This window comes from Aquarana catesbeiana, linkage group LG11, assembly GCF_042186555.1.
Source record: "Aquarana catesbeiana isolate 2022-GZ linkage group LG11, ASM4218655v1, whole genome shotgun sequence".
NCBI lineage: Eukaryota > Metazoa > Chordata > Amphibia > Anura > Ranidae > Aquarana > Aquarana catesbeiana.
In genome coordinates this window covers 215596655-215668743 of record NC_133334.1, presented here as the reverse complement: position 1 = coordinate 215668743, position 72089 = coordinate 215596655, and the positions used below count along the sequence as shown (strand labels likewise).

Below are 72089 nucleotides of genomic sequence, written 5' to 3'. Positions count from 1 at the left end.
GAGATAGAAAGAAGATGAAAGAGAGGTAGAAAAGAAGAAAAGGGGGTAAGAATGGGAGAGGGGTTGTAGGATGGGATCAATAGGGAGGGGGGAAGGGGGGGGGTTGGCATGCGTGTCGTCATATTTTAAGATATTATTACCATTAGGTATGATATTATGTGGAGGAAGGATAGACCACAGTCAGAAGAAGAGGAATCTCTGAAAATAGGTCAAAAGGGTCCTAAGCAATGGTTAAGGAGGTAAGCTCATACGGGTTGTGTTATAATTTCTTTGTAGTGGGATATGGATGTGAACTCTGTCCAGGGTGTCCATGTGAAAGTGTGTCTCTGGGAAGTACCTCTGATACTGTGAGTTATGTCCTCTAGCTGCTGGACCTCTGAGACCTTATGTAACTAATTTTTTACAGACGGGATTGTGGGTTGACCCCAAAGTGTGGGGATTAGGGCCTTGGCAGTATTCAACAGATGAGGGATGAGTGAACGTTTATATGTACCTATTGATTCTTTAGTAGCATGGAAAAGGACGATCCAGGGATCATGGGGGAGATTGATGTCTGTAATCCGTCTTATAAGATTAAGAACATTGGTCCAGAAGGGACGAATGATCGGGCAGTGCCACCAGATAGTGCGTTTGTAGCTTTGTTCCCACAACTCGTCCAACACAAAGGGGAGCTGTCAGGGAACATTTGATGCATTTTGACTGGGGTATAGTACCATCTGGAAAGAAGTTTGTAGTTGACTTCTGCCATTTTTGTAGCGGGTGAGTAGACATGAGCGAGTTTTAGGATTTTATCTTTCAGAGTGTTTGTTAGGGGGGAGTCTAAATCTAATTTCCATTTAGCCAGGAAGTGTGGGTATGTAGGATTAGGGAGATCGGTAAGATCTTTGTAAAACAGAGAGATTCCATGTAGGGGGGGTCCTTTAGGTGGAATATTTCTTCTATGCTATTTAGATCCTGTAAGCATTGTAGGATGAGGGAAGGAACGTAGAAAGCGTTGCAATTGGTGGTATCTCCACTTATCCAAAAATGTGATATGTTTAGAGCTAAGGATCCCGGAAAGAGGTTTGATTGTGTTGGCATGTATAACGTGATGTAGCAGAAGAGGTTCTCCTGAGGCCCAGGATTTAAATCCTGGGTCCAATAAACCTGATAAGAAATAGTGGTGGTTAAGGAGGGGCATCAAGGGGAAGTCATAATTCCAGGAAAATTTCCTGCATATGGCATCCCATATGTCCAGTGAGGACGTGGTGAGTGCTGAAACAGTGTGCGTGATGTTCCTATGAACTCGGGGTATCCAGGGGACAACAAAGAGATCAGTTCCACTCAGGGAGTATTCTAGTTGTACTTATAGTTTTGAAGTATTTCCAATCCGCCAGTCTAGATAATATGACAGCATGATAATATGTCTTAAAGTTTGGGAGTGCCAGTCCCCCAGAGCATTTGGAGTGAAAAAGAACATCTCTGGATATTCTGGGGTGGCTGTTCCCCCACACAAAGCGGGAGATCAATGCTTGCAGGATAGTAAAGAACCCCACAGGAACACCTAGTGGGATCATTTGAAAAATAAATAATATGCGGGGGAGAATGTTCATTTTAATGATGTTTATTTTCCCCAACCATGAGTGGGATAGACTAGACCATTTTCTTAGGTCCTTTCTGATGCTGTTTAAATGTAGTTATACTTGAAAAGGGAGTGCAGTTTAGGTGTAAGGTATATACCCAAGTATTTCATGTGAGTCTGTTCCCATCTGAACGGAAAGAGGGTTTTCAGATTTGGAGAGGTTTATTTGAAAATTTGATATCGTTTGGAAGGTAGAAGATGCTGACATTAAGTTGGGTAGGGAGATGCGTGGTTGTTGGATAAAGAAGAGTATATCATCGGCGTAGGTGACGTATTTGTGAGTTCTGTCTCCTACTTGGATGCCTCATATATTGGTATTGCGTCTAATTGTGGCTAGGAATGGTTCTAAAGTGATAGCAAAGAGGAGGGGGGAGAGAGGACATCCCTTCCTAGTGCCATTATGTAAGGTGAAGTGATCGCTTAGCGAGCTGTTTATGCGAATTTGCTCAGAGGGGGCAGAATAAAGTGAAGAAATGCAATGATACATCTTCGGGTCTAATCCAAAATGACGTAAGGTCATCTTGAGATAGTCCCAGTCCACCCTATCAAATGCTTTTTCAGCATCAGTAGAAAGGATTAGGGTGGGCTGGGCACATCTTTGAATATACTGGATTAGGGAAATTGTTCGTAAAGAGCTGTCTTTAGCCTCTCTATGTGGTATGAAACCTGTTTGATCTGCCGAGATCCAATTGGGCATTAAGAGGAGTATGCGGTTAGCCATCACCTTGGCAAATAGATTAATGTCAGTGTTTATCAAAGAAATTGGCCTGTAGCTGCTGCATAGGGTGGGATCTTTACCGGGTTTAGGTATAACAGTGATATGTGCTGAAAGGGATTCCGGGCGCAGGCCTGAAGATTGGGAAATTGAATTAGCGTAAGCTGTGAGGCGAGGGAGTAAGATGTCCTGGAATGTCTTGTAATAAAGGATAGTGAACCCGTCAGGGCCGGGAGCTTTGCCTGAAGGGGAGGATTTTAAAGCGGTCTGGAATTCTTCAATTGAAAAATCCGCTTCCATTTCCTTAAGGGCTGACCTAGATAATTTAGGGAGGTTCGCCGCCCTCAGATAAGAGAGGATGCGAGAGCGCCTCTCTAATGGGGGCAAAGGGACTAAACCATTCGTAACATTATAAAGATCTGCATAAAATTCCCTAAAGGCTTTGGCAATGTGTGGGGTTGCATGTATGAGTTCCCCCCTTGGAAGTTTAAGTTTAGGGATAAATGACTTCGTTTGTTTCGCCTTAAGGGATCTAGCAAGTAATTTGCTTGGTCTATTGCCCCACTCGTAGAATTTTTGTGATATGCGGTGAAATTTCTTTTTAGTGTCTAAATCTAGGAGGTTTTTTAGTTCTTCACGTTTAAGCGTGAGGGCTTTGAGGTGCGCACTGTGGAGAGAGAGTTTATGTTGTTTATCAAGATCAGTTATTTGTTGCAGTACCTGTGCAATTTGATGACCATGCTCCCTTTTTTTACTGGCACCAAGCTCGATTAATCGTCCCCGTATAGTGGCCTTATGAGCTTCCCAAACAATAGGTGGGGAGGCCACAGAGGGTATGTTCTCTTTAAAGTAATGCTTCAGGTGAGATGCTAACATGGAGACTTCAGTTTGGTTAGAGAGGAGTGAGTCGTTAAGTTTCCAGTTATTGGTGCTACGAGATAAGGTGGGCATGGTCATACGCATCGTTACAGGTGCATGGTCAGAGAAGGTTGCTGTTCCTATATGGGCAGATTTGAGGAGAGGAAGGTGGAAGTGATCCAGAAATATATTATCTATTCTAGAGTAAGACAGGTGTGTCGCAGAGAAGTGTGAGTAGTCTTTATCTTTAGGATGAAGAAGGCGACAGACATCTATTAGTTGATGATCTAAGAGCCTTTTTTTAACAAAAGCTAATCGTTTAAATGATATGTTAGAGCGGCCCTGGGACGTATCCATTGTAGGATCGAGGGGCATGTTTATGTCCCCTGCGAGGACAATGATACCTTTGGCACATTGTGACAGTTTAGTGAGGGTTTGCGAAAGAAAGGTTGGTTGATTCTGGTTTGGGGAGTAGATATTTGCAAACATGCATTGGGTGTTGCCTATAAAGACCTTAAGGAAGAGAAAATGACCATAGTCATCTGCAAGCATTTCCCTTAGGCGAAAAGTTACCCCACTGCTGAAACCAGTGGCAACACCCTTAGCCTTGTTGGTGTCAGAAAGGCTGTAATACCACTGCGGAAAGTAGGGTGAGGTCAATCTGACTGGTGTGGTGTGGGTTAAATGCATTTCCTGAAGGAAGGCAATAGAGCAAGCATTGTGCCCTAGCTCACGCATTACTTGGTGTCGTTTAGCCGCGACATTAAGACCCCGGACATTATAGGATGTAATTGTCAGAGTTGCCATTGGTACAGCGGAGAGGGATGTCCTAGCCTATACTTCCACGCATGCCAATGTGGAGGGAGGGGGGACGGGGAAAGAAAGTTTGAGGGAGTAGAAGAAAGGAGATGAAACACATAGAGAAAGCATGCATATGCATTAATACAATTATGGGAATTACAAGTAAGACACGCAGAAATCTGCAGTGGTCCCTGAGGGGAGAGAAAGAATGGGTGGCCATCCAGAACTCTGGTGAGAGTCCGGGTGAAAGACCTTATGGGCCGCTCGATCTCACCAACCCCAAAAGAAAGGGGGGCAGGGGATGCACCGAGGTAAAAGAGTGAAGGAGCAATGTGCCCCGCCAGCATTCGGCCTGTTAGGAAAACACATTATAATTACATGGAATGAGCTCCAGCAAAAAATGTAATGAAAATAAAAAAAAATAGAAAATATAAAAAAAAGGGGGAAAAAGGGGGAGAAGTTATAAGAAGGTTATGAAAACCTAGTCAACAATATAATATTAACAATGGGAAATTAAACCTTACGAACCCTGCAACCAAAAAAAGAAAAAGTTTGCAACTGAACCGTTCAGATCCAAAAAAAAAAAGGAAAACTAAAATTGAACCGTGGGATACCCAAAGTAAAAATGAATATCGGGTCTATATCCTCTAAGCCAATGAGGCTAAAAAAAAGTTCAAGGAGTCTGACCAGAGCATATCAAGCATTGAAAAAATGGGGATCGGTATACACAAAAAATAAAAGGAGAAACAGAGATGAGTAGAGAAAGGCATATCTCAGCCATGCTTCTGTGCGGATCCGGGGATTGACGTGCGCCTTTTCTTTGACGGATTATTCCACCATGGAGGGTCCAAGGGGTTTGAGAATTTTGGAATGTGGTCTTGCCAGCCCGAGAGCTCAACAGGTGTAAGATTGAGATCTTGAAGAAAGGGAGAGAGTTCCTCTGGGAAGCGAAGAATGTGAGAACGGCCATTTTTGGTGGCTATCAAGCAAGCTGGAAAACCCCATCTGTATGTAATCCCGTCTGTACGCAGGTGTTCAAGGAGCGGTTTTAGGGCTCTGCGGCGATCAAGGGTTTCCTTGGACAGATCAGGAAAAATATTAATAACTGCTCCGTCAAAGTCAATGTTAGGAGTGTTCCGCTGCTTTGTCAGGATGGCGTTTTTATCCTCAAAATAGTGCAAACGACAAATGACATCTCTGGGTTGGTCTGAATTAGCATTACGAGGTTGCAGTGCATGATGTACGCGATCAAATCGCAGTGGGTCAGTGACAGGATTTCCCAAGATTGTGTTGAGAATTCCACGGATTGATGGCTCTAGGTCATTGTCTCTAGTTGCTTCTGGTAGGCCTCTAATACGTAGGTTATTTCTAAGGTTACGGTTCTCGAGATCTTCGAGTTTGTAGAGAGAGGCACGATGAGCAAAAGCAAGCTGGGTAACAGCCTCCTGTAACTCTTTTATGGCTGTTGCTTGGGAGTCCTGACGCTGTTCCATTTCCTTTACTCTAACTAAGAGGTGGGACATGTCAGTTCTCACAGCGGTAATTTCTTTCTTGATGGATTTCTCCAAACTGTGAAACATTCCAGCAAGTTCTTTTTTAAGGTCACTCATCAACAATGTCATTTCTGAGCCAGCGGGGGATCCGGGATCCTCCAAGAGGTCTGAGCAGTAAGATGAAGCAGGGGAACTTTCCCTCACTGAGGCAGCATGGGAGGAGGGAGAAATACTCGGTCTTGAAGTTCTGGCTTGTCCACTGCGTGCGTCAGCTAATTATTGCTGAATAGGGCCAGAGGCAACTGTATGAGATTTCAAACCCTTTCCGGATCTTTTGCCTAATGTGGAATAGGTTTTAGGTGTCTTGCGGGCATAGCTGGAGCTGTAAGGCCAGTAGCCGGGCAGGGCTCCTCACACTCACATCAATTTACATACACAAAAAGGCCGTAAATCTATTACTGAATATGGTAGGCAGGTACAAATGAGTCCCCTTGAATTACTGTGAGATAAGATTATGAGCCACAAACTGCATGAGTTCTGGAGGGGAGGGAGACGAGCTGCTAATAGAGTAAAGTAAAAAGAAATGGAATCGGGTGTATTGGGAGTAGCAAGATGGCCGCCTACTTCCAGGACTAGGCCAAAGCCACGGACTTGCCTACTAGTGACAGCCAACCGGGTAGACTCCGCTCCCCACAGGATACAGAGTTCCCTCCGCAGGCTCTGGTTTCAGGGCCCCGGTTCTGCAGCAGGTGAGAGTCTCTGTAGTGTGCGGGGATATAGGGGAGAGCTGTTACTCACTGTGTCCCTGGGGCAGGAAAGGTCAGACCGACAGGCCTCAAGATGGCGGCAGGTCGCTGCGTTCTGGAGAAAGGAAACAGGGATCTCAGGCGATTTGCCACCACTGTCTTCCTGATCTGAGGGCTCCAGCAGCACGGCAGTCAGCTAGTCCCGGGAAAAGTCCGTATTCTTCCCGGATCACAGGGACAGTGGGCAGAGGGCTCTGATCGGGTAACAGGCCCCAAGATGGCGGCAGGCACCCGTAATGTGGCTCGGTTTGTAGACCCGGATCAAAATTAAATAGCCAAATCCAGGTAAGACCCCTCCAGGGGTATAGCAGGAGGGTCCAGGAGGCAGAGGGAATGCGATGGGGACTCGCAAAATAATATTAGGGCCGGGATGGCAATGGATTCGTTTTGCCTGTGTGGAGCTCAGCTTCCACACATCCTCCTCAATGCGCTTCCGGACACGCCCTCCCAGCATGTGGTTATTTGTATAAATAGCAGATCCAAGGCGCAGAGCACATTTATTTATATTATTTACTGATTGATAACGATCTGGGAATTTCACTCAGTTATGAGGCGAGTAAGACGTTGATACATTTTTTGGACCTTCAGATTGCAGTAGATAATGGAAGCCTTATTACTAGTACTTTTCTTTTTTAACCTACTAACAGAAATTACTTCACCCCTTTGGGTAGTTGTCATTGTGATTCCTAGCTTAAATTGGTTTCTCGCAGTAAATTTTTTTGACTAAGTCTAAATTGTTCTTGTTTGCAGGATTTTCACACTCAAGGTAGAATTTTGGACAAGGAGCACGATGAGCAAATGTTGAATGCTACTATCCCCCAAGTCCAACAGTGATACCCTGCTGAGGGATAAAGAGAAAAACAAGCCTAGCAACTCTCACAATTTTTCTTTGTCCTTGATCACCACTTTTCTATTCAGCACTATGCCATGAGAAATATTTTTAGAAGACATTGGTCTGTCCCTAAAAATGACAGAATATTGGGTTCCCTCTTACCAGATAGGCTCTGTATTCTGTTTAGAAGAGCACCCTCCCTGAGGGACAAAATTGCTTAGAATGTGGTTGACCCACCGAATAGACCTACTTTCTTTCAAAACCTAAAAGGTTTTTATCCCTGAAAGAAATATATGGTATGCCAGGTTCACCTAATAAAAAATAATAAACTTATCTCTTTTCAATTCACTGATACTACACTACTCACTTTTAGATATTACACTTTTAAACCATTCATCACTTGTGCTACTCCTACTGTATTATATTTATTGATGAACAGCTGTGTGTGTAGCAGCCATTTTGTTCACATCACAAGTCTCCTATGCCATTTTGTCATAAGAGGACATAGCACAGTGACCTTTCTCCCCTCCTTCCTTCAGTTTATACAATGCACAAACTGTTAACTAATGCCAATACCATGTTATTAATCTACTGATCGGACATACAGACCCACCATTACCCAATCCACAGTTTCAGTCTGGAGACCCTAATAAAACATTCACTCTCACAAGCTTGAACAATCCAGAGAACTAAAAGATAACTTGTCGTAAATAGCTCAGCTGAAGGGAATGGCCAATACACATTTCTGCTAGACTGGTTAGCAGCCAAGACTCTAAAACTTCAGCATATTTTTTAATAATGAATTAATGATAGCACAGCCATAATATAGACATATTTAGATTCCTTAGTTAATTTATATTCATTCTGAAGCAAATTCCACGCTGGACAATAATATGCATCTTAGCAGTCTGTAAACAGTAGGTTTTCAGAGATATGAATAATTATGGAAAACTGTATCTGGGACATGGTCATAAACATGATGACACCCCCATGGCCACTCAGCCACCTAATTGTATGGATGGTCTCTGACAACACCCCCATGATATCATATAAAAAGGAGGCTGCTCCTGAAGTTGATAGCTCTCGTTTTACCATCAAATTAAGGAACACCTAAGCGAACTTCAGAAAGAGCCACTGTACTATTTTTGTTTATTGGACTCTGCAAACCAGGACATAGTTGGGTATTCTTCATTTTCAACTCCTTTTTACTTCTCGGTTGCATTATTGTCTCTTTATTTCTTTGTAACACCCTTTTCCTGTAATTTTTATATTTGCACCACTTTGACCTATTCATTATTAAACTTTATTTTGAAAAGTGTTGAAATTGTCTGTAAAGCTTTTAATGCAAACTAAAAGAATCCCGTCCCTTGAAAGAGCGCAACTGTAGTAAAAATCTCTGAACATACCTGTCTGTGGTGACAGTGTGTGCTACAGACCCTTATTCTAAAGTCATAATTATTATTGCTAAGATTGTGAGTTTCTTCCTTCTCAGTAAAAAGGGGGTGGTGACTGTTTAAAGGGTTATTTGCTTAAATTATATAACCCAGTGACAATCGCTCTCAGGCTGCTGGCACCTAGATTGTGGTCCTGCAAGCTGAAAAATCTTTGTACAGGGTGCAGCTGAGAGTGGCGTTGTTACGAAACTGACAGTGCAGTGTGAAATTGGCCAGTGTTTGTCACGAGTTGGTGAGAAGGGCAGGGGTCTTGTGGCATGCAATATGTAGGTAGGACCACCTGAGCTCTGCACGTTCATTTAAACAAGCATGTAGGGAAAATTAGACAGGGTTTCTGAGGACACAGCGTGTCAAAGCATTATGCACTTGTCCACAATAAAGACCCAACTAGGACTCTATTCCTAGGGATTGATAAATTTATCCCACACTGAAAGGGGAAGTTCTAGCAAAAGAATAATATCTAAAATGCAAAGCAGATGGATCTATGGTTTATGTTTTTTTCCCTCATGGATTAAGCATTGAATGGGATGTTAATGCATTTATTAATAACAGTCGATCCAATTTTTTCATATATAATTTATGTCCTTTTTTCATAGATATTAACCACCTTGTCTATCTATTCTTTTATTTAGGTTGTGTAAGAATTTTCTATCATCATTCCTCTATTTTTTAGATGCTTTTATGTGGATAATTATAACAATATTTATTGAGGCATTTTTTATTGTTCATTGTATATAGTGCCAGCCTTTGTAAAGAAGAAACACCAAAACTTTTTGGATTTGTAGTGTATACCTAAATATTGCCACCAGAGGGTGCTTAACTTTCCATCTAGTTGATGGCATTTTCTTTTTATTTCAAATTTTAAACATTTACTTGTTATCCACAACAAGGCATTTGCATCTATAGTCGGTGCTTTCATTGGCCCGTTGTTTTATTTCCAGTTCCGGGGTTCCTCCTTGCCCATATTGTAAAGGTCCTATATAGGACATGTGGGCTTGCTTGGCCTCTGTGTCCCTGATGATGTCAGATTGATGAAATGCGTATAGTGGTGCTGGAGGTCATGCCATCACTGTGCATGCGTGCAATCGATACTCTGGATTCTGGGATATGTAGTCATGTTTCAGAACTGTATACAGCTTTTTTAATGTTTTTTTTTTATCTAATACATTTTTACTGTTGGATTTCACACTATTTGGAGCTTGGGGGCTCTTTCTTTTTTCCCTATGTGTATGTGGTCCATGGCGGAGAATTGGAGAGGAAAGTGGAGGAATCCTGTCCCGCAGTGATTGTAGCTCAATTTAAACCAGGAGCAGTTTGACTTCTCATTCTGAGGGTCACAAACTTTCTGGTAAGCCTTTTATTTATTGCACAGTGGAGTGGACATGAGGTGGAAATATACATGAAGATTTGTTATAAAGTCACAACTGGTTACCATTTTGGATCATATATGCAGTTTTCACTGACTTTTAACTCTAAGCAGCACTTCTATACTGTACTTTGGTTATATTACATTGGTTGTATTTGTGCTATTAATTTAGAATCACAGTTTGTATTTTTTTACCATTTTTATTGCATTTCATTTTTTTTGGGGGGGGGTGTTTATATTGTGATTTCTTTTTCAGCGCATTCATACTTTGGGGTACTTGGGATTGGCGCAGTTCCTTGTGTTTTTTCATTTAGACTTAAGACAGTGTATCCTACATTTGGTGTGAGCAGCTCTTCCCATTTTCACTGTTTACTATTATTGGTTTGACCTAAAGTTTTAATTTTTTTAATGAGGTTTACAATCGCTTTAATGTGGAGCTTGGGGTGTCTTCAGATCACATGCATGTACTGGTTAATAGTATATACATATGCGCATGTATGTGCCCCAGGACAGAATGTCTATTACATTTTTCAATTTTTTTTCTGATTGAATATGTCTTCATTAAAAATGTCATATAGGATAGTCTTTCAGCAGTGTGCATTGTAAATGTCTAACTATCATCTTAAAAGAGAAGTATGGGAATTAAAAAAAATAGACATTTGTACTGCATCTGTCCCCCACTACCTCAATCGGTTCTTGGTCTTCAGTGAGCAGAGAGCTATCTGCTCTGCTCAATGCTCATCCACCACTTACTGAAGCGCTGGGCTGTGGAGAGGGTGGGAATGGCTGGATCAGGCTGAGAGGCTGAGGCAGCTGCCGGGTTCAGGCATCTGGGTGGATCACAACAATAGTCAGGATAGCTCCAGAGCCTGGACTGGCTTAGTGACCTCAGACAGTGGACTTCAGCATGCTGTCGGCTGAATACAGGTAACAGGAGTGCATAAATAAATGCACTCCTGTGATCCACTGGAAAAGTAGGGCAAAAAGAGCTTTGGCCGTACTTCTCCTTAAAATTCATGGGTATTGCACATCAACATACCAGTTTTTTTTTATACGGACTGTTAATTGTGCTGTAAGTTCAAGTTCACTAGTTCAATGTATTTACATCTATTTTCATTTCTTTCTATTGCACATGATTTGTTATTTAAAGTAAGCAAAGCCTTATAATGTTTAGAAATCTAAGTGTGCTTTGCAAAGTTAACCTGCTTTACCCTATTAGGAAATAATTTCTATAATCTTATGACCGAATATAGGAAGGTTCGATAGAGAAAAGGAAAATGGTAGCACACCACAGTGAAGTCAAAATCTTGAAGGTTCTTTATTGTTACCAAGCCAGACAGATGCACAGGGACATGGTTGACGTGTTTCACACGAATCACTCAGGCTTACTCATAATAACTCATACGTTATAAGTATAGAAATGTCTCAACCATGTCCCTGTGCATCTGTCTGGCAACAATAAAGAACCTTCAAAATTTTGACTTCACTGTGGTGTGCTACCATTTTCCTTTTCTCTATTGCGTTCTTTGGTGGCGAGCCGGGGTGAGCACCTGTAGCAGTCAATTACCTACTGATTGCCTATGTGGTGTATACTTTGTGGTTGGATAGGAAAGTTCTATACAGGGTTCAAATTTGCAAAGGCATATTTAAATTATGATATCCTCTCATACAGTTTTCTTGAATTTTGTTTATATCCATTTAACAATACTACTTTATTATTTAAAACTCTAACTAAAAGTGGTGAACATAACCAGTGTTGATAAGCCTATAGGTGCTCTATCCTAATGCAATATAATGTAAAATTGAAAAAATTGAAAAGGAGAGGCAAATGCAACCTGTGGTAAGTTGGGTAAATTGTTACAGCCAGCAAGAACGAAATTCCAGGTATTATAGTTTATATGTAACATACATAATCAGACGTGACCTTCCTTTGTGATGCTTTACTAGGCAGAATTATTCAGGAGAGTAGAAAAAAGTAGGAGACAGTTGTTTGTTACTTGAGCTGTAGGACGTCTTGTGACTCATCTATGCATCTTCCCTATTTTAGTTTAAGTCACACATAGAATGTAAGGTGAAATAACAACAAAATGGCTTCTTTAATAAGACAAAGTGCAACGTGATACATGTGCAGAATGTCTATTTCATATCACTTAAAGCGTAGTTCCACCCAAAAATGGAACTTCCGCTTTAAGTGAAGGTGACCCCCTGACATGCCACATTTGGCACGTAATTTTTTTTTGGGGGGGGCGGATACCCTCTTTTTAGAGGGATCCAGCTCCCACTTCCTCCCGGGGCGCCACAGTGCCAGAAGGAAGATCACCTCTCCCCCCTCCCTCTCGGCAATCATCTAGGACACGTCACAGGTCCCAGATGATTGCCCGGCCAGTCACATTGTGCAGCGCGGCTCGTGCATGAGCAGTGCTTGCCCGGCTGTGAAGTCACAGCCAGGCACCCACAGTGACAATGCCAGTGCTGCAGAGAGGAGGGGGAGTGAAGCGGGGCTTTGTTCGCCTGCATCGCTGGACCATGGGACAGGTAAGTGTCCGATTATAAAAAGTCAGCAGCTACACTTTTTGTAGCTGCTGACTTTTAATTGGGTGGAACTCCACTTTAAGGATGAACTCCAGAAGTAAAACAGTAAAAGCAAAATATATTCTCATAACTCCTAGAGCTTTTTATATATGTTTTTTCTTTCATAAAATGTTATAAGATATCAGTATTGGAAAACAATCTCTAACATGTAAAAAGACCTTTATTGGCTTTTTAGACTTACATTGATTAAAAAGAAATGTTTTTCCAAGGCTCCTTTCACTGTGGGGAAGTGCTACAAGTTTTATTGGATTTAGATTTTCCTTGACTCCTCCACAGAGAAGCTGGGTCTTTAATTGATTTGTTGTCATAGAGATGAAGTGAAATTTTAAGATACTTACAGCATTTAAAGGAAATCATAATTTTACAAGGCGTGAGTTGATTTTGAGGATCAGTCATTGCTGTTTCAGATTTTCTCCTTTCAACATTTGTGGCTGCAATTGGCACATTATACATCATCATGCTGTACTAATAGGCTTGTTTAACAGGCTTAGATATATTTGCATGTTTGTTGTTTGCACATACACAAGAATAATGGCAGGAATACACAATAAGAAAATCGGGCGAAAAATTTCTGTTCTGCGAACGATCGGCCAATTTTGTACTCGATGCCCAGCAAGTAATACCCGATATCAATATTGTGAAGAACTAGTAGACGACCCCACTTGTACGTGAGACGTCAACACTACGTATGAAATTGATTGCTCTTTTGAAGATTTTTTTGATTGGTTAATGTTGGTGACAATTTCGACCAACGAGCAATGTTTCGTTGGTCGGCAGTCGAGCGATCAGTTGATTTTCTAACTGTGTATTCCTGCTATAAGTCAGTCTAATTAGATTAACTGTAAATAAATTGTTGTATATGAAAAACATCAGACAACAGCTGCTATTTTTTATTGTAGCTTAATTTTACTTAAGCAAAAATACACTGTAGTATTATTGGGATATATTTATATTCGAAATTGTATGAACATTAAGTGAAAACATTTATTGGATTTGGAATTATATAGTCAAATACAAAGGATTTCTTTTTCATGATTGGGTTGTTTCTTCTGCAGACATTGTTGAGGATAAAGTATCCAGTGCTCCAGACTCTGAAAATAAAAATACATTTACATTCATTTAGGGGAGAATTAACAATGACAATGTGCTCACTATATACGATGCCTTGAAAAACTATTCAAACCCCTTGAAATGTTCCACATTTTGTCATGTTACAACCAAAAACTTAAATGTATTTTATTGGGATTTTATGTGATAGACCGGTACAAAGTGGCACAAAATTGTGAAGTGTAAGGAAAATGATAAATGGTTCTCAAGATTTTTTACAAATAAATACATTTTTTACAAATAAATACAGCTGCAAGTTTTTTTTGGGAATGTCTCTACCAGCTTTGCAGATCTAGAGAGAGACATTTTTGCCCATTGTTCTTTGCAAAATAGCTCAAGCTTAGTCAGATTGGATGCAGAGTGTCTGTGAACAGCAATTTTCAAGTCTTGCCACAGATTCTCAATTGGATTTAGGTCTGGGCTATGACTGGGCCATGAATATGCTTTGATCTAAACCATTCCATTATAGCTCTGGCTGTATGTTGTTAAAGAGCATCTCAACAATATGATGCTGCCACCACCATGTTTCACTGTGGGGATAATGTGATTAGAGTGATATGCAGTGTTAGTTTTCTGCCACTCAAAGCGTTTTGCTTTTAGGCCAAAAAGTTCAATTTTGGTCTCATCTGACAAGAGCACCTTCTTTCAATGTTTGCTGTGTCCCCTACATGGCTTCTCGCAAACTGGAAATGGGACTTTTTATGGCTTTCTTTCAACAATGGCTTTCTTCTTGACACTCTTCCATAAAGGCCAGATTTGTGAAGTGCACGACTAATAGTTGTCCTGTAGACAGATTCTCCCACCTCAGCTGTGGATCTCTGCAGCTCCTCTAGAGTTACCATGGGCCTCTTGGCTGCCTCTCCAATTAATGTTCTCCTTGCCCGGCCTTTCAGTTTAGGTGGACGGCCATGTCTGCTAGGTTTGCAGTTGTGCCATACTCTTTCCATTTTCGGATGATGGATTGAACAGTGCTCCGTGAGATGTTCAAAGCTTGGGATATTTTTCTGTAACCTAACCCTGCTTTAAACTTTTCCACAACTTTATCCCTGACCTGTTTGGTGTGTTCCTTGGCTTTCATGATGCTGTTTGTTCACTAAGGTTCTCTAACAAACCTCTGAGGGCTTCACAGAACAGCTGTATTTATACTGAGATTAAATTACATACAGGTGGACTCTATTTACTAATTAGGTGACTTCTGAAGGCAATTAGTTCCACTGGATTTTAGTTAGGGGTATCAGAATAAAGGGGGCTGAATACAAATGCACGCCACACTTTTCAGATACTTATTTGTAAAAAGAAAATTGAAAACCATTTATCATTGTCCTTCCACTTCACAATTATGTGCCACTTTGTGTTGGTCTATCACATAAAATCCCAAAAAATACATTTACGTTTTGATTGTAACATGACAAAATGTGAAAAATTTCAAAGGGTATGAATACTTTTTCAAGGCACTGTATATTGACCAAAAGGTTAGCATCAGGCTTAAATTAATCATGAAATATTTGATAATTTTGCTAAATTAAACTATATTCTAAATATGATCTTTATATAAAGTATATCCAAAGTATTTTTTTATTTGGAAAGGGTAGGGAGTGATTTGAACAGAGAGATATTTCCATTCACTTCCTGTCCTGGAGACACAACAGAAAACAAGAAGAAATATTTCCAAAGTAAGGGAAATCCTTTCTTAGTTGATGCCACAACAAGTGCCTCATTGGAAGGTTTCTTCTCTATTCATGTTCTGGTGACAACTGCAAAAATGTTGAATCCCCTTCACTTCCAGTGACAACAGTCACCAGCTCCTGTTTTCTTTATTGTCTTGTATACTTCAACATTTTGCAAAAATTTTCCAGGTAAGTCTAAAATCATATTTCCTTATTGTACAGTACAGGGCACACACACCTTTAGATCTTAGCGTGATTGTGAAGTTTTTTTTTTTTTTTCAATAAAAATAACAAACATGTAATACTTATCTGCTCTGTTTGCACAGAGCAGCCTCCTCCTTGGTGCTCCTGGCCCCTCCCTCCTGTCGAGTGCCCCGACAGCAAGCAGCTTGCTATGGGGGCACCCGAGCCGAGTCACAGCTCCCTGTGTCCATTCAGACATGGAGCTGTGGCACGGGCTTGCCCCTCTCTCTCCTGATTGGCCGACTGACTTTGATTGACAGCAGCGAGAGCCAATGGCGCCACTGCTGTGTCTTGGCCAATCAGGAGGGAGAATCTCTAATGGCCAAGACACTTGTGTACATCGCTGGACAGAGATGGGGCTCAGGTAAGTAATAGGGGGGCTGAGGGGGGCTGCTGCACACAGAAGGCTTTTTAGATTAATGCATAGAATGCATTAAGATAAAAAAAAGCCTTCTGACTTTACAACTCCTTTAATCATAGGCTATCCCCAAGCAATACAACAAGCAACACAGCAAACAATGCCAACAGGACCAAACAAGGGATCAGGTTACCAATTCAAAGTTCAGTATAAAAAAAGAACAGTATAAAACACCTTACAGCTGAAGCTGGCTTCAGCAAAGGCCTCAACATCCACCTGATAAACCCTAAACAAATGTGTGAACAGAGGACCAGGTGACTGCCATACAATTCTAAGAATCCCTGATGCTGAAAAGCCCAAGAGGCATTGACTGAATGTGTCAGGTTAGGCCTTACAGAAAATAGAAGACTCTTATCCTTCAAGACATAAGCCCTAGTGATAACATGCCTAATCCATCTAGAGATGGTGGAACAAGATGCAGGACAAACAGGGAATATGAAGTTTGCATGGAGGCAGGGACAGAAAGGTAAACTGCATGTACCACATCTGAATAATGTAGAGATACCTCTTTGGGGTGCTTAAGAGCAGGGCACAGAGAGGGTAGAATGATGTCTGATTAAAGTAGAAAGAGGAAACCACTTTAGGGATGAAGAAGGTCCAGGGCCTCAAAACCATCCTGTCTTCATGAAGAACAAGAGAGGGTATCCTACAGGATAAGGCTAGTATTTCTGTAACCCATTTTGCTGAAATGGTGGCCACCAGAAAAACACCTTACAAGTATCTTACAAGGGAATGTCACAACTGGAGGGAGGCTTCTATGGAGCTGTTAGGGCCAAATTGAGATCTCAGGGTGAGACAGGTGAATTAACAGGGAAGCAATATGAGCTACCGCTTGAACAAAGGGTACCAGAGAATAAGTGGCCAGTGGTCAATGAAACAAAATGGCCACTTCCAAGCCTTGACCATTCAGGGTGCTGCTCCAGCTCAAATTGGAGAAAGGACAGGTTACTCCCCATGTAATATCATCTAGCACCATGCAACATGCAAAGTGAGCCTTCCAAGTGCAATGATAGACCTTTCGAGTTAGAGAGACCCCAATCTTTTAGGACTTAGATATCAACAGCCAATTGATTAAAGCCAGCAACCATGAAGCAAGATGATAGTCCAATCTTTGACAGGGCAGGTCTGACAAGTCTGGAAATGCCCATAGGGTGTCACTCGGCAGTCAGGGGATGGCTGAATACCAAGCCCTTTTGGGCAAATTTGGTGCTACAAACCTGTCAACCTGTCCTAACAATTAAACCTATTGGGTTGAAACTCATTAAGTACAGGTGGTACTTGGGTGGGGACATGCTGTATGCTGCCTGTGGCTTAATAAAGGCTTTTTGAAGAGGTGACATAATTGGTGTGCAGCCTGTGTTGTGTTGTTTCCTTGTCCACCTTGTTGTTGAATAGGCACCCCAACAGATCTACATCTGGAGTCCCCCACCAGACAGATGTCATGGATTACCTTGGGATGAAGTGATTATTCCCCCGCATTAAGATGCTGATGACTGAGGAAGTCAGTCAGCCAATTGTCCATCTAAGAAATGCGGACCATTTTCATCATTAGAACACCTCTCTCACCTGATAGGCTGGCAACTGTCTTGAAAACTGTCCAAGGTCAGTAGAAGGATTGACTTCCCTGACTCCAGCACGGGGCTCATCAGCCACCAGGACAGAGATATCCTGGTGTAGGGAGCTTATTCCATGCAGTCAGTGTGAAACTGAGCTATCTTTTCTTTAAGAGTAAGGGATTGCTTTTTCCACCCCTGACTTCCTTAAAAAAAAGGTGTCCAGTGATTCACAAAAGAATCATTCTTCATCAAACCAAATCCTTTCTAGATGTTTCTTCAAAACTGCCTCTGCTGATTAGTTCCGCAACCCAAGGATCATGCGCATCTGGACTGATAAGAGTGCTAGATGAGCAGTGTTGGGTAAGGGTGTCCACCAAAATGTTTAAGCAGTAGCTCAAAGCTGCTGGAAAGGACATCAACTTTTAAAGTATTGAGGAATCCATCAGGATGAATCTGGAGTATTGCTGTATGCGCTTGGCCCAGGCTGCCAGAGTTTGAAAAACAGCCATAGACATTGACAAATGTTGCATGGCAGAAATTGACAGAGCAGAGTGGGCTTTAATGAGTGCCTCAAACCTTTTGTCCACTAACTTCACTAAGGAAGAAAATAGCTGGATGCATCACAGCACTTTTTGTGGTAGTAACGAAAAACAAACTAAAATTAGATAAAAGCGCACAGGTGATTATAAAAGCGACCACTGGAGGGCCTCTGTGGGGAGTGTATGCAACTTCTTCCAATAGAAATAATGTAGTCAATGAATGGCAACAAACATTCAACACAAAAGGGGGTAATTGACTCCGAACAATGCATATGCACTGAATAGAGTCTAAATATAAACATCATTATCATGAAAACTCTATGAAAACCCTGTGAGATGGAAGACAAGTGCATGAGGGTCATGATATTAATAATAGTAAAAATTGGTACAATAAAGCACAAACAATGGATCTCAGAGGTAATAACTGTGTAATAATCAAATAATGGCTAGCTGTTAGGCTTTGCTGCCCCCTAAGAAAATGGCTGGGAGACCAGATTGCTGAAAGACAAAAGCAGGGGAGAACGAGAGGCGCAGACAGCCTCATAGCGTACTGATCTCTTTATCAAAAAAAAAGTAGGTAATGCACTTACAGAGGAAAGGGGAGGTGGAGGACTTAGAGCACAACATCAGTCTCTATACAGCGCACAGTCTGTAAAAGCTGCCGCTAGTGTGTGATGATACCCTGGGGCCGGATGTTTAAAAGCACCACTCTCGTACATGCTACCACTGTAATCTCCACTTGAATCTCCACCTAGGAAGATTTGGGAGTACCCAAGGAGATAAGGGAACACTCCAAAGCTTAGAGACTGAGGTCCAAGAAACCAGGTGCAGAGTTTTAAGAGGAACCTTGAGAGGAACAATTTTATCATGGCAATGTGCACAGTGTGTGCTGCCAGCCCTGCGTTCTATTTCTCTATTAATCTGATATCCGCAATAAGGGTAAGATGATCTCCTATGGGATGCTCAAGACCTTATTCTGTGCAAAGACTATTGCCATGAAGCAGAAGTGCAGCTGTCCTGTGTCCCACAACTGAGGATGCTGGGTAATCTGGTGAACGCTGATGTGGAGACCTAAGCTACAAACTAAAAGAAAGAAGCAACTGGAGCTGTGGTGTGCCCAAGATGGCACCCAGGGAAGAGCTGTGTACCTCCTACAAAAGGCAGGACTATACACTCAGAAGGGGCTACTGTGAGTCCAAATGTGTTGCAGGACTCGGGCTTAAATCACCATGCTATCCAGAAATGCTATGGCCACTATAGATTATTTAAAGTTTTGCAGGTTAGGCTAAGCTGTGAAAAAATGTAGAGTGTTGCAGGCCAGCAACACACTGCTCCCGGTCTAAGGTGCTCTACTTGCCCACCTTATATATTGCCTAAGACAGGGGCCTAGTGTACAGGGAATCCCCCCAGGCTGATGTGAGGAGAACTGGGTTTGAGAGAGATGAGAGGGCCACCCTAGGGAAAGGGGAAAAGCTATGGCCTCACCACACGAGGAAATAGCACCTTCCCAGGAGACAGACCACCAGGTGTGATTCTGCACCTCCCCATGGATTGGCATACCCTTTTCTACATGGAGAGGGTCTCTAGGGACTGGAACTAATGGGACTCGGATCACCACTGCCCTGTACCTGTAGAGCACTCTTCAGCTACCTACATTGCGATATACTATTGTACAGAGGGTGAGTACCACATGCAGAGATCAGTGCTGAAATGTTATAGATAGTTAGATGTTTCTTGCAATGGGGTCTGTGTATGGTTCACCAAGGTGCTGCCTAGGAGCATCCAATCGGGAAGTAGCAATTACCGTATTTATCGGCGTATAACATGCGCCGGCGTATAACACGCACCCCAAGTTTAGGAGGGAATTTTAAGGAAAAAAACTTTTAGGAGGGAAGTTTAAGGAAAAAAAACTTACATTTAAATGCCCATCAATGCAGCCTCATCAGTGTTCATCTGCAGCCTTTCCCCAGTGTCCAGTGCAGCCTTGTCAGTGCAGCTTTGCCCCAGTGCAGCCTTGTCCCCAGTGCAGCTTTGCCCCAGTGCAGCCTTGTCCCCAGTGCAGCCTTGTCCCCAGTGCAGCTTTGCCCCAGTGCAGCCTTGTCCCCAGTGCAGCCTTGTCCCCAGTGCAGCCTTGTCCCCAGTGAAGCTTTGCCCCAGTGCAGCCTTGTCCCCAGTGCAGCTTTGCCCCAGTTCAGCTTTGCCCCAGTGCAGCCTTGTCCCCAGTGGTCCGTGCAGCCTTGTCGCCGCCGACATACAAACGTTTAGTTTGTATTTTTAAACATGGCGCCGCGGAGTTCGGAGGGACTCGGGGGCGCTCGTTCAGCTGAACGAGCGCCGCCGAGGACACAGTGACTGGGCGGAGCCGAGATACACATATCCGAGGGTTCTCGGCTATTCTCGGCGCCGTTCACAGTCACGCCCAGTCCCTATGATGGACATAACAGAGGTCCAATGGCGGGACTGGGCGTGACTGTGAACGGCGCCGAGAAAAGCCGAGAACCCTCGGCTATGTGTATCTCGGCTCCGCCCAGTCACTGTGTCCTCGGCGGCGCTCGTTCAGCTGAACGAGCGCCCCCGAGTCCCTCCGAACTCCGCGGCGCCATGTTTAAAAATACAAGCTATGTGAATGTCGGCGGCGATCGCGGCGATCGCTCCGACAGATCACAAAATAGCGGGGATCGGCGTATAACACGCACCCACGATTTTCCCCTTATTTTAAGGGGAAAAAAGTGCGTGTTATACGCCGATAAATACGGTATATTGCCTTTAGGGGAGTTGATGCAGCCAGGTGAAGAAGGGTTTCTTTGTGTGAAGGACCAAACCAAGTCTTCAATCTTCTGGTAATTTCAGGAATATAAGCCAGTAACGTGCTTTAAGTAGAGAGAGGCCATCCATCACTTAAGGGCACTAGCAAAGAACTGAGGATTGCTAGGAGTGGGAGGAGTTATATAGGCTTAGGTCTTAAATCTTGAAAACTGTTTGCCAGGGTTCTCACCTGAAGGTGGCAGCATATAACACATAGTCAAGACTAAAAGGAGCCCGTGTTCTGTACTGTAATATTCAGAAATCATCTTTTTGTTACAAAAGTCACATCTCTTTTTTTTAAATAAGTTAAAGTAGTTGGATATGTAAATGGAAACAGACATATACTATTGATCAAAACTTACTCTGATCATTAGGTAACCAATATAAAAGTCTTACCTTTAAGATGTAAATATGTTAAAAATTCAACCAGTGTGCGCAGGACATTATCGTCGGACAAAGTTCTATAAAAATTTCCTAGAAGGACACAGATATCATGCATAAAGATTTTAGTAATTATTAGGTATTGTGTACAAATAATCTCAAATATAACTTTTCTTGCTTATTCTGATGATTATATAAGCAAATGATAAACACACCTGTAAATTAGTGTGCTTGTTAAATCCTAAGGCCCCTTTCACATGAGGCGGACTCCGTTTCTACGGAGCCCTCCTCGGTCCACCGGCTCAGCGGGAGATCAGTCCATTGATCTCCGCTGAGCCGGCGGATGACAGGTCCCTCTCTGCTCACTGAGCGTGGAGGGGCTTGTCAGGCGCCGCTGATGCCTATGGAGGGATCGGATGAAAACGGACAGTATGTCCGTTTTCATCAGATCTCACCCGATCCGATCTGCCAGCGATGGACCTGGACGTAGAGCCATCCGTCTGCTTTTAGCGGATCGGACCGGGTCGGATGTCAGCGGACATGTCTCCGTTGACATCCGACGCTCCATAGACTAACGTCCGATCGTGTGAAAGGGGCCTAATGTCTTGCTCCAGCTGGTGTTTGACGCAATGGGGTTTATTTACTAAAGGCAAATCCACTTTGCACTGCAAGTGCACTTGAAAGTGCACTTGGTAGTAAAGTCACTGTAGATCCGAGGGGGATATGCAAGGAAAATAAAAAACAGCATTTTAGCTTGCACATGTTTGGATGATAAAATCACCAGAGCTTCCGCTCATTTCAAATCTACCCCTTAGATTTAGAGCGACTGCACTTCCAAATGCACTTGCAGTGCAAAGTGGATTTACCTTTCGTAAATAACACCCCATTTAACACTTTGGGGTAGATTTACTCTAATTGGAGAGTGCAAAATCTGGTGCAATGCTGCATAGTAACCAGCTTCCAGTTTTTTTTGCCAAAGCTTAATTGAACAAGCTAAAGTTAGAAGCTGATTTTCTACCATGCACAGCTGCACCAGATTTTGCACTCTTCAGTTTTAGTAAATCAACCCCTTTGTGTTTGCAAATACAGCATGGTGGTATAATGTACTACAAGTATAACCATACTAAATTTGTAGGTACATTTTAATATATCAACCTAATTTTCAAAAAAGCAGGCTAGAGTCAGAGAAGTGACATAAAAAGCTGCAAAGCTAACCTAAGAAATAGTGTTGTCATGTGCCTAACTGTACAAAGTGGCAGAGGTACGTAAAACACAAGGCTGGCTTGACAGAGTTATAGATCCTTTGCCAGCCAAAATACTTCTCATGTATGCATTTCAATTGTGAGTTGTTTTCTCAAAATATATTGATACTTTCAATTTAATTTAGGAATATGGTGGGTGTAAACGTAACCACTTGCAGAGCACCCACCCCCAATGTACTGCGGACTGGTACGGCTCTACTTGCTTCCAGGTTTAGGCGCCTTTCACACGGACGGCTATTCTGCCGCAGTTAAAAGCATGTTTTTTTTTCTGTGAAATTCAAGACACCAGGCACTGCGGTCAGCTGCATTTGTACAGTGCGATTAGCTGCGGTTGCGTTTAGCTGCAGTTTGCCATTTCTATAGCAACCTGACAGGGTACCTACTCATATTGCACAGGGATCCGACCAGGCACTGTGTTTGGTATAATTCTTGAGAAGGAACTCCACAACAAATTTTAAATAAAAAACCGGCATGGGTTTTCCTCCAAGAGCATACCAGGCCCTTCGGTCTGGTATGGATTCCAAGGGGCACCCCCTATGCCGAAAAAACATCGTGGGAGTCTCCCCAAAATCCATACCAGATCCTTATCCGAGCATGCAGCCTGGTCGGTCAGGAAAGGGGGTGGGGACGAGCGACCGCCCCCCTCCTGAACTGTCACAGTCCCGGGGCATGATGGGACTGTGATGACATAAGGAGGCGGAGTCACCGGGTGACATCACCCAGTGGCCACACCCCATGCCTATATAATTGGTTGTGGACCTCGCTCACGGCATTACAGCGAGAGGGAGCTTCGTGTCAACATCTCTGGAAGAGAAGAGAAGAGGGAAGAAGATGTCTCAAAAGACCGGGCTCCTCCGCTAGCAAAAGAGCGGCAAAACAGCAGAAGATAGCGGAGGAGCCCAGCTGAAGGAAGAAGGCACAGGAAAAGAACCAGAGAGCGCAGAGACAACACCGGAGAGAGGGAGAAGAGGCCTGAGAGAACCCCGAAGTCAGCAGAAGACCCCCGAAGTCGGAAGAAGACCTCCGGAGCTGCCTAATAAATTACTTTTAAAACCTGTGTTGTGTTGTTTTTTTTATTGACACTTTTTTTCCTCAGGTGAATGGGTAGGGGTACAATGTACCCCATACTCATTCACATAGGGTGGGGGGGCCAGGATCTGAGGGCCCCCTTATTAAAGGGGGCTCCCGGATTCCGATAAGCCCCATGCCCACAGACCCCGACAACTAACGTCCAGGGTTGTCGGGAAGAGGCCCTTGTCCTCATCAACATGGGGGCGAGGTGCCTTGGGGTGGGGGGCCCCAAAGCACCAACCCACCCATGTTGAGGGCATGCAGCCTGGTATGGTTCAGGAGGGGGGGGCGCTTGCTCGTCCCCACCCCCTTTCCTGACCGACCGGGCTGTGTGCTCGGATAAGGGTTTGGTATTTATTTTGGGGGGACCCCCACGCCGTTTTTTCGGCGTAGGGGGTGCCCCTTGGAATTCATACCAGACCGAAGGGCCTGGTATGCTCTTGGAGGGGAACCCATGCCGTTTTTTTATTTAAAATTTGGCGTGGAGTTCCCCCTCAAGGTTCATACCAAACAGTGCCTGCCATTGGAGGGGATCCAAGTTGGATCCCCGTGCTTGTCATCGGGAAAGGAACAAACATTTTTCCTTTCCCGATGAGCGAGCCAGCTCGGCGCTGCTATCCGCAGCTGGCACAGTGCACTGCGATTACCTGCAGTTATGTGCGGATAGCTGCGCTAAATCGCTCCTGGACGCAGTCAATTCTATTTTTTCTATCCGCACAAAACCGCAGGTGATCAAAATGTAGCTAAACGCAGTGTGTGAATGGGGCCATAGGAAAGCATTGTGTGCTTTTAGCTGCGGTAGAAAATTAGAAAATCCGCAGCTAAAAGCACCATTCTATCCGTCCGTGTGAAAAGGGCCTTAGAGTGCGCACATGCGCCCCCCACACAAACACCTTCTGTGATAGTACACAGCGGGAATCTGTCAGGTCGGGACCTGCTGATCAGCTTGTGTCCAATCACAGCTCAGAACCTTGTGTTGACAATCAACACAGGGCTTTGTACAGAGGGAATCATCTCTTTGTTTCTTATCTCTGCAATGCAGGGATAAGAAACAAAGAGATATTAGGAAAAAAACAGCACACAATACAGAAATTAACACTTGTTAGGCACACATTTAACCCCTTGATTACTTCATATTTTAACCCCATTCCGAGCCGGTGTCATTAGTACAGTGTTAGTGTATAGTATTATCACTGATCACTGTATTAGTGTCACTGGTGATGTCAGTGGCAGTTAGTCAGTTCACACCCAGTGTAAGTTAGTGTCAGTTTGCCAGCCACACTATCACAGTACCACTATAAGTCGCTGATCACCGTCACTAGTGTTAAAAAAAAAAAATCCAGTGTATATGTACCATAGTTTGCAGAAGCTATAGCTTTCACACAAACCAATCAATATACACTTTTGGGATTTTTTTTTTTGCCAAAGACATGTAGCAGAATACATTTTGGCCTAAATTTATGAAGACTTTAGATTTTTTTATTGTTTTATTGGATGTTTAATGCAGAAAGTAAAAAATAATGTATTCAACATTTTTAGTATTTTTTTGTTAAATACCACCAAAAAAAAGCTATATTTGTGTGAAAAAAATTATATAAATGTCGCTTGGGTACAGCATTGCATGACTGCACAATTACCAGTTAGAATAGTGCAGTGCTAAAATGCAAAAATGGCCTGGTCATGCAGGGGGTAAGACCTTCCGGAGCTGAGGTGGTTAATTCTTACTAAACACTACAAATTACAAGAACAATGAACAGTAGAAATGTTTAAGATTCTGACATTTTTTTTATAATACCTGGAAATTTAGATGTGTATATTGATACATGCGCACATTTTTTACAAATATTGTGCTTGAGAATTTATAGTATCAAGGGGAATGGTGAAGAGGTTCCAATTTAGTGCAATGAACAAAACAACAAAAAAATGATATAACTATTTTAAATTCAAACCCCAGCAGATAAAAAAGTTGCAATTAATTCAGCTCTGTATAATCAAAACATCATCAAATGTATTTTGTAATTCAGGCAGTATAAATTCCATACCTCCCAACATTTTTAGATGGGAATAAGGGACACCTACTAGCAATGTACATAGTCATAGGACATGCCCCCTGTCACACCCCCTTAAAGGAAAATTAACCAAAGAAAAGTTTAATTATATCCACAAGTGCTTTTTATTTATCACCACTATTCCTTTATATTGGCTTTTAAAATTTACAAATGCAGCAATTTAGAAATTGGATGAAAGTTTTAGCATTGGGAAACACTTTTTGAAAAATAAAAAGTGCATTTTATATACAACTATATGGATCAGACCAAAATGAGGGACAAATGAGGAGGAAAGAGGGACAGAGGGACATTGCTCCAAATCAGGGACAGTCCCTCGAAATCAGGGACAGTTGGGAGCTATGAAATTCCTAAATGTGACCTGGTATTAGCCTCTGGCAGTCTCTGTACAGCAGAGCACAGCCTGGGACAAGAAGCAGCACAAGGAGAAAATCAGCTAGGCTGCAGTGTTTATGTGCTAACAGGCAATATGCTGATAAGAGGAGAGGGCAGAATGGAAGAGAAGTGAGCTCATAAGTCTGCTGCTTCTCCTTGCATTGCCCAGTCACACACTGGGGGAGGGACAAGAGCCATAAGTGCTATTCAACTGCAAACGAGAACAATCACATCTCCTGACTTGTACATTTGTAGATGGAATGGATAGAAAGAAACACAAATCTATTGGCAGACAACACACCAAGTTTTGTACCTTAGTATTTAGTTCTTCACCTGGAGTTCAGTTGAGGTTTTTTAATTCAAATTAGAAAATGACAACTAGCAATTACATGATTAGTTTTCTGAAATGAATCATATTTTGTCCTCTTCAAGAAAGGTCAAGCTAAAGTTAAATATCTCAATCATTTAATTATCCAGTCATGCTTAAGCAGCAGTTGTTTACAGTCATTATCATGGCTCCAGAAGTATAAGGTGTTTTTGCAAGTGCTACAATGTTGCATTCATTTAAAAAGCATACCTAGTTGGATTGAACATTAATTATGTTTTTTGCACATCTGAATCAAGCGGATTAAAAGTATTTGCTAAAAAAAATCTCTTATGACTTACAGGTGTGATTATTGATTTTTTTGACTGGATGAGTGCTTGCATACTGACTTCAAACTCAACCTAAAATTAAAGAGAACCACTATTTTGTCTTGATAATCAAAAGCTATGAGAACACAGGCCATGGGGTAATTATTTAAAATACTTGTGTATAGAGACCCTAACAGCAAATTTATCCTATTAGGTCCCGTTTGATCTGTTGAATAAACCATTGGAAGCATTTTTGTATCTGTTTGATATATATATATATATATATATATATATATATATATATATATATATATATATATATATATATATATATTTATATTTAATCTTATTAGAAATTCAGAGCCATCCCATGGTCTGTGCAAACTTCCTGTGTTATCTCAAACAACGCTAGAGATCTGAGAGTGGTAGTGGTTGAGTAGCTTAGCAAAAGAAACTGAGCAGGGCTGACATCACTCAATGCACAAAATCTACCCTGTCAGCTATTTTAACCACTTTAGCCCCAGAAGTATTTACCCCCTTAATGACCAGGCCATTTTTTTGTGATACTGCACTGCTTTACGTTAACTGACAATTGCGCGCGGTCGTGCAACGCTGTACCCAAATAAATTTGACGTCCTATTTTTCCCACAAAAGAGAGCTTTCTTTTGGTAGTATTTGATCACCTCTGCAGTTTTTATTTTTTGCGCTATCAACAAAAAAAGAGCAACCATTTTGAAATAAAAAAAAACAATATATCAATAGCGTATATTCATTGATTTGCGCAAAAGTTATAGCACAAACTATGTGATAGATTTAGGGACTTTTTATTATTTTATTTTTTTTACTAGTAATGGCAGCAATCAGTGATTTTTAGCAGGACTGTGACATTGCAGATGACAAATTGAACACTAAGTGACATTTTTGGGGACCAGTGACACCAATACAGTGATAAGTGCTAAAAAATGCACTGACACTGTATAAATGACACTGGCAGGGAAGGGGTTAACATCAGGGGCAATCAAAGGGTTAAATGTGTTCCCTATGTGTGCTTTCTAACTATGTGGGGGATGCTGACACTAGATGAAGAGGGAGAGATTGGTGTTCCTGATTGGTAGGAATCACAGATCTCTCTCTTCCTCTGTGACAGAGCGATGGTCTGCCTTGGTTACATAGGCAGATTGGCGTTCTGTCATTCCCCCAAACTATTACGGCTGGCCGACAGCCATCATGGCCGCCTAACACGCTGATTGGCTCCCGCTGTGTCCAATCACTGAGGGAGTGGGTCATCGGCAGCGCGTGCCCGAGACCAGGAAGCGCAAACAATGTTCAGGTATGTTGTTTCGTGCAGCTGGGCCACTCTGCCGCAGTATAAGTGTGGTGGGCAGTCCAGAAGTAGTTAGACATTTGAAAGTCAAAATACTTTGTAAGTACAGACACTACAAAATGCCTGCTATTAGGCCCCTTTCATACTGATTGATCAATCTGGTCCGCCTGTCATTTTTTCAGGCGACCTGGAACAGACCATCCATAGATCTCTATGAAGCGGAGGATCTCAGCGGGCATGCGTCTGCTGACACCCGCTGACATCCAATCCTGTCTGCTAAAAACAGACGAATGGGGATCCTTTCACCATCTGTCCGGCAGATCAGATGACAGTCGGATAAGAACGGATAGGCAGTTTGCTTCCATACAACCACCCCATAGAGGAGAGTGGGCTGTGTCTGCTTTGCGTAGTGGAGCGGACACGGACCTGCTCAGCGGGGATAAGCGGAGAGATCCCCCACCAAACAGGCGGATTGGCTTAAGGGAGTCTGCCCTGTGTGAAAGGGGCCTTACTGTCACTAGCCAGAAAACCCCCTTCATTATTCTTACTTCTGGACTAGAAATACCAACTGCCATGACAATGTTGATGTTACATTGTTAAGCTGGCCATACACTGTTCAAATTGCATCTGCTTCCTAAAGAACCAGATAAAATTCACTAAGTGAGTAGCCTTGCATGCCCCTCCTAACTGATATGCTTCAATTGAAAAATTGAAAGAGCGATGTGGAAAATTGTCAGCTGACAGCCCCATGCTGTTTAGTGTGGATGGAGAAATTGGTTAGATTTTGTTTCGTTCAGCCTGCAGGCTGCATGATAGTGTATGGCCACTTTTACAGTCTGATCACAGAGGAGAAGGATTGGCTCTTCCTGTTCGCAGAACACTGATAACATTATCTCAGCCTAGGTAAAAATCACATCGCCAGCACTCAAAAACAGCTTTTGAAAGGTAAGAGGCATGCTTTTTTTTACTGTGCTTGTATATTGTGGCATGTTAGGAACTGATTCTTGAAGATTTCTAATATACTGAAAGCTCAATTTTAATCTTCAAAAATGTAAAATGGTTGACACATTCACTTTAATAACACAGATTAAAGAGTTTTTTTTATTTCCAGCTGGTTGCTTTGGATCACAGATTTGGTGATATGGTTATTAGGCATTTCTATACATATTCTAGCATTAAAAAAAAAACAGAGCAATACATTCGGATAACTGTTAATTCTCCGTCTTTATAAAGGTTTGTCAGCAGATCTGCACAATGCATTTGATAATTACTGTAAAAATTACCTGACTTTATATCCTCCTCTGGCTGTAGCTCACGTTTTCCAGCTAATCCGTGTTTGTCATTAAATGATCTATGGTTATCTATTGCATCTGGTAAATGAAATAAATAGGAAAGATTATGTTATTTGCCTTCCGTGTAGCTTAGTACAAAACAGTGTACTGTGATAAGGACGTGGCATAATTACTGTAATGATTCCCATAATGAAACATGCATTGTATAGAAGATTCTAGAACGAAGAAAAAATAGGTGAAAGCAACATACAAAACTTGTAAAAAGTGCAGTGCATATTTTGACAAACAACAAAAAGTTCTTCAGGCGAGCAATATAAAGCACATCATTTATTATATGTACAAAATGAGACTTGTGATATACTATAACATATGTGTGGTTTTTATGAATTTGTAGTGTGTGTTACATTTGAATTCTTTTGGATGGCTGAACTAAATTAGCCAGGAGGTCTGAATGTATAATGAAAACCTAAGCTGTTGTGGGCTGTGGGTGGTCTTTAAATATATTATATGTGTCTATTCTGAATTCATTTAGTTGTAGAACATAGATTATATGTAAAGCAAGTCAAAGAGGTTGATTTACTAAAACTGGAGAGTGCAAAATCTGGTACATCTGTGCATAGTAGCCAATTAACTTCTAACTTTAGCTTGTTCAATGAGGCTTTGACAATAAAACCTGGAAGCTGATCTTATTCTATGCAGAGCTGCACCAGATTGTACACATTCCAGTTTTAGTAAATCAACCCCAAAGTGTTCAATTTAAGACAACACCACCACCCTCTTCCCCAGCAGTACATACTCACATTTTTTTTGCTCCATGCAACTCCATTCAGCTGCTGGGAGCAGAAAAAGTAAAGTACAAACAAGTTGCTCAAGTCATACCTTACAGGGCACTAGACTATCCTCAAGTGAAAGTGCTTCGCTCAATGCTATGTACACACGATAGGATTTTCCCACAACAAAACCGTGGATTTTTTTTCCAAAGGATGTTGGCTCAAACTTGTCTTGCATACACACGGTCACACAAATGTTGTCGGAAATTCCGAACGTCAATAACGCGGTGACGTACAACACGTATGACGAGTCGAGAAAAATTAAGTTCAATAGCCAGTGTGGCTCTTCTGCTTGATTCCGAGCATGCGTGGACTTTTGTGCATCGGAATTGTGTACACTTGCTCAGAATTTCCGACAACAAGTCTTGTCGTTGGAAAATTTGAGAACCTGCTCTCAAACATTTGTTGACGGAAATTCCGACAACAAAGGAAAATCCTATCATGTGTACGGCCCATAAGAGGGTTGAAAGTAAGTGATTAGCATCTCCACTTTATAACAACAAAGCTGTAAAGCTATTTCACTAAACACTTATGCTGGTTGCACACTGAGATTTTTTTCACTCAACCAGCTGGCTGAACAAAAAAAAAAAACATATTCCTATATCCACACAGCATGGACTCCTCCCCTGTCAGAATACACTGATCAGTGCTGCAGCCATTAACTGCAGCAGCTGATTGAATGCTGGTTTTCCAGCATGTCCGTTCGTCAGAGACCCGTCTAATGATCGGCTTCTGTCCAACAGAGAGGGCTACATACAGATCGATATTTTGCCAGTTCCTGCTGAACTGGCCAAATTGCGATCTGTACTGTATGTACACAGCTTTACCAGCAATTTAAACAATGACTCTAAACCTTGTATACAATTGTGTTCTTCCTAAGAACTGGAGTTATTTCCCCACAGCTACCAATCAGGGCAAGTCTTATGCTGATTGGCTGCTGAGAAGAAATTAATTCATAGTTACATAATTATATAATTAGTCGGGTTGAAAAAGACACAAATCTGTTTAGTTCAACCAATAGAAAAAAAATAAAAAATAGAAAGCCTCCATATACAGAACTCTATATCCACAGTTGATCCAGAGGAAGGCAAAAATATATATATAATTCAATGCCTAATAACAAAATAGGGATCATTATATATAAAAAAAAATTCCCTGGTTATTAGAAAGAACTTTCACGCCAGAGAGTTTGCAAGTACTGTGATTCAATAATGTAATTACTTAATCCAAAGTTACGACAGGCCGCTTAACCTGTCCTTAGCATTGGTGCTATGGCTAGAAGATCTGCCTATAGTGAGACTCAGTAACCACAAGATGTGCACCTAGTGAAATCTGCCTGACACCACCCAACCCCATCACTCAGCCAGTGAGATACCAGTCTTTAAAGACCACCTTGGCTTTACAAACTATTACTAAATAGCATTGTTACTATTATTTCCCTATGCTACTCCTACAGTCCCTCATGTGTCAGCTCTCATTATACAATTAGAAATGAACTTATTTCCGCTATATAAACCCTTAGGTCATCCATACTATAACTCACACCCCAGGTTGCCGAGTGGTCGGGTGGAACAGTAGGATTTGCAGGTGTAAGTGCATAAAATGCTAATTTTGCAGAAGAGGTCTCTTTAAAGTCTAACTCCAGCCAAAAGTTTTGGTGTTAGTTTTTGGTAGAGTAGGGAATGGCTGGAACTGTGAGATGCTGTCTGGTTCTCCTTTGAGGATTTTTTCTGTCAGATTTGAAATGTTCCCTGTATCCCCACAAATGATGTTTTTCTTCTCTTCCTGTTCTGTCTGACACCTATAACCTGAAAAAGAAGTGATAGATGACCTCCTGCATATGGATACAGACAGGAAGTGATGGAAAAATATCACCCAATTGAGGGTCCAGGCAGCAATGAAAAACGTTATTATATAAACAGTAAGATCTCATGCACATGGGGGCATTTGCCCACACAGTGTAAAAAAAACAAGTATTATTTAGTGCACGAGAGCCCTTGGTGCTATGCACAACCTCCAAAAACATGAAAGGATAAAGGCCACGTTATGCAAGTTGTGTCGCCTAGCTGTATACAGCCACCTTTAACCATTCACTGCTGTACGCAACTGCCCATAGACATGAAAGGATGAAGGCCACTTTACACAAGTAGTGGTGCATACAGCTACCTTAACCCATTCATATCAGTGGATGATTGTACACAGCACCAGGGGCTTCCAGGGACTAAAATATATCTTTATTTATGCTGTGTGGGCCAATTTGCCCATGTGCATGAGCCCTAATTGTGGTTGAAAGGCTAAAATGTCTATGACAAATCTTTGCAACTCTCAACAACATAATGTTAATTGTTCTATGAGAAACCAATGTTGGGGAGGTATGACTGAATTCATGAACTTTATGAATGAATGAATTGTATGAATGTATTTCCCAATCCATTAATAACTGGTTTACATTTGCTTTTATTTCAGCATTTTCCTTACCATACTTTTTACATATTTTATGTTCAGTTTGTTATTTCAGTTTATGTGTTTAATTGTGTTTAATTATAAATTAAATTCTGTTTAACACAAGGAATCAGGGTCTGCCCTCACCTAACCTACTTACATTCCCCAGGTGGCTCTTCTCTCCCCATTTCAATGGGAATTTCCTTAACCAGTAAATGCTGATCAATACGACCTGAAATAAGAGATGGCGGCCATTAGCCATTCTAACCAAGCTGGCATCTGGCAGAAACAGACCATCATTATGCCACTTTGATCTACTTAATGAAAATGAGCTCACAGAATCACTGCAGGAGATTAAATTCTCTTAGAATTCATTGCAGAAAATGGCACAAGGTTATAAATCACACAGTAAAATCTTATGCTGAATCATTTGGAGATAAAAAGCCTATGTGCTTTTAACATCTGACACTGAACAGGTTATTTTATTTTGCTATAGTAACAAATCAATGTGCATATTAGGGGTGATATAAAAAAGGGAGCTGTTTTCCATACTTTGTTCATGCTTTATGAAAAGTCTTGAAAATTCATATCCTGACTTATAAGGAATGTGATACTCAAAAGGGCAGTCCATGAAAAATCCATATGTATAGAAAGCGGTCCATATATGTGTTTAGGAGACAAAAATACCTAATATAGTCCTAATTTTGTTAACAATTTAAACTTTTTAAATCCTGGGGTGGTTGAAATTATTGAACAATCTGCAAGAGTTTGCAAATTGATTTGTATTTGTTCTGAGAAAATCTTGAATCTCCTTTATTTTAATTTTAAGCCTTGGTCACATGGTTTTCAACTTGTATGAGAACAGTGTGTACAAAAAGCTTTGAGCAGCTTTGTTAAAGCCTTTAAAGAACTCTTCAGTTCCAATTAGGGAATGTTTCCTAATGGGAGTGTTGACTGTCACATGCAACAAGGTGCTAGCAGGCTGCAGCAGGCTTTCAAGAAACTTCAAGTAGTGCCGAAGCTTACTGAAACCTCCTAGCAGCTTGTTTAAAGTGATGGTCAGCACTCCCATTAGGAAACATTTCCTAGTTCTTTAATGGCTCGCCCATTCAGAGGGCGTTTGACTGGAAGTGAGGAGGTGTTTTATCGCCTCCTCACCACCTGTTTAAACCCGTTAAACCTTGCCCCGGCATAATGTAATTGTGTGCATTCAGTCAAATGCGATTGTGGGATACATTTTTGCCATGTCATGATGCAAAGCAACACAGGTGCAGCATATGAACACCCTCCGCTGCTTTTGTAACTTAAGGAGGAGTGGTTGTGGGGGGCAGCTCCACCACATGTTTTTAAACCCCCAACCACAAGTGTAATCAAGTACTAAAGTCTTCAACAAATTTTGCCATCAGCTGTGCAAAGGCATTGAAAAAGCAAGCTGTACACACTGTTCTATACTAACTGTATATATTTGTTTGTATAAGCAAGGCCTTAGGGAAAACTGTACTGAGAGAAACATGTAGAATGCCACTGCTGACTTAAGATGAACTCAGTTCAGCCTGTGCCTGCTCAAAACTGTCACACGACTGCAGGCTGCCAATCATCTGGTGACATCATTGACCTAAAATAGCCACATGGTCCTATTTGATCAATTACATTGTCAATGAGATAGCAAGCTTTGAACTGTTGCAGTGACTAACTGATCTGGTAAAGCATGCAATCTTAACCGCTTTCCAACTGCCCCACGCATATATACTGCAGCAGGGCGGCCCTTCTGTGCGAAACCATGTACCTGTAGCTGATTTTGTTTCCTGGATCTGGGGTGATTGGACACAGCGGGAGCCAATCACAGATGTCTGCCGGGACCCGCCGATCGTTCCCAAGGAAGACAGAATGGCAGTCTGCCTATGTAAACAAGGCAGACCGCCGTTCTGTGACAGGAGAAGACAGAGATCTTGTGTTTCTGCTAAGCAGGAACAAGGATCTCTGTCTTCTTACAGTACAAGCACCCCCCCCACAGTTAGAAAGCACTCCCAGGGAACACATTTAACCCTTTGGTTGCCCCTGATGTTAACCCCTTCCCTACCTGTGTCATTAGTAAAGTTACAGTGCATATTATTTAGCACTGATCATTATATTAGTGTCACTGCTCACCCAAAAAAGTGTCAAATATGTCACTTAGTGTCCGATATGTCTGCTGCAATGCCGCAGTCCCTTTATAAGTCACTGATCGTGCCATCACTAGTAAAAAAATAAATAAATAAAAATCCCGTATAAATATCCCATAGTTTGTAGACGCTATAACTTTTGCACAAACCAATCAATATACGGTTATTGGGATTTTTTTTTACCAAATACATGTAGCAGAATACATATTGGCCTAAATTGAAGAAGAAATTAGATGTTTTACATTTTTTATTGGATGTGTTTTATAGCAGAAAAAAAATATTGTTTTTATTTTTCAAAATTGTCGGCCTTTTTTTGTTTATAGTGCAAAAAATAAAAACCTGCAGAGGTGATCAAATACCACCAAAAAAAAGCTCTATTTGTCAGAAAAAGACATTAATTCTATTTGTGTACTGCATTGCACGACCGTGCAATTGTCAGTTAATGTAACACAGTGCCATATCGCAAAAAATGGCCTGGTCATGAAGGGGGGTAAACATTCCGGAGTTGAAGAGGTTAATGAACAGTTTGCTATGTTTAACCTGCATAGAACATTTAAATAGGACTGTTTTCTGCCTTATATGCAGGTAAGTCCATTAGGGAATGCCTGTGGTAATATTCATCCCTAAAAACAAATCTACAATGTGACTAGAAATAAGGCAGTGTGAATATAGGTAGTTATCAATACACCATCCATTCATTCAAGTAGCAAAGTATGAAACTGTACAAGCCAAAGTTGGCATGCATGCACATGTGCACTGTGGTACCCCTTTGCAAAACATGTCTTAGAGCTTCTTTACTTTTAGTATTTTTTTCTAGTCACCTTTGGTGGTAACAGTGCACATGATGTGTTATAATGTATTGTTCCTGCATGAAAAGGGCATGTAAAATGGCTAACTGATGTAAAATAGCTCTAAAATCATTATATCCTATTTTAATTACTTATTAGGCGTACATCACATGTATGCTGTTAATGTTGTACATGTCTCTGTCAGCAACCCATGTACAAATAAATACTGTGACAATATACATGAGGTGTTTGGTCTGGTTTGGGATGCATCAGTGTCACAGGGTTGTGCATTTACACATAAACTTTGAAAAATATGACCCTCCAGATCAGCCCCAGAACCAGACAAATAGCAATTTTCAGAAGAAGATGAGCAATGGGAGTCTGCATATTTCTCTCATTACATAATTCCTTTTAAATACTGGGATATCTGAAATGATACTGTCATTTTGCTTTAGAAATTTAATTAAATTTAAATCTCAATTTTAGGTTTATTTATGGATTTTATGTTAGTGCTTTATTGATTCAGGGCTAGCTTGCTGACATTTTTAAGACTTGACACTATTTTCCATAAAGAGAAATGTCATCTCCCAGTTTTATTCTAAGGCTTAGCTGTTTCCCAAATTCAGACACATAACTGTCACATTTTTAACAAAGTTTGTCGTTACTCTTTACAATATCGTTAATGATTCATTTACATTTATAAGGTGATTTTTTCACATGCAGGGACCCTTCTCAGGAGTAAGGTTTGATAGTGATAGTTAAGGAGCTACAAAGGACACTCCATCTTTATGTAATTATTTTGATGGATGGAGAATGAGAACATTGACAGAGGAAAGGTGTTACTATGCATCTTCATATCATTATTCCAATTTCCTTAGGTTCAGCTCAATCTAATGTTCCAGAAAGGAAAAATTATATAAAAAAGACAGTTTAATTCTAAAAAAACAAAAAAACAAAATGAAATACATAGGCATGACATTTCTTACACACAGTTGTATCTTAAATTTCTCCAAGACATTTTTAAAATGTTTCATCAAAATGTAATCTCTTTATTTCTATAGAAGGCTATGTAACTGCTATGGAGTCCATCAGCACATGGGACACAGTACTGTGTGCCTCTGTATACAGCAGTAGTTTTTGGCGAAGTTAACATACTATACTGTATATATAGTGCCGACATCTCTTTCAGAATGTTAAAAAATTATTTAGTGCACTTCAGTGTTGTTTCAGACTGCCCATCTCTGGGCATGTCTCTAAAGGGGAGGTTGGAGATCCAGGCGATCCTGTAAAAGCTAGGTGTGTCACTAAGATGGAGTACTACAGTAACTTTCTATGGAAATCCCTCACATATTTTCATGACCAATGGTCAAAAAGGTTGAGCTTTACACAGTTGCTTTGGAACCCTCTTTGTAATCTAGTCTATAGTTTAGTCTGCATACACGAACAAAATGAGGAACATCATATGACATTTATAAAGATATAAAAGTGTCAATCATTTTAAATGTTGTAAGAAAATGTACAGTGCAAAATAGTACATTTTTTTTTAAAATAAGTAAAAAATCCACAAAGAGAATATGTTTGTATAAATAGCCTTAAACAGTCAACCTGCCCATAAGTAATATTTTGATCATGAATGAAGAATGATCAAGTCACTATCGAGCTTCCTATAGCTCCTGGGAACTTAAGTGACATCATGACCATGCCGTAGTTCCTTGCTCTTTTCCCACCTACCTTGGCTTTTGCGTGCCCTCACCCACCTTAAACGGTCCCCCTTAGTTTTGTTATATTCTAATTAATATATGTATAAAATCAAACAGCAAAAATGGGATACTAAATGTGGTAGATTTGAAAGCATAGAATCTCATCACTGAAGTTCTGAGAAATATATAAAGCCATTTGGAATTTGAAATGATCAGTGTCTATACAAACATAGCAGACAATTTAACTGCTTTGTGGTCAGCAGCAAAAGAGACCTAGAACAGTCTGGCTGCATAATGATTTACACGGGTAGAAATGCCATAAAAACAGATAGGGGCTTTACTAACTGTATTTAAAATGGATAACGTGTTAATTTTAAAAGCTTTCTATGGTGACCCCAATCATCAACACCTATATGAAGTACACAGCTGAAGGCTTTTATGTTGCAACTTTGACATTTTTGTTAATGATTTCCCTTCACTTTGAAGGCAGTGATATCCTCCCTGGTTCAGGTGATATCAAATACGAACTTTCATAGAGCCACGTGTACTATAGGATAGCTTCTTGTATTTAAAAAAAAAAATGAAGGACCTTTCTAATTTGGCCTACATATTCCAGATGTTTAGAATGGAATTAAATGACTGGATCTTTGTAATTTTGACCATTAGTGTATATAGAAAAATCTGTTTGTTCTGTGGGTTTTTAGCTAGCTATACTTCTATGAATAGAAGTATAATGTTTCAGTGTGAATGGAAACATTTTTATTATCTTATAGTCGTGGCAAGGTATAACAATGGCTATACTTTTTTAGGTAATGTTTCATCAATACTTCCACTGTGTGTATGTGTTTGTGTGTGTGTTTAATGTTGCAAATATCTCATATAAAGTGCATTTAAAGATATACTGTATAAATAATGTAGCACAAAATCACCCAAATATTGAACATATAAAGCTGTTTTAATCACTTACGTGGTCCTAAAAGATATCCTGCACTGTTCAATGTCCAGCCACGCTTTTCTTTACCCTAAAAAGATATTTCATTTAAATCAGAAAATTGCTTTCAAGACAGATTAGAGGCACACTCACAATACCTTAAGGGTATTGTTAAACGTACATTTGCTTGGCTCACCCGAGATTCATAAATTACCTAATTTAAGGTGTGATGCTGACATGAGTTATTATATTTGGTTGAAGTGGGTTTATGATGCATTCTACTTATGGCAACCTCTAAGCTGAAAATGACTATCTTAATTAAAATTGTTTCAGTTTGTACACTCTTTTACACCACAGTTGCATGACCGGCACCTACACTGTGTCAGCAGACGACCCTTTTATAGTGAGGATGCTGACATAAAACAAACCCACATTATTGGCCCTTCTAAACAAGCTGGGATGTGGGTAGGAGAGGACAGAGAATGGATAGTGGTGGGGCAAAAACAACAGCACTTTGATGGTAAGGGTGATTTTCTACAGGCTAAGGAAAATATACCACACAAAGTGTGTTGCCTCATTGCAGTAATTTGTAGGTCTGATTAATGGTGGATGGTTTATTGTAACATACCTTTTCACATATATATATACTACCAAAAGATGGAATAAAAAGGATGAACTAAAAACGGTGAAGTAATTTATGAGTTGAACAAAATGACTTCTGCTTTCTGAAAATGATATGTTCTCACCTAAATAAAATACTATGCCATCGGCACATCAAGCCTGATCATTCAGCTTTCTTGTACACAATACAAGCAAAACCTATTAAACTCTGACCACCAAAGCATGTAAATGAAAACGCATTTATCTAAAAGGAGAAATAAAAAAATAGAAACACAAACCCCAAGTCCTCCAAGTGCTAGAGTGGGGTTTTTCAGAAGTCCCATTGTTATAGCAATCTGTGTGTGAGGCAGAAACTCTAATTTGCTGCCTGTCCCGGAGCACATATAATTGAGGGAAAAGAGAGGAGGCAGCAAGACTGTATAGTAAAGGGAGCAAGACAGGATTGTTGGGGGAGCAACAAAACTGAAATAGTATAAGAGAGGATAGAGAGAAATGAGGCACAGAACTAGAGCTTCAAAAAGAGAAGAAAGCAATGATATTAGATTGTGAAACAGAGAGAGGAGGAAGTCAGGCAAGATTATTGGGAAGACAGTGAGGAGAATGGGGGACTTAAGACTAGATATAGAGACAGAGACCATTGAGATCACATTGTGAGGGTTGGTAGCAAGACTGAATTGTGGAGGAGAGAGAAAATAAAACAGAATAGACTATAAAGGAGTGGAAAGAAAGGAGGCAGTGAGATAAGATTGTGGTAGAGGAAAAGGATGCTATGAGACTGGATAGTGGAGGGGATTGGATTGCGATTATATGATATATATCCTACAAAGGGTAATGGTTAATGGGAGGGGGGCAGGACAGAAAGATAGATAGATACATAGATAGATATGTACTGCAGGCTTTGCTGCACATCTGGGCCCATTTTCTCTCTGATGTGTGTGCAGTAGCAACAGCTGGATTAGATAGATAGATAGATAGATAGATAGATAGATAGATAGATAGATAGATAGATAGATAGATAGATAGATAGATAGATAGATAGATAGATAGATAGATAGATAGATAGATAGATAGATAGATAGATAGACAGATAGTAGGTGCAATTTTAGGTGAATACTCTTGATTAGCTTTGCCAGTGATCTGCTTCACAGCAGATCTTTTTGCTACAAAAAGATGTCTTGTCTGGACTTTTTATTATTACACTTCCAATTCCAGAGCAGGGCGCCCATTCAGTCCAAGACTGAATGGGTAAAAGGGCAATAGAATAGGTATGGTTCAGCCCATAGTCTAACGGGTACACTGCATCATCATTATTTAAATTCCCTGTCTTGGATCCTACTGAAACTCAGGTTTGAGGATTCCCAACAATGAAGTGATTTAGTGGGGCCTCAAAAGTACTTCTTTACCATTTATCCAAGCAGACCTGGCAGAGCAGTGGTTCTCAACCTTACTAGTGTCGTGACCCCTTGATAAAATTTCCCAAGTTGTGGGGGCCCCAACAGTAAAATTATTTTCGTAGCGTGGGCTTTCAGCACCCAAGGCAAGACAAGTAATTTGTGCCCCTAACCAACGGAAATTTAGCGCTCCCTGAGTTGCTTCCACTCGTACAATATTAAAACCCCTTATGGTACATTTTAGGATGTACCACTTTTTCTCTTTTTTCTCCTTTCTTTCCCTTTTATCTCTCTCTATCCTAATTTAGTTTTTTTCCCCATCCCTCTCTCTAGCCATCTTTCTTGTTCTCTTATTCCTTCTCCCCTTTTTCTTTGTTCCTCCCCCTCTTTCCCTCTCCCTTCCACGTATTCTCTACTTTTATTCCTTCTCTTACTCCTTGGTGGGGGGGGATGGGATGAGTGGCAGTGCTGGCGGGGAGTTGGAATGATTGGCAGTGCTGGGGCAGCCTTGATCAAGGTCATCTGCTGATCTGAGAACTGTAGTGGGGACTTTTATTGGCAACTATAATCACAGGTAGTGTTACTCACTGTGTCTCCAACTTTGTGGTGTCTCGTAGCAGTGACACCTATGCCAAAATCAGGAGATAGGGTCTCCTCCAGCCCCTCCCACTTCACATTCCTCACCAGTCAGCTGACCTCTAGTCTCTGCCCCCCAGCCATGCCGTGAACTGAATGGGCGGCTGAGTGGGCGGCCGTGGGTACCAGGAACAGCCCAGCTGGGCAGCCACAGGCTCCAGGGACAGCCCTGCTGGGTGGCCACGAAAAGGCTGGGACAGCAGTGCTGGCTTCAGGAACAGCCAAAGATTTGGTGACCCCTGGCAAATCATAATTTGACCCCCGGGTTGAGAACCACTGTGGTAGAGTAAATAGCTGATCATATTTACTGTATATCCAATCACAATCTGATTCTCTCCCATATTCAGTCATGTTGGCTTCTTTCCCTCTTTCACAATTCCCTCCCCTATTCGGTCGCGTTGCCTTCTTTCCCTCTTCCACAATCCCTTCACCTATTCAATTAGGTTGCTTTCTTTCCCTCTTCCACAATCTGATCTCTCTGTCTGAACTCACAAAAAAAAATTGCTGTTGATCACACAGTTTTTCAGTATAAGACCCTTTATGTCTCCTTTCCCAAAACATGTACAGTGCAATGTTTATTCCTGGCATAAGGTGCCAAAGAGTAGGGTCCAATGTCAGGATTAAACAACTGAATTATACATGGGGAGAGTAGCCTCATTAAGGGCATCAACTAAAGAAGAAATTTAAAAGAAAATGACACTGGTGGTTGTGGCATGGCAAAGGGAAAACAGAGCTGTCATCGCTGAAACAATGTAAACAGAGTAGTAAGTTTGCCATAATGTGCAAACATGCTGTATACACTAAATAAATTGTAATTCACATTTCCAGTGTAGTAGTTAGAGATAAAACATAGCGTATTTTCCTCCTCCAGTGCCTATATGTATATTTAATAAATTTACTAAGAACCATTACTTAAGATCTGATGAGTCGACAAGACAGGCTACCTAGGGATTGTCTGTTTTGTAGTACAAATTAAATTTACATATATTTAAATAAAAGCTATAAAAATGCAGAAAGAGTTCACATAGCTTTACAGCTAGCCGTAAAGTTGAATCCTCTTTGCAGTTCAGAAAACAACAAATGACATGGACATATAGATATAATTGTTTAAAATTTTAAAAATCCTAAAAATAAAATAGTAATCTACAATTTTAGCCATGGTAGCCAGTGTATTAACCTATTTTGCCCATATGTTTAATAAATCTTAATACCATCAAACATCAACAGCTCAGCCTAAGTTATGACAAATGTTCTAGAACCAAAGATCAAGTTCTCATTCTGATTAAGTTGACATAATTGACCCCTGCTTCCAGTTCATAAGACAAAATCTATACAGAACAAAGCAACACTCTCAAAAATATCATATAGTGTATGTGCTAAACTGAAATCAGTGATAATTCACTGAGGCCACTTTACATTTTAATAAGTTAAATAACTTAATTAAAAGAATATAAAAGCTGAGGAAAAGTAAATGCTATACAAAATTGAAGTTCTTGTCTATATGCATAATCAGATTCCTTGTTTAATTTTCCCACATAGGAAAATATAAAAGTGAATGGTCACTAAAGGCAAAATCTTCATAATTGTAGAAAAAAATTCTTTCCTTTCTCTTTTCTCCCTCTCTCATTCATTTACCAAAAAGTAGATAATATTCATTCAGCAAAATGAAGCTGTGTTCATTCTGTAAATCCAGTCATTTGCAGGGGAATTTAAACACAGGACTTTGCCTTTTATGTGATTGGATGATTGCAGTCAACAGTTTCAATTAAACATAACTACTTTAGCAAATTGATCTATTTGTGTATATATAAATATATAGAAAATATACTTACTGATAAAACTAATCCAAATGTCTGTGAGATTGTGGCACACAGTATTAAAGACACCAGAAGCAGACTTGTGCATTTTTCCATCTGTATAAATATATAGGTAAAAAATGGATAGCCTTAAATAAGTATACTTTTTTATTTACATCTTCTTCTTTTTTTTTTAAGATGAACACTGAAACCTGGCTGGCAGAAAATGTGGTAGCTAAGGAACACAAATGAGTATACAGATTGTAGTATTGAATGTGTATTTTAGTACAGAATATGTCTGATGCTAAATTACTGCATTACATCCTACATGTAACTGCTTTCTGAGTTTTTTTCTGCTACTAGTAATCAGACGCAACACACTTCCAAGGGATCCAAGCAGTCTCTATGTTATGCCAGGGAACAGGTGAAATATAAGATATATTCTAAAAGTGCTCAAAGTCCCCTCAAAATTTGTAAAAAAAATGTTTTCACAAATGTTTTTTGTAATCCCCTGTTAAAATTATACCATCATACTCCTACTGCTTACAATGAAAAGGCTGCTATGTGTGTTTGGTCATCAGTACTAAAAGTCTTATTATTTGTTGTATACATGTAATATGCTGAACTACGTTTATGTATGTGCTGTGCTATGAGCATAAGTTCATAAACTTTATCATACATTTTCATATATCACAATTTTTACAAAGATGTATACTTTTTCAAGATTTTTCATGTAAGTTGAAATACAAAAATCGATTTAACCCACTCTGAACTCTGATTGATAATAAAACCTTAAGATTTTTTTTTTTGCGAAACGTGACTTCTACTTTTACTGTTATTTCAAAGAGTACATCATATTGATAGTAATAAATAAATATGTTAACAGGGTATTGACATATATATACTGCTTCCCAGCTTAATTCTTTGTTCTATCTTATTTGGACTGACAAAAATAGTCAAAATGGTAATTTAGCATAAAACAGCTCATAAAATACTGTCACAACAAAGCTTTGTGATTCTAAGGCATCTTTTCACTGAATTGTTTTTGAAACTCCATTTGTACATAAAATTAGTTTAAAGTGAATAAAAATAATGGAAGATAATAAGAAATACAATAGAAAACTAGCAGCAGAGAAATGATATGAAAAGTGAAAATCAAGCAGAGGACAAACCTTGAGCTGATTTGGGTAGGTGTGTTTGCAGTTTCTGTCCCTTGAATCTTGCAGAGGAGTGCTACAGGTGCTTCCAGCTAGCATGCAGGAGGAGTGAGGTTGTGCAGTGATCCAAGAAAAACACACAGCAAGATTCTCACTGCATTGTATGGCATGCAAGTCTCCCCAGGGTGTTATGTGAAACAGCCAGGGGGCTCTGTATTTATGGTCGGCATCAGCTTGATATTGACTTGTCTCCCTCCCAAGGGTGCATGTAAGGGACTCAGACGTCACTAGATCATTTCCACTCCACAAGTCACTGTACTAAGGGAGGGCAAAAAATTACAGCAATTGAATTAAATGTACTTTGAAGCAATACGAAGGCAAAAGACAGATAACAGCCCTAGTAATTACCTGTGATTATAGTATGGGTGAACAGTTTGTACCAGTCCAAGTAGCTCTAGTCTACTTGCCACCCCTGCTTTAGTCACTTTATTCTGTACATAGAAAGTAATAAAAGTGAAAATTTACATTTCTGCTGCTTGAATTGAAATTGAAATATTTTTTACAATCTGTCAGTGAAAAAAAATAAAAAAACATTGACTGTTTATGATAAAGAGCATACTATAAAAAAAATATTGATATCTTGCATTTCTGAAAAAGCAGCATTAACATAATATCTAATGCACAAGTGTTGCTGTTCAATAAACATTTGTAGTTCAGAAATAAATTATGACAACCTTAACATAAAAATAAGGTGACCTTATCTATAATTATTTATCTCTGTAGGGTTTTCAAATCCAAATGACGCCTTTGTTTGTGTACAATGAAAGTAACATTAAAATTAAAACTCAAATACGCAATATGTGCTTGAACGCATGGATGGCTTAAAGAGTATTATTGTCATATCATTAGACTGCTTACGTAATTATATGTGCCCATAGTTTGTTACAGCGATATTGTGCAGTTTATTACTTTTTTAATTATTTAACCTAATCACCAAATGCATGCATGAAAAATGCTTGTTTCACTTGCATCCAATGGAGTTAACTAATGTTCTGGTCATACAGGAAATGGCATTTTACTTATTAGAAGTGGTGAGACTATTTCCCTGAAATGCAGGATGTGGGTGGTGGTAGCCATTATCATTATGTACTTATACAAAATCATATGTGTCTTAAGTAGGAAACTAAAGAATGTATAAATGGAGACAGTGTATTGAGGTCATCACTGGTTGAAAAAAATTTATTGACAAATATTTATAATATTACAGCAAAGTTCTTGACACCAGAATTCATCTTTTCAATCTTTGGCAAATTTTAAATTTTTGAATATGGTGTGCTTGTCTGAGAGGTCTATAAAAGTAAATGAGACCAGCATGTAGGGTGCTATGTAAAAGTGTAATCTCACCTACAGCTTCGGGCTTCAGTTGAAGTTGGTAGGTTTAGTCATGTGGCACTTTTAGCAACACAACATTTTAGCACCACAACAGAAATACCAAAATCTCATGTAAGATTCTCTACAATTGCTTAGACTACAGAAAATATATTATCTTTAGATTTCTTAGACTGTACTATAAATTTAAACACTCAAAAAGTTAGAAAATGAAGAAATATAATAAGATAATTTAACAAAATGTTTTTTTTCTTTCTTTTTTTAGTTTTGGAGTAAGGAAGGATTAGAATCCTTCAATATATTATCATTAAATGGGATACCAGTTTCATGCAAAAACAAGAAGTGTAGGATATGTCCCCACCTACTGTATATTTAAGGAGTGTCAAGCAGGACAGTTAGAGAAGGATAATTCCTTGCCAGGAAGACAGAAAGCAATACAGCAATATTTTAGTTGGGTTAGGAAGGTTTAGGTCTTCTGTCAGAGTTGTATTATTGTTGATCATCCTGTATCGGGACCATCCAGCCACCATTCTGCAAATTAATGCAACCCTGTTTGAAAAGGAGGTTGGAGACACCATAATACCATTATTAGGGAGGGAGATGGAAAGAGGCAGGGTCAGAGTCCCAGGTAGAACAGGTCTCTTTTGTACTGTCATGCTACATACTTATCACTACTATATATGCATTCTGGCAGGTAAGCAGAAACCCTCCCAGGGTAAGGGGGGTAGAGTTTGCCTGCACCGACTGCTCCTTCACCTGACTCATGAGTTTCCTGTAGAAATAAGTGAGCTGCTAGGTGCACACTTCTACTCTGTCTATTTATCATGTGCAGGGTACTGCTCTGCCACTTGTATATCAGCCTGCAGGGATCAGTAGATGTCTGCAGCAACTGTCAGCAATGCAAGTGACAACTGGAAAGCTTCGTCTGCACCAGAGCCACATGCTTCAGTCATCACCCATCAGGTACTACTTATTAGTATATGTATCTTTATTTGTTTTGGCTACATAGTTGGTAAGGTTTAAAAAAGACACCAGTCTATCCAGTTTAACCTGCGGTGTGTGTGTGTGTGTGGGTCTATATGTTTATGTCAATAGTACATCCCAGTGTATACCCCTGTATTTTGTGATCTTTAAGGTGCCCATCTAATAGTTTTTTGAAACGATCGATGCTCTTTGCTGATACCACTGCTTGTGGAAGAGAATTCCACATCCTTACTGCTCTGACAATAAAGAACCCTTAGGCAGTTTAAGGTTAAACCACTTCTCTTCCAATTTCAGTGAATGGCCACGTGTCTTTTTAAAATTCCATTCACTGAAAAGTTTTTTCTCTATGCTAGGATCACCGGTACAGTATTTCTACATCACTATAATATCCCCTCTCAAGCGTCCCCTCTCAAGAGAGAATAAGTTCAATGCTTGTAGTCTTTCCACATAACTGAGATCCTTTAGTCCCTTTATTAGCTTTGTTGCCCTTCTCGGGACTCTCACCAGTTCCAGCACATCCTTCTTGAGGACTGGTGCCCAGAACTGTACGGTATACTCAAGGTGCGGCTGGACTAGAGTCTTGTAGAGTGGGCGAATTATCGTTTTATTTCTGAAGTGAATCCCCTTTTTAACCACTTGCCGACCGCCTCACGCAGATATACTGTGGTAGAATGGCACGGGCAGGCAAAATCACGTACCTGGTACGTGATCTGCCTCCCGCGGGCGGGGGGGTCCAATAGGACCCCCCCAGTGCCCGAGGCGGTCGGCTTCTGTCTGGGAGCGATCAGAGGTGAGGGGGAGACCATCTATTCGTGGCCTCCCCCTCGCGATCGCTCCCAGCCAATGAGATTCTTCCTCTGCTGCTGTATAGTAAACAGCAGCAGAGGAAGTGATGTCATCTCTCCTCGGATCGGTATTTTCCGTTCCAGCGCCAAGGAGAGAAGACATGTGAGTGAGTTGCACAACACAACACACACAGTAGAACATGCCAGACACACATTACACCCCCCATCACCCCCCGATCACCCCCTGATCACCCCCTAATCACCCCCCCGTCACACTGACACCAAGCAGTTTTTTTATTTTTTTTATGATTACTGCATTGGTGTCAGTTTGTGACAGTTAGTGTGGTAGGGCAGTTAGGGTTAGCCCTCTTTAGGTCTAGGGTACCCCCCTAACCCCTCTTATAAAGTTTTAATCCCTTGATCACTCGCCAGTGTCAATAAGCGATCATTTTTCTGATCGCTGTATTAGTGTCACTGGTGACGCTAGTTAGGGAGGTAAATATATAGGTTCGCCGTGAGCGGTTTATAGCGTCAGGGACCCCCATATACTACCTAATAAAGGTTTTAACCCCCTGATTGCCCCCTAGTTAACCCTTTCACCAGTGATCACCGTATAAGTGTTACGGGTGACACTGGTTAGTTTATTTTTTATAGTGTCAGGGCACCCGCCGTTTATTACCTAATAAAGGTTTAGCCCCCTGATCGCCCGACAGTGATATAACTTAGGTTTTAGGGTCAGATAGGGTCTGCGTCGCCCCAGGCAGCGTCAGGTTAGCGCCAGTACCGCTAACACCCACGCACGCAGCATACGCCTCCCTTAGTGGTATAGTATCTGAACGGATCAATATCTGATCCGATCAGATCTATACTAGCGTCCCCAGCAGTTTAGGGTTCCCAAAAATGCAGTGTTAGTGGGATCAGCCCAGATACCTGCTAGCACCTGCGTTTTGCCCCTCCGCCCGGCCCAGCGCAACCCACCCAAGTGCAAGATCGATCACTGTCACTTACAAAACACTAAATACACATAACTGCAGCGTTTGCAGAGTCAGGCATGATCCCTGCGATCGCTAACAGTTTTTTTGGTAGCGTTTTGGTGAACTGGCAAGCACCAGCCCCAGGCAGCATCAGGTTAGTGCCAGTAGCGCTAACACCCACGCACCCACCGTACACCTCCCTTAGTGGTATAGTATCTGAACGGATCAATATCTGATCCGATCAGATCTATACTAGCTTCCCCAGCAGTTTAGGGTTCCCAAAAACGCAGTGTTAGTGGGATCAGCCCAGATACCTGTTAGCAACTGCGTTTTGCCCCTCCGCCCGGCCCAGCCCAGCCCACCCAAGTGCAGTATCGATCGATCACTGTCACTTACAAAACACTAAACGCATAACTGCAGCGTTCGCAGAGTCAGGCATGATCCCTGCGATCGCCAACAGTTTTTTTGGTAGCGTTTTGGTGAACTGGCAAGCACCAGCGGCCTAGTACACCCCGGTCATAGTCAAACCAGCACTGCAGTAACACTTGGTGACGTGGCGAGTCCCATAAGTGCAGTTCAAGCTGGTGAGGTGGCAAGCACAAGTAGTGTCCCGCCAAGAAGAAGACAAACACAGGCCCGTCGTGCCCATAGTGCCCTTCCTGCTGCATTCGCCAATCCTAATTGGGTACCCACCACTTCTGCAGCACCCGTACTTCCCCCATTCACATCCCCAACCAAATGCGGTCGGCTGCATGAGAGGCATTTTTTTATGTCCTCCCGAGTACCCCTACCCAACGAACCCCCCCAAAAAAGATGTTGTGTCTGCAGCAAGCGCGGATATAGACATGACACCCGCTATTATTGTCCCTCCTGTCCTGACATTCCTGGTCTTTGCATTGGTGAATGTTTTGAACGCTACCATACACTAGTTGAGTATTAGCGTACAGCATTGCACAGACTAGGCACACTAACACAGGGTCTCCCAAGATACCATCACATTTTGAGAGACCCAAACCTGGATTTAGTTACAGTTATAAAAGTTACAGTTACAAAAAAAAGTGTAAAAAAAAAACAAAACACAAAAAAATATATAAAATAAAAAAAAAAATAGTTGTCATTTTATTGTTCTCTCTCTCTCTATTCTCTCTCTATTGTTCTGCTCTTTTTTACTGTATTCTATTCTGCAATGATTTATTGTTATTATGTTTTATCATGTTTGCTTTTCAGGTATGCAATTTTTTATACTTTACCGTTTACTGTGTTTTATTGTTAACCTTTTTTTTGTCTTCAGGTATGCCATTCACGACTTTGAGTGGTTATACCAGAATGATGCCTGCAGGTTTAGGTATCATCTTGGTATCATTCTTTTCAGCCAGCGGTCGGCTTTTATGTAAAAGAAATCCTAGTGGCTAATTAGCCTCTAGACTGCTTTTACAAGCAGTGGGAGGGAATGCCCCCCGTCTTCCATGTTTTTCTCTGGCTCTCCTGTCTCAACAGGGAACCTGAGAATGCAGCCGGTGATTCAGCCAGTTGACCATAGAGCTGATCAGAGATCAGAGTGGCTCCAAACATCTCTATGGCCTAAGAAACCGGAAGCTACGAGCATTTCATGACTTAGATTTCACCGGATGTAAACAGCGCCATTGGGAAATTGGGAAAGCATTTTATCACACCGATCTAGGTGTGGTCAGATGCTTTGAGGGCAGAGGAGAGATCTAGGGTCTAATAGACTACAATTTTTTCAAAAAAGAGTACCTGTCACTACCTATTGCTATCATAGGGGATATTTACATTCCTTGAGATAACAATAAAAATGATTAAAAAAATAAAAATGAAAGGAACAGTTTAAAAATAAGATAAAAAAAAAATAATAAAGAAAAAAAAAAAAAAAAAAGCACCCTTGCCCCCCCCTGCTCTCTTGCAAAGGCAAACGCAAGCCTCGGTCTGGTGTCAAATGTAAACAGCAATTGCACCATGCATGTGAGGTATCACTGCGAAGGTCAGATCGAGGGCAGTAATTTTAGTAGTAGACCTCCTCTGTAAATCTAAATTGGTAACCTGTAAAAACTTTTAAAGGCTTTTAAAAATGTATTTATTTTGTCGCCACTGCACGTTTGTGCGCAATTTTAAAGCATGTCATGTTTGGTATCCATGTATTTGGCCTAAGATCATCTTTTTTATTTCATCAAACATTTGGGCAATATAGTGTGTTTTAGTGGATTCAAATTTAAAAAAGTGTGTTTTTTCCCCCAAAAATGCGTTTGAAAAATCACTGAGCAAATACTGTTTGAAAAAAAAAATGAAACACCCACCATTTTAATCTGTAGGGCATTTGCTTTAAAAAAATATATAATGTTTGGGGGTTCAAAGTAATTTTCTTGCAAAAAAAAATAATTTTTTCATGTAAACAAAAAGTGTCAGAAAGGGCATTGTCTTCAAGTGGTTAGAAGAATGGGTGATGTGTGACATAAGCTTCTAAAATGCCAGGACAGTTCAAAACCCCCCAAATTACCCCATTTTGGAAAGTAGACACCCCAAGCTATTTGCTGAGAGGCATGTCGAGTCCATGGAATATTTTATATTGTGACACAAGTTGCGGGAAAGTGACAATTTTTTTTTTTTTTTTGTGCACAAAGTTGTCCCTAAATGATATATTGCTCAAACATGCCATGGGAATATGTGAAATTACACCCCAAAATACATTCTGTTGCTTCTCCTGAGTATGGGGATACCACATGTGTGAGACTTTTTGGGAGCCTAGCCGCGTACGGGACCCCGAAAACCAAGCACCGCCTTCAGGCTTTCTAAGGGCGTAAATTTTTGATTTCACTCTTCACTGCCTATCACAGTTTCGGAGGCCATGGAATGCCCAGGTGGCACAACCCCCCCAAAATGACCCTATTTTGGAAAGTAGACACCCCAAGCTATTTGCTGAGAGGTATAGTGAGTATTTTGCAGACCCCACTTTTTGTCACAAAGTTTTGAAAATTGAAAAAAGAAAAAAAAATGTTTTTTTCTTGTCTTTCTTCATTTTCAAAAACAAATGAGAGCTGCAAAATACTAGGCTAGGCTCTCAAAAAGTCCCACACATGTGGTATCCCCGTACTCACGAGAAGCAGCTGAATGTATTTTGGGGTGTAATTCCACATATGCACATGGCCTGTGTGAACAATATATCATTTAGTGACAACTTTTTGTAATTTTTTTTTTTGTCATTATTCAATCATTTGGGACAAAAAATATTAATATTCAATGGGCTCAACATGCCTCTCAGCAATTTCCTTGGGGTGTCTACTTTCCAAAATGGGGTCATTTGGGGGGGGTTTGTACTGCCCTGCCATTTTAGCACCTCAAGAAATGACATAGGCAGTCATAAACTAAAAGTTGTGTAAATTCCAGAAAATGTACCCTAGTTTGTAGACGCTATAACTTTTGCACAAACCAATAAATATACGCTTATTGACATTTTTTTTACCAAAGACATGTGGCCAAATACATTTTGGCCTAAATGTATGACTAAAATTGAGTTTATTGGATTTTGTTTATAACAAAAAGTAGAAAATATCATTTTTTTTCAAAATTTTCGGTCTTTTTCCGTTTATAGCGCAAGTGATCAAATACCATCAAAAGAAAGCTCTATTTCTGGGAAGAAAAGGACACAAATTTCGTTTGGGCACAGCATTGCATGACCGCGCAATTAGCAGTTAAAGCGACGCAGTGCCAAATTGTAAAAAGTGCTCTGGTCAGGAAGGGGGTAAATCCTTCCGGAGCTGAAGTGGTTAATGCATGCCAATATTCTGTTGGCTTTGCAGATGCAGAAATCAGGATCTGGAATAGTGACATGTCTACACCATGTGTTAGCTGGCATGGTGTGGGGTATAAAGTATTGACGAGTGTAGTTCATGAAAACTGAGATCTGGACTGATTCACATTTCAGCCATTATGCCAGCTTCAAATACTTATGCTGTGTCTATCTAAATTCTTAGCTTGAGCTGGCCACCTATTACTTCCAATTATCAGGGAAGTTTACAGAGATACAGCAATTCTAAATGTTGACTTCTACAAAATTATGATATAGGGTTTCTCCAGAGCTATCAGTAGGTCATATAACATTTTTAGAGAGGTTAGCAACATACAGAGGTCTTGTGACCAATGGTTGTGCTGAGAGCAGCAGTTCCACTGCAGTATGGTCACCTATAAAGTGGTCAGATCTGAACCATAACAAGAACTACAGCACATTATGACTTCTGTATAGATAATGATCTCTTTATAAAAATTTCCTGGTGCCACTGTCGGAAGTAACTTTACCCTTTGGCAGTCCAAACCAGTCTTATAGAGCTAGAGACTATCTGGTCACATTACTGCTTTCTATTAGAGCTCCCACCCCATCTATCACCCCCTTTATAATTTACACCCCCACACATGTTATAGCCATGTTGTTATTCTACTATTGTCAGCCTTAACAAAGTTAGAGCTATCAATAGGCAGTATCTGGGTAATGGTGACTGACGTATGTGGCCAGGGCTGCCATTAGAGGAGTACAGACGGTGTTGCCATACCAGCCCCATTGGGTCAGCAAGTGTCAGGTAGGCTATATGAGGCCCAAAGATTTTCCCTATTGGCTGTTCAGGTAATAGATGTCAGCAACATGAATAGATGTGAAAATTTAGATGGTAACAATGTCAAAAAAGCAACAGATGTGTAAAGTTCACGCAGACACTTGTTACAACACAGTTTTCAAAACTTCACACAGTGCTGCTATTTCCAAGAGCACCCTTTTTGTGCTTTGTGTAAACTCTTTTTAATAGCACAGCATGCTCAATGGTAAAATGTATAAAAATATAAAATTTAGTTACTGTAACAGATGAGTTCACTCAGTAAACGGGGGACAAAGCTGTCACCTCTGGGGTTCCTTGCTGTTGCAGATATACTACTAATATACTACTCACCAGTGTTCTATGTTAGGTGCAAAACCTTTCATACACGCTCCCTGCTACATGAACAATTTTTATAGAGTTTGCCAATCTCCTACCACAACCACTACACCACCACTAATTGGGGCCCATCTGTTCTCTCAGACTGCTGTCAGCCTTAACGACAACTGTCTGTCTGCATTCAAGTTCCTCTTCCGGTATTCTCATATTACCCTCTGACAAAAACTTATTGCAGTTGGAATCAAAATACAAATTGTGCAGACCCAGGAGTAACACATTTATAAAATACAAAACAGGGGTAATATCTGTGCTACTATGCAATAATGTTGCTTCTAAAAAAGCAGCCAGAACAATTTGTTTGATAGCAAATATAGAAAATGAAATGTCCACATGCGGCACTGAACTAAAACAGTCAGTCTTTCGGAGGAAGGAAAGATGAAATCCCTTCACCAGGTTCAGTGTGTAATATAAAACACTACACACAACCGTGTCAATCCAATCACCTTACCAGAAGTATGTGAATAGCAAGCATAATAATAAACCTCAGCAATGGCTCCATAATCTTTGCCTGTTTATCTCCATAGGGGCCCAGGACCTCAAGTGACACTTGAGGCACTTGAGGTCCTTGGCCTCTAAGGACATAAACAGGCATTCCAACTGTCCCTCTCAAGCGTTTAATTCATTTTGTGCTAAAGAGAATGCAGCAGGAGATGCTGGTACATGCAAAGATTATGCTCTTGGAGACCCATCTGACCAGAGACAAAGGTTATGGAGCCATTGTTAAAGTCTATTATTATACCTGCTATTGACATACTTCTGGTAAAGAGATTGGATTGACACGGTGGTGTGGAGTGCTTTATATTACACACTGAAGCTGGTGAAGGGATTTCATCTTTCCTTCCTTTGAAAGAATGTTTTCCAAAGTTTTAGTTCAGTGCCGCATGGGGACATTACCTTTATAAAATGTTAATATACTCACATCAGGAAAACGATTAAAACAATGGCACCTGAGAGAACTGCATAGTGGTCCAAAATATGTAAAGCCTCGTGGAGTCATGGCCCAGGGTCATGCAAAAAAAGTATTATTGAACTAAGATTTAAAAATACAAACTAAGGTTCTAGCTACCAGGTTAGCCAGAATCCTTTCATTTTTTGTTGATATAGATCAAATGGGCTTTATGCCCAGTAAATCCTCGGAAATAAATTTGCGCAGAGTTTTAACTCATCTACAGCTTCCCTCTGCCACTCAGACAAGAAGGGTCCTTGTAGCCTTGGACATAGAAAAGGCATTTGCATTATACTATGTGTTTCATTGGGGAAAAAAAAAAAAAATGTTGTACGTTTAAGCACTTCCTCTAGGATGAATTTTAAACAGGAGAAACCACAGCCAGCTTTTATTAAAAATCAAATTATTATGTATCTATTTCACTGTAAAAAGCCACCAAAATATTGTAGTGACACTATGCACAGTATTTAGGTATGTTCACTAGGCTGCATTCTAAAAAAAGGAGAGACACCAGCCAGTGTTTAATGCAAATCAAAATGAGAGTGTTTTTGTTTCACAGAGTAAAAACCAGAGAAGTAGTGTGCTTATTCTATACACAGTATTCAGACAAGTTTTGTATTAATCAGAAAAAAAAGCAAACATATACAGAATAACCCAAATCAAGTTCCAGAGCATGAACATTACAATCACATATATAAGAAACAAACTGGCTCCAAGTATACATACCACGTCTCTCACACAGAAAAAGCAGCATGTCCTCCACATCATATTCTAGCACTAACTGACATAGTACATAGTTAATCTTGATGCTAACTTTGATACCATACATTAACACCTTAAAGTAAAATTTGGTTCAGAATCAGTTCTGCAGGTGCAAGTCCCGGGATATCTAGCCACTGGGACCAAAGTTTCGCAAATTTGCCTGTGCAACCTCTGTGCTAGAAAATGTATTTCTCTAATCGGAACGGGTCACCCATTTGTATAATCCACTCCTTCAGCGAGGGTGGTTCTGCATCCTTCCAATGCCTAAGTGTCACGTACCTTACAGCGGAGCCCGAAATGATAAGGGTGGCCTCTTGCACGGTTCCGGTCCAAGCACCCCTGGTGGTGGGTACAGGGAGTGCGAGGGCAACGAAAGGGTGCAGGTGCCTGCAGGCAGGAGGCTGGAACTTGGAGATATAGGAACCTCTGCTGAGGAGATGTGGAAACTGATCACCAAACTTGTTCAGCGGGAGCCAGATCAGGATCAACTGCAGAATCAGGAACAGGCAGGAGTCGGCAACAGGCTGGCAGCGGGATACCAAGTCAGAAGGCAAAACCGTAGTCAGGAACAGGCAGGGGTTGGCAACAGATGGGCAGCAGGGTACAGAATCAGGAGGCAGAGCCGTAATCATAAGTTCAAGCCAAGGTCAGTATTGCAAGTAGAGGCAGGTTCAGCAGGCAGGGGAGATCCAAGAGAATGGTCAGAAGATAGCCAGGTTTTCAGGAACAAGGTCAATCAGGCAGAGTAACAACAGGAACACAGGAACAAGCTGAAGACAATCCAGCATTGATGCTAGGCAGACTTTCTGTTTATATAGGGTGCTTTGTGCCAGGATTGGCGCCAGCGTATGTGCGTACGCGCATGCGCACTAGCAACTTAGCAATTGGCACATGCGCGTTAGCACATTAGCACTTTGGCACATTGGCGCATGCGCGTTAGCATATTAGCGCTTTGGCAGTCGCGGACGCACGTTAGCATTCGCATAGAGGTGCCATTGTGCATGCCCACCCTGGATCTCATTTGCCTCTGGCTATGGTTCCGTGCATGCACCTTGGCATTAGCAGAACGAGGATTGGCAGCTGCTGCATGGAGACGGGTGCTTGCTGTGTGAGTTCTCTGCCACTAATGCCCCGTACACACGGTCGGACTTTGTTCGGACATTCCGACAACAAAATCCATGGATTTTTTCCGACGGATGTTGGCTCAAACTTGTCTTGCATACACACGGTCACACAAAGTTGTCGGAAAATCTGATCATTCTGAACGCGGTGACGTAAAACACGTATGTCAGGACTATAAACGGGGCAGTAGCCAATAGCTTTCATCTCTTTATTTATTCTGAGTATGCGTGGCACTTTGTGCGTCGGATTTGTGTACACACGATCAGAAATTCCGACAACGGATTTTGTTGTCGGAAAATTTTATATCCTGCTCTCAAACTTTGTGTGTTGGAAAATCCGATGGAAAATGTGTGATGGAGCCCACACACGGTCGGAATTTCCGACAACAAGGTCCTATCACACATTTTCCGTCGGAAAATCCAACCGTTTGTACGGGCCATAAGTATTAACTTCCGGGCCTAGAATAAAGCTTTACCAATAGCTTGTTTGGGAATGTCTTCAATAGGGAGGTCATCCAGGATCCCCAATAGGCAGGGTTTAGGGTCAGTCGGAATGGTTACCTGGAACACTCTGTTTATAGTATTGAGCACTCCAGACCAGTATAGGTATAGTTTTGGGCATATCCAGAGAAGGTGTATTACATCCCCATGATCTCTAGTGCATCTAGCACACAACAGATCCTCCCTTAGTCCCATTTTAAATAGCCTTACTGGTGTTAAATGAAATGCTGCGCTATCTGGATGTTAGCCTTGATGCAATGACACAACAAAAAAAATGTGTTGACGTGCAAACAAAGTCTTTTTACTACAGAGTGTGTGATCACAGCATCACAAACCTTATAATCCACATATGTGTCAAAATGTATAAAGTGCCTCCGTGCTGGTAAAATAAATATATAAAGTGTTTCGTGCAAACTCCAAAAAATTCATACAAAATAAAATCAAAAACTTCATGTATCAAATAAAGCGATCCAAATACATGCAAAAATAAAATAAAAAATATATAATATATTTAAAGTGATCCAGTGATCAAAAGTGCTAAGTGCACACACAATAAATGTCAAAATCTCATATAAATAGTAACATCATTAAATATTGAAGTCCATTCCAAAAATATTCACAGCTTGTACTGGTGATAAAACTTGTGTTCGTGTTCACTCAAGTGCTCCTCCTTTATGTGTGTATGCTCACCTTAGAGCGTGTGACCTCACAATTAAGTTCAGTCAGAACACGCTTGTGAACCACCTCTGGGTTCAGTGTCAGTAATGGAGTCCAGGGCTGCTCAATTCTGCTGCTTCCACATTCGTGCAAAGCATAAAGGGACTTGATAGTGTGATACCGTTTTATAAAATAATTTTATTGATAAACCATAATTTGATTAATAAACTCAGCAAATCCACCCACATCACTTTCCCTCTGTCAGTGGCCCTGGACAGAAATCCCTTAAAAAAAAAAAGTCAACAACATATACTAGCACCTGGAGATTAATCCTCTAAAAAGGGAGATGTCCACCATATAGTTAAAAATTGGGGAAGGGTAAAACTCCCATACATCCACACCTGCTTGTGCCCTAACAGTGTGTTGCATTTGCAAATAGTGGAACCACATGGACTGCGTAAGGCCAAATTTGGTCTGTAAATCTGAAAAGCAGAGTTAGTTCTTGTCGGTAACTATGTTTCCAGTAGTCTTCCAGGGTAGCCCTTGAGAGATGGAGCTCCTCCTCACACACAGGAAACACATTGCCAATAATTTCTTAAAAAGGTAGGTCCCTGGTCAGTCATCCAAGAGAACCAAAGGCTGGAATCTGAAAGACGTATAACACAACCCCACAGGGTTAAACATTAGAGTGGGATCGTGCTGCCCTGGAAGACTACTGGAAACAGAGTTACCGGTAAGAACTAACTGCTATCCCCCCAGTCGTCTTCCAGGTCAGCCCTTGAGAGGATAACCAAGTACTCACCAGACTAGGGTGGGACAACGGCTTGGAGGACTTTCCTACCAAAAGTCTGGTCCTGGCTGGATATCAGATCCAGTCTGTAATGCTGAACAAAGGTTGCTGCCCTGCAAATTTGCTCTGGATTGGCTCTTGCCTTCTCTGCCCATTAGGCTGCTGAAGCCCTTGTTGAATAAGCCCTTAGATCTTTTGGCGGTGTTATCTCCATAACTCCGTAGCATTCCAATATAGCTGACTTGATCCATCTGACTAGCGTTTTCTTGGATGCTTGTTTACCTTTTTGTTTGCCAGCGTACAGGATGAATAGAGCGTCTGATGCTCTGAACTCATTGGTGACTTTAAGGTACCGAAGAAGACATCTAACATCTAGAAGGCTTTGTTTTTGCTCTTTGCTTATAGCCAGTGAACTACAAAATGAAGGTAGTATTATATCCTGCGATTTATGAAAAGTTGACGCCACTTTTGGTGTAAATCCCAGATCTGTTTGAAGGACGATTCTGTCATTGTGAATTTTGAGAAAAGGCTCTCTGACAGACAGAGCCTGGATTTCCCCTATCCTTCGTGCTGTAGTGATAGCCACGAGGAAAACAGTTTTGAGTGTCAGCAGGCGTAAAGATGTTTCTTGTAGCGGCTCAAAGGAACTTTTGATGATCCCCATCTCCCCTGAGCAAGTTGCCCTGCTAGGTGGGCTCTCCATTCCCAACTGCTCGTGTCTGTGGTCAACTTCTGTGAGGTTGAGAAAGACCATGCAAGACCCTGGTTTAAATTTGTGTGGATCCTCCACCACCAGAGCGACCTCTTCACGGAGGTTGGAAGTAAGAGTGTCCTGTCCAGATCCTCTTGTTGATTTCTTAGGAAAAAGACTTGTAGGGGCCTTAGATGATACTTGGCCCATTGTACTGCTGGTATTGTTGAGGTCATCAGACCCAGAACTGACATCAGAACTGATGGATATTGGGAGGTTGTACTGTACAGAACTTACTCTCTTGATGAGCCCTTGAATCTTCACCTCTGGTAGGGACGTCTTCTGCTTTATGGAGTTGAGCAGATATCCCAGAAACCGGATGTTCTGAGAGGTTGGATTTTTCGATGCTTACAATCCAGCCCAATGACTTCAGCCATAGTTGAGCTTCTGCCAGGTCTTTTACCAACTGTACTTCTGATGGTGCTGCAAATAATAGGTCATCTAGGTAAGGTACTACAGTCATCTTCTTCAACCTCAGAGGGGCCAGAGCTTCTGCTAGGACTTTGGTAAAAATCTTGGTGACCAGGATAGCCCGAAAGGAAGGGTCCTGCTCTGGAAATGATACTATCTCCACTTCTATCTCCACCACCAACCTCAGGTATCTCTGGGACTCTTCTCGAATGGGAATGTGGAGATAGGCATCCCTGAGATCCATGGTCGCCATGAAAGTTCCTGGTTGAAAGATATTCTTGACTGAGAATAGTGGAATTTTTTGTATTGTATCGCTTGGTTCAGGGTTTTAGATTTAATATCAATTGAAACTTCCTGGATGTTTTTTTGATCATAAAAACATGAGAGTAAAAACCCTTTAGTTTTTCTTCCTCTGGGAATGGAGTAAGGCCTTTTTGGTCTACCATCTCCCCCAGCAACAACGGGAGAGCTCTTGCTTTTTTGGGATCCCTGAGAAGTTTCGTTAATAGAAATCTCTCTGGAGAATTACAATTGAATTCCAGGGAGTAACCCCTTGTGATGATGTCTAGAACAAATTGGTTGGCTGTCGTCTTCTGCCATTGAGGTAGATAAGTTGCCAGCCTTCCCCCTACTGGCCTTCTGTCATCATTGTTTTGGAGCTTGACTAGAAGAGCCAAAGAGGAAGTTACTCTTTGGCTTCCCCTTGTGACCCGCTCAGTGATTTTTTGGGTAATCTTTCTTTTCTTGTGGATGCTCTCTTCGCCCACGAAAAAAACTCTTTTGTGGAGGTTTGCACTTCTCTATCGGAAAGGCTTTATTCCTGTTCGCCATTCTTTCTAAGGCTTCGTCCAAGCCTGTTCCAAACAGAAGATCTCCAGAAAATGGGAGGTTACATAGTTTCAACCTCAATGCAGGATCTCCTGACCAAGTCTTCATCCAGATAGCCCGTCTGGCTGCCACGGCTAGACTCCTGGTCTCGCTGCCAGTTTGACGGATTCTGCGGATGCATCTGCTATGTAACCGACCATTTTGGAGAGAACCGGTAGGGTTTTCAAAATGTCTTCCCTAGGGGTACCATTTTTGATATGGTCTTGCAGTTGGGAGAGCCAAAATTCAAGGTTTCTTGCCAGTGCTGGCTTTAGGCTGGCCACACTTGTTTCCCAATCTCTCTTTAGGATAATGTCACCCCTCTTGTCCATACAATCTTTTAGATGCCCCATGTCTTCAAAGGCCAATGAAGACTTCTTGGATACTTTAGATAGTGGTACATCCAATTTAGGGTTCTTATTCCACACCTCCTGTGGATCGTCACTGAAAGGGAACCGCTTCTTATGACTAGCTGCAAAGAAGGCTTTCTTTTCTGGGTCTGCCCACTCATTCTTCACGATGTCCGACATCACCTGGTGGACCGGGAATACTTTTTCTTCCTTAGACCTTGGTACATCAAGTCATGTTTTGATGGAAGTTCTTTTTCTTCCTCTATTTGTAAAAGTCTCATATATAGCCTCACGTAAGTCCTCTACATCTACATAGGGACAATTTATACTTGGGCCCTCTTTTTCCTTCTCCCCTGTCTACCTGCTCTGAATCTGAGTGGTGGCTAACAGTGCTGCTACCCGCTCATTCCCTCACTTGCTCCTGTGACCCTGAGGCGACTGATCTTGACGAGGCCTTGGGAGAGGAACTTAAAGAGGGAGATGTTGGAGGTTTTACCTTTGCAATTAATTTTTTAAGATCCTTAAAGGTAGTAGCCATGTCATCCCTCATGGATCCAATATAAATGGAAAAAGACCGAAAATATTGAAAAAAAGAACGGAAAATTTATATCAAATACTTACAGTAATTTTCCTTTCCTGATAGGCTCCATGGCAGCATATGTGTGGGTTAGCCCCGCCTCCATATCTACCCAATAGGACCCCTCTCCCATAAATCTTTGCTCTAGGCTGCTAACCATGTTCCGTAACTAGCCTATTCCAGACATTTGGAAGGGACTCCTGCTGCCATGGAGCCTATCAGGAAAGGAAAATTACGGTAAGTATTTGATATAATTTTCCTTTTCCTGACAGGCTCCATGGCAGCATATGTGTGGGAAATAACTCGCCAAACAAAATGGCAAAATGTTTGAGCAAAGAAACCAAAACATTTTCAGCCAACAATACATGTGAACCAAAATTAATGGTTGACAGAGCAGCTGGTTCAACACAGTAGTGAGAGACAAATGTGTTAATAGAAGACCAAGAGGCCGCTCTACAAATGATTTCAGGCACGACATACCGAGAAGCTGCCCAAGAGGTCGAGATACTCCGGGTCGAATGAGCCGTCACTGCCTCTGGAGGAGCCAAGCCCTTTGCCTTGTATGCCCTCTGAATGGTCTGCACAATCTAGGAAGAAATTGATCTGACGGAAGCTCGCATTCCCTTGTTTTTACCATGGAGAAGGACGAAGAGAAACTCAGTTTGTCTGAGAGGAGCCGTAACCTCCAGGTATTGTTTTAGAGTGTGGCCTACATCAGGAGGATGAACATCTTGATTATCTGTTGTTTTAAAAGTAGGAAGCACAATCTCTTGGTTTTCATGGAAGACTGAGGTCACTTAGGGTTTGACCCTAACATGGGATTCAACACTGCTCTGTTGAAAAAAGTCAGAAAAGGCTCCTCTGAACCTAAATTTCTAATTTCTGAAACTCTTTTGGCCAAAGTCACAGCTACCAGGAAAGTAGTCTTGAGCGTGAGGTCTCTTGTGGAAAGAGGTTTGTCAGGATCTGATCCGGGATTGGAGAGAAAATCCAAGACAGGAGGGAGGTCTCATTTGGGGAACCTAGGTCTTCTTTGAGGTCTGCCTGATGGCTCCTTTAAAGAACTGACAGACCAAAGCTTGATTTGCCCATGAAACTCCTGTGAAGGCCGAGATGGCTGACACTTGAACTATTAGTGAGCTGACTGCTAAAGACAGGTCAAGTCCTGAAAGGTAGGGGAACTGGGTCTTGATAACTGAGGAGTGATAACAGAGGGAAGCCTGTTGGGCCAGAAAGGAATCACGGCAATGATCTCCACCTTCTCTGTTCTGAGCCTCCGGAGAAATTGAAGAATCACCGGTATCGGGGGGAAGGCATAGGCCTTCTGAAACTTCCACTGATCTGAGGGAGCATCTGTCCCATATGCCTGAGGGTCTCTGAACCTCTAATAATATTTGGGCATTTTGTGATTGCATGGGGAAGCAAATAGATCGACCTCTGGAGACACTCCCAGGGTAAGAAGTAGGGATGAGCTTCGAGTTCAAGTCAAACTCATGTTCGATTCGAACATCGGCTGTTCGCCAGTTCGCAGAACAGCGAACAATTTGGGGTGTTTGCGGCAAATTCGAAAGCCGAACACCCTTTAAAAGTCTATGGAGAAATCAAAAGTGCTAATTTTAAAAGCTTATATGCATGGTATTGTCATAAAAAGTGTTTGAAGACCTGGGACCTGTCCCAGGGGACATGTATCAATGCAAAAAAAGTTTTAAAAACGGCCGTTTTTTTCGAGAGCAGTGATTTTAATAATGCTTAAAGTCAAACAATAAAAGTGTAATATTCCTTTAAATTTCGTACCTGGGGGGTGTCTATAGTATGCCTGTAAAGGGGCGCATGTTTCCTGTGTTTAGAACAGTTTGACAGCAAAATGACATTTCAAAGGAAAAAAGTCATTTAAACTACTCGCGGCTATTAATGAATTGCCGGACAATACACATAAAAGTTCAATGATAAAAACTGCATGGGATTTCCTCACAGGGGAACCCCGAACCAAAATTAAAAAAAAAACTGGCGTGGGGGTCCCCCTAAATTCCATACCAGGCCCTTCAGGTCTTGTATGGATATTAAGGGGAACCCCGCGCCAAAATTAAAAAAAAAAATGAGGTAGGGGTCCCCCTCAAATTTCATACCAGACCCTTATCCGAGCACGCAACCTGGCAGGCCGCAGGAAAAGAGGGGGGACGAGAGAGCACCCCCCCTCCTAAACCTTCTCAGGCCACATGCCCTCAACATTGGGAGGGTGCTTTGGGGTAGCCCCCCAAAGCACCTTGTCCCCATGTTGATGAGGACAAGGGCCTCATCCCCACAACCCTTGGCCGGTGGTTGTGGGGGTCTGCGGGCGGGGGGGCTTATTAGAATCTGGAAGCCCCCTTTAACAAGGGGACCCACAGATCCCGGCCCCCCCTGTGTGAAATGGTAAGGGGGTACAAAAGTACCCCTACCATTTCACAAAAAACTGTCAAAAATGTTAAAAATGACAAGACAGTTTTTGACAATTCCTTTATTTAAAGTCTTCTTTTTTCCATCTTCAAGAAGAAGGGCCTGGTATGGAATGTAGGGGGTCCCCCACACCAGTTTTTTTTTAATTTTGGTTCGGGGTTCCCCTGTGGGGAAATCCCATGCAGTTTTTGTCAATGAACTTTTATGTGTATTGTCGGACCGGCAATTCATTATTAGCCGCGAGTACTTTTAAATGACTTTTTTTCCTTTGAAATGTCATTTTTCTGTCAGACTGTTCTAAACACGGGAAACATGCGCCCCTTTACAGGCATACTATAGACACCCCCAGGTACGAAATTTGAAGGAATATTACACTTTTATTGTTTGACTTTAAGCATTATTAAAATCACTGCTCCCGAAAAAACGGCCGTTTTTAAAACTTTTTTTTGCATTGATACATGTTCCCTGGGGCAGGACCCGGGTCCCCAAACCCTTTTTAGGACAATACCATGCAAATTAGCCTTTAAAATGAGCACTTTTGATTTCGAACATTCGAGTCCCATAGACTTCAATGGGGTTCTAACGTTCGTGCGAAGTTTTGGTCTGTTCGCAAGTTCTGGTGCAAACCGAACGGGGGGTGTTCGGCTCATTCCTAGTCAGAAGCCACTCGAACACCCCTCTGTGGAGAGACCACTCGTTGTCCATTTGAACACGAGAAAGGAAGTCCGCCTGTCAGAGGCGGCTCTAGCCTTTGTGAGGCCCTAGGCAAATCTAAGACATGAGGCCCCATTCACATCCATAATGGGAAAAATAATTAAAGCGATAAAAATTAACTGTATAAATTGCATATATTAAGAGTTTTAAATTCTATGAACTATGAATTCACCGTTTATAGAATTTTCTCTTAACAATTCTTCTTTAATCAAATATATATATTACATATATATTATATATTACACGCATATTTATCCATGGGGCTTGTAGTTTTAAAACAGCTGGAGGGCCGTCTGTTTGAGACCCCTGATTTACATGAAGGTCACATGATACAAGAGATGATCAGAGACTGCATACATGATACAGGAGATGATTAGAGATTACAGACATGGTACAAGAGCTGGTCAGAGACTGCAGACATGATGCAGGAGATGATCAGAGACTACAGACATAGTACAGGAGATGGTCAGAGACTGCAGACATGATACAGGAGATGATCAGAGACTGCAGACATGATACAGGAGATGATCAGAGACTGCAGACATGATACAGGAGATGGTCAGAGACTGCAGACATGATACAAGAGATGGTCAGAGACTGCAGACATGATACACGAGATGGTCAGAGACTGCAGACATGATACACGAGATGGTCAGAGACTGTGCTGACATACTACAGGAGATGATCAGAGACTGCAGACATACTACAGGAGATGATCAGAGACTGCAGACGTGATACAGGAGATGGTCAGAGACTGTGCAGACATGATACAAAGATCAGTGGTGGCTGGTGCTCACAATTCTTGGGGAGGGGGTGCAAACAAACTGAAAAATTCTAAAACATCAATTGCAGCCACTGTGACCATCAAATGCAGCCACTGTGACCATCAAATGCAGCCACTGTGACCATCAAATGCAACCACTGTGCCCATGAAGTGCACCCACTGTGCCCATCAAGTGCACCCACTATTCCATCAAGTGCACCCACTGTTCCATCAAGTGCACCCACTGTGCCCATCAAAAGCAGCCACTGTGCCCATCAAAAGCAGCCACTGTGCCCATCAAGTGCAGCCACTGTGCCCATCAAGTGCAGCCACTGTGCCCATCAAATGGATGCCACCCCCTTTGTGGCAGACAGCATCTGTTTGATTGGGGGGAGGATATGTGCTAGGGGGGATTTGGGAGGGGAGAAGATATGTTCTGGGGGGGATAGAGCTGGAATGGGATCGGGGAATGGATGGAGCCAGAATGGGATCCGGGGATGGATAGAGCTGGGATGGGATCGGGGTGGTAGATGGAGCCAGGAAATAATTGGGGGGATGGAGGGAGCCAGGATGGGATCGAGGGGATGGAGGGAGCCGGGATGGGATGGGGGGATGGAGGGAGCCGGGATGGGATTGGGGGATGGATGGAGCCAGGATGGGATCGGGGGATGGTTTGGGGGGGATGGATGGAGCCAGGATGGGTTGGGGGGAATGGATGGGATTGGGGGAATGGATGGAGCCGGGATGAGATCGGGGGAATGGATGGAGCTAGGATTGGATTGGGGGGTGGATGGAGCTGGGATGGGATCAGGGAGGAATGGATGGAGCCGGGATGGGATTGGGGGAATAGATGGAGCCGGGATGGGATCGGGAGGATGGATGGAGCCAGGATTGGATTGGGGTGAGGTGGATGGAGCTAGGATGGTATGGGGGGTGGATGGAGTTGGGATGGTATGGGGGGATGGGATGGGAATCATATTGGATCAGGGGGGATGGATGGAGCCGGGATGGGATTGGGGTGAATGGAGCTGGGATGGTATGGGGGATGGATGGAGCTGGGATTGGATCGGGGGGATGGATGGAGCCGGGATTGGATCGGGGGATGGATGGAGCCAGGATGGGATTGGGGTGGAATGGATGGAGCCGGGATGGGATGGGGGTGGGGTGGATGGAGCTGGGATGGTATGGGGGATGGATGGAGCTGGGGTTGGATCAGGGGATAGATGGAGCCAGGATTGGGGTGGGGTGGATGGAGCCAGGATGGTATGGGGGATGGATGGATATCCTCTCCCCCAAATCACCCCAAGTGAACTCTTTGCTTGTTCCCCCTCCCTCGCCCTCCTCTTCATGCCCTCCTCCCCTCCAAGGCTCACTTTTAGATGACACAGACCTCAGACCAGCGCGCCTCTCGGTACAGTGGTGTGACTCCTTCCCTCCTCCTCCTCTGTGCACAGGAAAACATCACAGCACAGGAGGAGGAGGAGGGCGGGTTCAGTTCGCTTCGCTCCGCAGTGCACTGTGTGTGTCAGGCAGCTGGGGAGAGATGCCGGCTGCAATGCACAGTGGAGTGGAGCTTGCGGCGTGCGGGAGCGGAGATACCCCGCACAAGCCGCGGGCATTGCGGGAATCTGATTTGCCGGGACTCCGGATCGAGAATGCAGGGCGGTCCCGGCGAATCATCGAGGTTGCGGTATGGGCAAATTAGGCGGCAGCGAGGCCCCTTTGGGGGTGAGGCCTAAGGCGACCGCCTAATTTGCCTAATTAGAGAGTCGCCTCTGCCGCCTGTACATTCTTAATCCCTGTAATGTAAACCGCAGAGATGTTGGACAAGTTCTTCTGAGCCCAGCTAATTATTGGCTCTACTTCCTGTATCGGGGACCAGCTGCAAGTTCCACCTTGCTTCTTTATGTAAGCCACCGCGGCTGTATTGTCCAACCTTAACATTACTGATGAATTCATTATTAAATGGTGAAATGACAGGAGTGCTTGAAAGGCGGCCCTCAGCTCCATTATGTTGGAGACAATCCCTCAAGAAGGGGAATTCCATCTGCCCTGAGCCACTTCTTAAAGGCAGTGAGTGCCCCATCCCCGATTGCTGGCATCCGATGTTATTGTGACCCATGAGATGGGAATGATTGAATGGTGATTGTGCAGATTTTTCCCTTGAAGCCACCAAAGGAGAGATGTTCTCATGGTTGGAGTAAGGTGTATGCGCTGGATTTGGCTGGAAGAGTCCCATTGTTGAAGGAACCCTTTTTGGAAGGGCCGTGTATGCCATTGGGCCCACTTCACCATAGGAATGGTGGCTGTCATTGTGCCAATTACTTTTAAGCATTGGAGAGCGGAGAGGTGAGATGACGTGAATCACTCCAATCTTCTCCTCTGGAAGGGAGATGGTGCCTTCCATTGTGTTGAAGTGAGCCCCTAGAAACACAAGGGATTGTGTTGGTTCCAGATGGCTCTTCTCTAGATTCAGGAGCCACCCAAATTCTTGCAGGGTGGAAATGACTAAGCTCTTGTGCTTTAAAAGTTGGTCTTTGTTTTGAGCTAGGAGAAGTAGGTCGTCTAGATAGTGGTGGAGACAAACAATTTTAACACGAAGAAGAGCCACAACGGATAACAGGACCTTGGAAAAGACCCGAGGTGACGTTGTTAGACTGAAGGGTAGACACGTGAATTGCAGATGCTGATCGCCTACCGCAAAGCGGAGGAATTGTTGGAAGTCCGTTGCCACCAGCACGTGAAAGTAGGCATCTTTTAGATCGATTGAAATCAACCAGTCTCCCAGATGTACTGAATTGTAAGGATTCCATTTTGAACTTTTCCTTCCGGATAAAGGAATTGAGATGGGTCAAGTCTATGACTGGTCTCCATGTACAGTTTTTCTTTTGTATCATGAACAGAGGAGAATACATGCCTTTGCCTCGATCGTCTTCTGGAACAGGGATGGCTGCGCCTTGATCCAATAAACAATTCACGTAGGTTAACAGGACCTTTTTTTTCTCTTCTAAACCTGGAAGAGTTGTAGGAACAAATCTGAGTCTTGGGGCGTTGTTGAAGACCCACTTGTGACCGGAGGAGACCATCTTGACGGTCCAGTAATCCCGGATTGAGGCCGCCCAGACATGCCTGAAGTGACGAAGATGAGCCCCCACCTGGCATGCCTGAGCGGGCCCCATCTCAAAAGGACTTAGTGGAGTCTTGGTTGCCAGAGGAACTACCTTTTGTGGGTTTTTGAAAGAGGACTGCCTGGATTTCCAGGACCTTGAAAACTCCCTACGAGGCCTGTAGCTGCACGCTTCCCTAACGCAATCAGAATTTTGTCTTCTAGGAAAACAGCGTTTCTGATTTTGTAGGCGTCGGTCTTGAGGGAGGAAACCAGACTTACCACCTGTGGCCCGGGTTATAGCACTATCAAGTTTGTTGTCAAATAGTGAAGTTCCTTCAAAAGGAATTTGGCACCAAGCTTGTTTGGAAGCCCGGATCCGCCAACCATGGACCTCTTAGGAACTCATCCACATTGTCAGACCAAGATTCTATAGCTTTGGATACTGCAGCTATTGCAAGTACTGGCTTGCATGCAATTCCTGATGTCAGGTAAATCCTTTTTAGATCTGAATCAACCCGTCTTTCCAAGAGATCTTTAAAAGATACAATTTCTTCTAAGGGAAGAGTTACATATCTTACTAGTCTCATAAGTGCTGCATCCACCAAAGGAGCTGACTCAAGGTGTTTTACTTCCCCTTTTTGAAAAGATACAGTTTCAAGACTTTTGATTGCATGGAACTCTTTTTGTCCATCTTGCTCCATTCATTAGATATGATGTCGTCCAGCTCAGATAGAGAATGAAAATATTGTCGCTCCTTACTGAGCTGTTTGTAAAATGTTCTGTTTTGGGGGGAAGTAACAGGGTCTTCCCACTTCAGAGCCTCTCTTACTGCTTTCACCAAGGAAAGGACTAAAGCGTATTTCACTGTCTGAAATAGGAGCAGAATGGCGACTTGGCTGTGAAGACTCCCATGTCTTGTGTAATAAACCTTCTCCCACTGGAGGGCATATTGTGTCTGATGGGGAATCACGGGGCTGTTGAGCCTCTCTTTCCTGCATAGATTCTTTCACAACCCGCCTCACCATAGATTCTCAATGCTGGTCTGCACCATCCCTCTCATCTGCGGCTTTAGAGAAGCAGTGATCACAGAGAGATTTGTCTACTGGAACAGGCATCCTGCACCCCCAGCATGATTTTTCTGGTCTCTTGCTAGAGTGAGATGAAGGGGGGTGGGGAGGATCTTTGCTGCGCTGTTCAGATCTGGAAGGAGATCTACGATGGCTAGACCTGGAGGAAGATTGCAGGTGGTGTGATTTTGATGACCCACTTCCTCTATGGGAACTACGCCGCGGATCAGACCTAGAAGGGCTGTGAGAAAAGAAAAACAGAAAAGATAGAGATATAAATCAGCTAGTGTCCTAAAATCCTACTCTCTTCCCTTGTACAGGCAGAAAAGCATAACTGCAAACATACCTGCTACAAGGGGTCTGGCCACTAGAGGGCAGTGAGGAATCCATGGTGTCAACACAATAGGGAACTGCAGAGACAGATTCACACATCAGCTGGCTGACAAAGACATCATACCCCAGACAATAGAGTTTGTCTTACCTTGAACCGCCAAGATAGTTGTCCCGGGAAGTCGCCATATCACCCACGATCATTCCTGGGGCTCTGTAAGCTTCCCACAGTTTTTAAAAGTGGCGCCCGTGACGTCATCGACGGCGTCAGACGTGAGACGCTCGCGTGCATGAGCGTGCATGCGCGAACCAAGCCTCATCTTCGTATCGAGTCCGCGCATGCGCAGAGTGCACGCCGGTACCCGCAAGTGAAAGAGAGAGCAGCTGCTGGAACACAGGAAGCGTCAGCACCAGCTAGGACACCAGTGATGAGAGCAAAAAACACAGGAAAAGGTACAAACACACAAACACTGCTGATGAACCCAATCCAATCTTCAGCATTACTCTGCTGTACACTCCATGCCCTGCTTAACAGTCAGGGCTTACCGGAGGAACATAACTTGGCACTCGGCTGAATCGATAGTAGGGAGGTTATCTTCAGGTAGGGGATCCAACACCAAGTCCTACGGAGGAGGACAAAAAAGGAACATGGATAGCAGCCTAGAGCAAACATTTATGGGAGAGGGGTCCTATTGGGTAGTTATGGAGGCGGGGCTAACCCACACGTATGCTGCCATGGAGCCTGTCAGGAAATGATATTTTCTACTTTTTGATATAAAAAAAAATTAATAAACTCCATTTGAGTCATACATTTATGCCAAAATGTATTCAACCACATGCCCTTGGTAAGCAAAATGTCAATAAGTGTATATTTATTGGTTTGCGCAAAAGTTATAGCGTCTACAAACTAGGGTACATTTTCTGGAATTTACGCAGCTTTTAGTTTATGACTACCTATCTCATTTCTTGAGGTGCTAAAATGGCAGGGCAGTACAAATGACACCATTTTGGAAAGTAGACACCCCAAGGAAATTGCTGAGAGGCATGTTGAGCCCATTGAATATGACAAAAAATAAATAAAAATTACACAAAGTTTACACAAAGTCACTAAATGATATATTGCTCACACATGCCATTGTTATATGTGGAATTACACCCCAAAATACATTCTGCTGCTTCTCCTGAGTATGGGGATACCTCATGTGTGAGACTTTTTGGGATAGGCATGTTCAGTTCATGGAATATTTTATATTTGGCCACAAGTTGCGGGAAAATGACAACTTTTTTTTTGGTGTGTGTGTGTGTGGGTGGGGGGGGGGGGGTGTACTATCTTGTCATTTCATGACCTCCAAAACTGTGGTAGTGTGGAGTGAAATCAAAACTTTACACCCTTAGAAATCCTAAAGGCTCCCAAAACGTCTCACACATGAGGTATCCCCATACCCAGGAGAAGCAGCAGTATTTTGGGGTGTAATTCCAAATATAACCATACCATGTTTGAACAATATATCATTTAGTGACAACTTTGTGAAAAAAAGGTGTAATTTACCCTAAACTTGTGGCAAAATATAAAATATTCCATGGACTCAACATGCCTATCAGCAAATAGCTTGGGGTGTCTACTTTCCAAAAAGGGGTCATTTGGGGGGGGGAGGTTTGAACTGTCTTGGCATTTTATTCACAACATTTAGAAGCTTATGTCACACAACACCCACTCTTCTAACCACTTGAAGACAAAGCCCTTTCTGACACTTTTTGATCACATGAAAAAAAAAAAATTGCAAGAAAATGACTTTGAACCTCCAAATATTATATATTTTTTAAAGCAAAGGCCCTACAGATTAAAATGGTGGGTTTTGCAATTTTTTTTTTCACACGGTATTTGCGAGCGATTTTTCAAGCGCAATTTTTTGGGAAAAAACACACTCTTTTTAATTTTAATGCAGTAAAACACACTATATTGCCCAAATGTTTGATGAAATAAAAAAGATGATCTTATGCAGAGTACATGGATACCAAACACGACATGCTTCAAAATTGCGCACAAACGTTCAGCGGCGTCAAACTACATACATTTTTAAAAGCATTTAAAAGCCTTTACAGGTTACCATTTTAGATTCACAGAGGAGGTCTACTGCTAAAATGACTGCCCTTGATCTGAGCTTCGCGGTGATACCTCACATGCATGGTGCAATTGCTGTTTACATATGACACTAGACCAATGCTTGCGGTTGCCTTTGTGCATGAGCATGGGGGGGACAGGGGTGTTTTTTATTATTATTATTTATTTTGCTTTTTTATTATATTTTTAAACTGTTCATTTCATTTTTTTTAAATCACTTTATTGTTATCTCAGGGAATGTAAATTTCCCCTATGAAAGCAATAGGTAGTGACAGGTACTCTTTTTTGAAAAAAAAATGGGGTCTATTAGACCATAGATCTCTCCTCTGCTCTCAAAGCATCTGACCACACCAAGATCGCTGTGATAAAATGCTTTGACAATTTCCCAATGGCGCTGTTTAAATCCGGCAAAAACCAAAGTCATGAAATGCTCATAGCTTCCAGTTTCTTAGGCCATAGAGATGATTGGAGCTGTCCTGGTCTCTGATCAGCTCTATGGTCAGCTGGCTGAACCACCGGTTGCATTCTCTGGTTCCCTGTTGGGACAGGAGAGCCCGAGAAGACCATGGAAGATGGTGGGGGGGGACCACTGCTTATAAAAGCAGTCTAGAGGCTAATTAGCCACTAGGATTGCTTTTACATGAAAGCCAACTGCGGGCTGAAAAGAGTGATACCAAGATGATACCTAAACCTGCAGGTATCATTCTGGTATAACCACTCAAAGTCCAGCAACATACCAGTACGTTGCTGGTCCTTGTTGGGCATACATTTTAATTTTCTTTTTTCATGCAGCCTGTGGGCTAAACGAAAAAAAGAGATTGATAGGTGGGTATGCCCACCATTAGAATACTGCCCTTCATCCACCCACTTCTAATGATGGGCATACATGCACCATTTTTTTTTTAACTGTGGTGGTGAAATCACCTCCTACATCGCTGGAGTCTCTGATTTACGTATT

General features: G+C 41.9%; 1 protein-coding gene across 2 annotated transcripts; it reads right to left on the bottom strand.

Moving 5' to 3' along the window:
• Positions 1 to 13414: 13414 nt before the first annotated feature.
• Positions 13415 to 44018, bottom strand: GAL (galanin and GMAP prepropeptide). 2 transcript variants are annotated; one of them, XM_073605290.1, is made up of 7 exons: positions 43747 to 44018; positions 42611 to 42691; positions 38167 to 38221; positions 32710 to 32781; positions 29269 to 29355; positions 21270 to 21347; positions 13415 to 13629 (listed from the first exon to the last, which is right to left on the bottom strand). In XM_073605290.1, the coding sequence occupies exons 1-7, from the start codon at positions 43828 to 43830 to the stop codon at positions 13568 to 13570; spliced, it is 519 nt and encodes a 172-aa protein (XP_073461391.1). In that variant the 5' UTR covers positions 43831 to 44018; the 3' UTR covers positions 13415 to 13567. The 2 variants fall into 2 exon arrangements, with proteins under 2 accessions (XP_073461391.1, XP_073461392.1); XM_073605291.1 differs by lacking the exon at positions 32710 to 32781 and having other exon boundaries at positions 43747 to 44008.
• Positions 44019 to 72089: the final 28071 nt, after the last annotated feature.

Coding starts and splice junctions, on each gene's coding strand:
- GAL (XM_073605290.1), bottom strand. CDS start 43,830: ATGCTAGCTGGAAGCACCTGTAGCACTCCTCTGCAAGATTCAAGGGAC. Junction 42,692..43,746: donor CCTACCCAAATCAGCTCAAG/GTTTGTCCTCTG, acceptor ATATTTATACAG/ATGGAAAAATGCACAAGTCT. Junction 21,348..29,268: donor AGAGGAGGATATAAAGTCAG/GTAATTTTTACA, acceptor GTGTCCTTCTAG/GAAATTTTTATAGAACTTTG.